Here is a 72,089-nt window from a genome sequence, read left to right on the forward strand (position 1 = left end):
ACTGGTCACTGCCTCTCTGCTGCACAGCGCCTGGGGCTCACCTGGGAATGTTGGAATAGCAGGACAACAGAGTCATCTTGAGTTTTCCTCTCAAGCTTTTCTTGTTCCAGAGAGGAGATCTGTCAGCTGGAGCACTTGCCTGCGGCCATTCCTGTGACTTGATATTCTCACAATATGTTGGCTGGGTTCTAAGATAGAATGTGATGAGAGTGAACATTCCAAGTGAATCAGAAAGAAGCTAACATGGCCAAAACTGGTTTGGCTCAGTGGATAGAGCGTCGGCCTGTGGACTGAAGGATCCCGGGTTTGATTCCAGTCAAGGGCATATACCTTAGTTGCGGGCACATCTCCAGTGGGGGGTGTGCAAGAGGCAGCTGATCGATGTTTCTCTCTCATTGATGTTTTTAACTTTCTATCCCTCTCCCTTCCTCTCTGTAAAAAATCAATAAAATATATTAAAAAAAAAAAAAAAAAGAAAGAAAGAAAGAAAGAAAGAAAGAAAGAAAGAAAGAAAGAAGCTAACGTGGCTTTTACAAACTAACTACAGTCACATGGGGTCACTTGTGCTGGGCTCTATTAGTTGAAGCAACTGCAAACCTCATTCATACTCACACTCATTGGGCCACTTGTCATGTGAGGAAAGTCATATAATGTGTTACATCTTAACACAGTTTATTTATATTTATCACATATGAAAAATAGAGTCAGGCTCTTCTAAGGCTCCAGAAATGTCTCAACATTTTTTGTGAAATTATTATTAAATTCAAATCCAGGATTCTGTCATCAAAACATGGTATGGGAATGGATGAGGCTCCTGGGCGCGATCCCTCTAGCACAGTCATTGAATCCGCCAAAATGCGATGAGCCCACGTTTTCCATGGGCTGCTCTCAGTGACTACCTATGGCGGGATAAGTTAAGCACCCTCCTGGGAGAGACAAAACTTCTTTGATGGAGGACTTGGACTCAAAGACTCCTCCTCTGTTGAGCAAAATTTCTTAGAACAGAGTTGCACCTTGATCTGGTGGTTTCCCCAACTTCTCTGCTTCCCCACTGTTTTCTCTTACAGCAATTACTCCAATAAAACTCTTGCACATTCGATGCCTTCTTGTTTTCTGTTCCTTAGAGTAACTGACTAACACAAGGACACTTAGAGTAAAAACCATCTCTGTGGATAAGGTAAATTAGAAACCTCTGAAACCATCTTCCCCTATGCTGCCACAAGAGTAAATCAAGAAAATATCTTCTACTGGCAAGAATAGTGTTTAGAGCAGTGTTTCCCAAACTTCTCTCATGATGAGAATCACCTGGTGGAGTTGTTAAAACACAGATTCCTGAATCCCAACTAAGAAGTGCTAAACTAGAATTTTTGAGAACATATAGGTAAAATTGCATACCTAACTTAGTGCTCTGTATATAAAATCTGTCTTAGAGCACTAGTTAAGTATACAATTGGGATTCAGGAATCTGTGTTTTAACAACTCCACCAGGTGATTCTCATCATGAGAGAAGTTTGGGAAACACTGGTTTAGAGCCTTCATTCATATTCTAAAGATGTAGGGATGATAGTCCTATTGTACCTTCACTTAATTCACCAGTCTGTCCTCTGCAAAAAACTTGATGAATCCTGAACAATAACTGAAGGCTTACCTAAGTCATCTCCCTGATCACAGTTGCTGTACCACAAGTGGCGTCATTGCAAGGACAAATAGATACACTGTAATGTGACAGCGATTTGACAAATGCATTGTTTCCCATTCAGATTAGAAAGGGATATCAAACAGTTTGTATTCATGTAAGTCAGACAACGATATTCATTTAGTTTTGCCTCAAGATGATGTTAAGATTCTTATTCTCTGCCATCATATAGTCTGAAGAGATCAGTCCTGCCTGAACATCATGAAGAAGAGAACGTTACACAGATCCTTACATTGATTACATCAGGTTGATGGATAAAATGAGCAAGAGGTGGCTAATATTCTGGAGGCATTGTGTAGAAGTACAGGAGCCTCAGAAGCTGAGAATTAAATGCTACAGAAGTTTAGGAACCTGCCACTTCTGTGAATTTTGGGGTCCCACACTTCAGAGGCATGCGAAGATACCTTCTCCAAAATAAAAGACAATGACATGTCCATATCCCTCATCACAGAGAAGCACAGAACATAGTAATAAGCCCACCTATATTCTGGAGACAACATCTCTCATATTATACCCCATCCCCAAAATAACATGGGGGATTTTCCACTTTTAGTGAGGCTTGCTAGCATCCCTGTTAGTTTTAGCGTGACTATCTATGTCATTTTGCCTGTGACTAAGGAATTCCCTGGGACCTGGGGCTTTTAGTACTAAAACCAGAAAAACCTTAGAGGAACCAAGGTGGTTGAGTATCCTAGCTGGGTCACAAAATCTGACAGATCTTCGGGTATTGGAAAAAATGAAGGATAGAGCTTACAATGAGCCCAGTGAAAGAAGCAAAATGCATACCCCTGAAATTCTGGAAAAAGTCCATGACATTTCCAGCAAGAATTATGCACCCTTGGAAAATCAGCTCCTAGCATGTTACTTAGTATGATAGAATGAAATCTGACTTGTAACATAAAGCAGCCATGCCTTATGGGCTTTGATCATGCGTTGTCTTCTGTCAGATCCACTAAGTGATAGAGGTGGAGAGATTTAGCAAAGTCCATTGATGGAAATAGGACACAGGCTTGGAAGAAAATAGGATGAGTCTACAGCCATACCACCCTGAACGCGCCCGATCTCGTCTGATCTCGGAAGCTAAGCAGTACTTGGATGGGAGAAAACAGGATGAGAGGGCATGGGTAAGCTGCATGAGCAGGAAACCCACATTCTTATGCCACCTACCACATCTATAATAGCACCCCTGCTCCAGCTTTCACTATGGGAATGCAGGGGGGTCTTGTAAGACCAGTTGAAGAAGGAAAAAATCCTGTTTTGGTTTGAACTATGTTGCAACCATTTCATGTTTTCCCATAAAAGACGATGGACAGAGAAATTCTTCTTAATGGGCAGAGCTTTGAGTGGTATACCTACATATATACATCAAAGAAAGGAAATGTGACTATTTTGGAAATGAATATGTACTGATTACTGAGCAGTTGTCAGTGATCTAGTTTTCTATCTGATCAGAAGCTTAAAAGGAAAATAACTGGAAGTTCAGAGATAAGGAAGTGTGGGACGGGAGCATGAGACGGGCATACAGGAGTGGGCACATGGTTTGGAGATTTTTGTAGCACATTTTGATTCTTACCAGAAAGAATCCACCTTGGAAATGGTAATGAAAAACCAAGGATTCAAAATGACTTGACCAGTTGGCAATAACCAACTCTCTTGACTAGGTATCCTAGAACTATCACGGTGGGCTAATGGCTAGAATGGCTATGGTTGCAGAGAGAAATTATTGATGTGGACTCAAAGGCACAGTCCACCACTTACCTAGCTATTGCTGCCTTAACTTTTGTTGTTTTTGTTGTTGTTAATCCTCACCTGAAGGTATTTTTTCCATTGATTTTTAGAGAAAGTGGAAGCAGGGAAGGGAGGGAGAGATCAATGTGAGAGACACATCAATTGGTTGCCTCCTGAAGGTGCCCTGATGGGGGCTGGGTAACAGACCTGCACTGCAGCCCTTGGTTGGAAATCAAACCCTCGACCAGCCAGAGCCTACTGCTGCCTTTAAATGAACAATTTATCATCAATCTAGATCAATGCCTACTTACGAATATGACACTATTCCTTAAAGAGACAAGCCAGGCATTGGAAACAAGTCATCTTGGACATTGGACCACTTTCATTCTGAAAAGGCCAATAGTTTATTCTCTTAGGTATATAGACCTATAATGAATATCAGTTTGCCTTTCATTCCAGGAAAACTTGCTCTTACAATTCAAGTGATTATAAATTGCCTGATTCAAAATAAGGAATCTAATGCAGGATAATATATGGCCTTCAGACTTACTAGTATTTTCTAACAATGGAGCAGCTTTATTAAGCTTATGATGATGGGATCCATTATTTTATTATGTCACATGCTTTGGAAATAGATGTATTGGTAGAGTTCATTGAAACAAGCTTCTAAAAATATAGAGTAAGTGTTGACTTGGAAGGAGCACTCTGACAAAACTGGAGTGTACCATGGAGCAGTTGAGAGCACTTGAGACTTCCTATATCCAGGAACCAGTAGGTGGAAGAAGAGTCATCATATTTCTAAGAATAATTGGTCCTGATCAGCAAAAGAAGACAGGGGTACTTTTATTCAATGAGGAAATAGAGAGATATCTGGAATGAAGGACAGGACTTGGGCTCCTCCTGGAATTTCCTTGTTCCATTGATACTGTAAGTGAGCATATGTCCCAGTCCAGATTTGATAAGGGTAAGATGGCCAAGGGTTCAGTTTCTCTAGAATGAAGCTTTTGGTCACCTTAGTGGGCCACCAAGGAAAAGCTGAAAGTGAGGATTTGAATGGAGTATGGAGGAGGGAGAGTACAGGAACTCTCAAGGTTCCAAGATAAGCTACACTGAAGGGGCCTAAAGTGTATCTCACTAACCTCCCCCTTCTAGGCTACATTTATCTTCAATAAAAGACACCTTGGGAACCTGAATAAGCTGCTCTTTGAACATTGTGGGGAAGTATATCAGTACAGCGCAAGCAGTGAACTGTGGTGACTAAAATAACCCTGATTTTGTGCTGCAGGGATTCCAATTGACAGATGACCCTGGCTGCTACATTCTGAAGCCACCACCATTTTTGTACTATGGTTTGGTTGTGAGAAACTGACCTTTCCAGAATTTCTTAGAACGGCACTATAGACTCTTCTTATCTAACCCTCCTTCTTTTTCTCTCTTCTTCACAGCATCATGTTTTACCAGCTCTCCTTCTCCAGTTTCCCTCCACTTTTTACATCACAGGTATTTCTCCCTGTAACCTATTACAAGGAGATACTTAACATCTGCCTCTCAGAGGACTCAAACCAATTCCCTGGGGATGAGTTGATGTATTTTAGAAGCAGGGAGTCCTGACATTTTCTTTAAGCTCTGACTGAAAAACTAAATAAGGTTATTGTTAGCTTATCTCTGTCTATTCTCACCTTGTGATGTGCACCTACAAGAAAGTAATTGTCACTTTCGACATGTCGTCTAGAAATCTCCCTAGCCAGATCTATGAGTTCATTAGGCACCTAGTCTATTTTCCATGTTACTCAGGTGCCAGTTGGGGTTAATTATTCATCACTGTGTATCAAGAAATCTATTTCCCTCCAATTTCCAATAACAGCTTCTTTATTTCCCTTTAAGCCTTCCCAACAACCTCCTCGAGGCCCATTTATGCAATCTACTCATGACCCAGTCCCCAAAGCTAACCACATATGTTTTAGATTTTCACTTTATGTTTAAGATTATTTTGTTTAATCTATTTTTTATTTCATTTTGTTTTATGACTTCGCCCCACCTCAGGGTACCAAATTTCATTTCAATTGCTGTTGCTGCCTTGGAACCATTCTTAAACAAAGGGCATACAACCACCATTGCACTGTGTTTATGCATACACTTCTGCTCTGCCCTCATATTCAAAGGGGACCCTGAATCAATTCAGTTTCTAAGGGGAGAGTACATAAACCCTAAGATTCAATAGAAAAATTTCCAATAAATTTGGAACCATTGATTTAAACTTCCACAAATGATATTCATCAACTCATTACCATTTTTGAAAATGTGCAATATGGAAGAGAATGTGTGAAGCTAACTAAACAGCCTACAATTTTTCTTTTCCAGAAATATTTTAGACCTAAAAAAGTATTCAGTAATATTTTAAAATATATTTAGGAGTGTTTATTCTTTGACTTAGTACTACTCTTTTGAGTATAAAAGAGTAATTGTCTTTAAACTTGTTCTATACTGCCTATGACATGTTTGTTTCTACTCTACTAAGGGGCCTACATTTCTCATTACCTGTTAACTTAAATCTGAAGTCTTCAAACTTCACTTGGCTCTGCCTTGAATTTTGATTCTTGTTTTCTTTTTTTACCTTAACACTAATACTCTATTTCAGAAATTTCATTCCTCTCTATGTGCCCTTATAATGTCTGAGTCCTCATTACCATTCTATTTTGAAAGGAATCCAATCTATCATTCTTCTCCATCGGTTCAATTTTATGTTTGCTACAACAACTGGTTAAATACCTAACTTTCCCCAGATGATTGTTTTGACCTACTGTCTCACAGAACTCTTTCTTTGATCCTAAGTTTCCCAGAAAAGGAGTGTTTGCTAATCATATACCCTGTTAGCTAAATGAGAATGAGACACATATTTTTACATGTTTTGTGTTATTTATAATCTATTTCTAGATTAGTAAATTAATTCTATTTTCTTGAACATTTTGTACACTTTATTTTTTCTGATTCATGGTGTTGAACTTTCTCAGATGCTTGCTGATCATTATTTATATGCTTTAGTATAAATCATTATTTATATGCTTTAGTTTTGTTACAGAATTCTCTTATTTGCATTTGGAACATCTGATCTCTCTTGTGGATTGTGATATTCTATTTGAGTTCTTAACTTATTGTTGTAGTGATAAATTTCAGTTGGTTGCCCCATTTAAAAATATGTTACTCAAATTCAGTGCCCCCAAGACTTTCTTTTTATTTTTATCATGGCTGTATGCTCATTAATTTGTTTTTACTATTCTTTTCCTGTACCTTTGTAGATTTGGAGTGGCAAACAGTGATTTCAATGTGTGTTTGGTCTGCTATTCAGATAGTGAAATTGTCCACTATATACTTTATCTTGCCACATAATTGACAAATTTCCAATAAATTTGGAACCATTGATTTAAACTTCCACAAATGATATTCACATTTTAATCATCTTGACTTACATAGTAGCTAAAAGAATTATGTTAAATATGCTAGGTGTCAAATTAATATTTTTGAATGGCAATTAAATGCCTTGCTTTTTTACTTGCAGTTTATATCTGGCACAATATTGGAAATACAGCTTAAAACTGCAGTGAAACAGCAGTATCCTGTAGGATGTAGACTATAACAAAATATTCATAACCAGAGAAAAACTTGGGATTTAATATCACTTTCAAGAAAACCATAGCTTAAATTCCCTGCTTATCAAGGCTCAGACTGGGGGTTATTTCTTTATTCAAAAAAAGATTTCTATCTACACTGACTAATGTCTTCAGTTATTGCTCTGGATGCTGAGTTTATATAAATAAGCAAAGAAAAAACTCCCAGCCACCAGTGGTTTATGTGTGTCAGGGCACTGAGGTGTTATGTGCCTGCTGTTTCAAGGAGGCAGGTATGGCTGGGACAGGAATGACAGGGCAAGTAGCAGTAGTTGACGGAAGATAGGTAATGAGGAAAAGATTGCTAGGAAACCTTTGGACCGTTGCAAAGATTTTGTTTCTTACTCTGAACTACATGGGAAACCACTGGACAGTTTTGCTAGCAGAGTGACATTGTCTTACTTATATTTTGTCAGGATCACCCTGGCTGCTATGTAGATAACAGCCGGCTATGTAGACATTTGCCTGGAAGCCGTAAGGGCAGAGGCCTGGAAACCAGCTAGGATGTTATTGTCATTTTGCAGGAAGAAAGGAGGGAAGCTTGTTTTATAGTAACAGTGATAACGGTGGTGAGAAGGGGTCAGATTCTGGGTTGTTAAGTGAAATGCAAAAAATGAAGGAGAAACGGGTTTTGGAAAAGATCAGTATGCATTTTTAAAATGTCGCAGAATCGATGCAGTTTTATTAACTAAAACCTCTGGGATTAAAAAGAAAAGTGTTCTAAAATTCCTGTAATCACTAAAGGATTTGTCTCTCCCATTTTCGAAGACATTTTAATCTTCAAGCCTTTACTAACTTATTTCTAGAGGGACAAGTGCTTAACTGGCATTGCCCCCTAGTCCCTCTGGGCAGTGATGACCTCCTTCACTTACTTTTAGCAGTCATTCTCAAACGTTTTGCTCTCAAGTCACTTTTACCATCTTAGGAAGTATAATAGACTCTGGATCTAACCAGGAGTCAGATATCACACAATAATTTAAATTGAGAAGTTTAATGTAAACAATTATATTCAAGCTATTGCAGTAGACTAATTATAAATATAGGAAGGTAATGCTGAAAGGTACCTAGAGCAGAAAGTTAGTCCCCAACTCAGGATAAACTTCTAGGGGGAACTCTGAGCCCAAGGCTGTGGCTCAGGCCTACTTGAAGAAAATCTGGTGCAATCCAGGGGTTGGTAGGAACTTGCTGAATGGCCTGGGAAGAGCTTATCCAGTCACCCGGCAAGAGAAGGAACCCTCTGAGGTGCAGGTGAACTGAAGCTCAGAGCCCCACTGTGGGAACTGCTAAAACCAGGAGCTGAACAGGCCTCCATTTGCACAAACCTAGTGCCCTCTGTGACTGGACTGGGCTGTGTGGGGTAAAGGGCAGGTGGTCTGCTCACTAAATGCACTGGACCTCTGGCATGAGGCTGGGCTGCCGATCACACAGTGTATGGGGTGCTTGGACACCATAGTTGCCTACATTGAAAGCTACAAAAAGCACATTCTCCAGGATCCTGGGAACAAAGCCACCCCCAAAAGCAGAAGGAAAACCTCTCCCACCTCTAACGTCACTCCAGTTTCCTTACGGACTGAAGCTAATTTTCTGCTGACAGGCAAGGGGAAAATTTATACAAGGCACAGTTCCACTTTCACAGAGCAGGCAAAAAAGATAAATTCAGGGCTGAGATAAATTGATAACTGGCACTGGTACCCACAGGGCTTTTGTTTATGTGAGTTGAATCTAGAATAAATTAAAACTATAGAAATTTAAAAAATATTTTCAATTTCTTTAAATTGGTAATAAAAATAGTGAGGGACATCTGGACTCCTGCGGGAGCCAGCATGGCATCTGAGCGTCAGACTAAGTTGTCCAAAAATTTGCTGCGCATGAAGTATACTTGAAGTCTGACTCGGGTCATCCATTGGGGGAGGAGGGCTGGAGGCTGATCCTGATGTGAAGTAGAAAGTGAAGGATGTACATGGAAGTTCATGCAAAGGGGACTGGACTTGAAAACCAAGAAACAACTAGAAGAGGAAGAAAAGAAAATCATTAGTGAAGAGCACTGGTACTTGGATTTACCAGAGCTTAAAGAGAAAGAAAATGAATGCTTCAGATGAATGCTAAGAACGAAGCAGAAGAAGTTGAAGATGAAACAGTGGAGCTTGATGTGTTAGATGAAGAAATGACTAGAAGATATGAGACCTTGGTGGGGACAATTGGAAAAAAGTTTGCCAAGAAAAAAGACCGTGCCAATTACGAAGAACATGAAAATGGAGACATAAAACCAATTAAAGCAAAGATGTTCTTAAAGCCCCAAGATTAAAATGCATGCCTTAAGATATGGCTCAGAGATGCCTTGTGAGAGTTAACATATTTTGGAACTCATTCCAGTGGTTTTTCTATAGTTATTAATATTGTAATGTTTATTTGTAAAGAAATGTATAATTTTGGAAACATGCTGTTTTTGAAACTAGTGGATGTTATAGATCCTTTGCTTAATATGGTATTCAACAAGAGTGGATTTTTAGCCCTTGATCTTCAAATGTACAAAGGCAATGTTTCCTTCCAAAAAATGGTTTGCCTCAGATTTTTTTTTAAATATATCTTTTCAATCACTGACCTTAAATTGGCATATAACGTAATAATAGTGTTTAAATTGTCCTTATATTTGCATTTTACTTTAAATTATTAATAATGTTAAGTCCTTTCATACATTTTGGCATCAAATGTTATGAGAATTTATTTTATGTAAATTCATCAAGAAAAAACATGCCTCTCTGGCCTAAAATATTTGCATGAGACCAAGTCATTCAGTTTGTGGAATTAAGTGGTTTTGTTTAAAGCTTTTAATTAATAAGAAAAAAATGTTCTGTAATAAACATCTGTTTTCATGTAAAAAGAAAAAAAAATAGTGAGAAGTGCCCTATCCGGTTTGGTTTGGTGGATAGTGTCGGCCTGCAGACTCAAGGGTCCCAGGTTTGATTCTGGTCAAGGGCATGTACCTTGGTTTGGGGCACATATCCAGTAAGGAATGTGCAGGAAGCAGCTGATTGATGTTTCTTTCTCGTCGATGTTTCTAACTCTCTATCCCTCTCCCTTCCTCTCTGTAAAAAAATCAATAACATATATATATATATATATATATATATATATATATATATATATACAGTGAGAAGAGTAATATATTTACATTCTGCAAATAGCTTTGATGTCTGCTTTAAAAGAAGACAATTTAATTCTTATATATGCTTCTGAATTCACTCTATTGTGATATGTAGTTTTGGTTGCAGTATATTGAAAAGAACCAGATTCACCCCCATAAAGATATGTAGTTGGAAAATGGAGGGATACTTTAATAGCCTTTGGGATACATAATAGTCATATGATTGTGGGTCATCTTGGACACAACACCAAAATCTATAAAAGGTGGTTTCTTAAAGATCTGCACTACTCGGAAATCAGAAACAAAATCAATGACTCTTTCACACCCTACTGAACAATTGCATGTTGATCAATCTTGACTTCTGAATGGATGCTATCAACACATAATTTTATAACAATGTTTTGGTCATTTGGAAAATATTGGCTCATTAATTTCTGCAGATCTCTTAACTGTTGACACATTTTATATGATATAAAAAACAATCACTTTCATTGATAGCACCATTTATCTCATTACAAAGGTGTTTAAATAAGGTGAAGCTGGCAGGCTCACTGTGGCAGATAAACTTTTTCCAGAGTTTTAATTTTTTCTTAAAAACTCTAGTTTTATACTTGGTAACTTATCTGTCAGTTGTTTATTTTTGGGGAAATAACTGACAAATAACCAAGTCAAGACATGGGTAGTTTATCAGCTCATCATTATTTAAAACAACAACAACATGATGTTCCATAAGAAGAGCTTTTAGCTCAGCTCACAATGGAATCACATGAGGGCTTTTCCTTTAGGCAACCATCCTACTTCTGTAAGCTGCAGAAGGACTAGATTCACGGTTTACATTTTGTCACCCAGAAGATTAAAAATGTGTAGTTAAAGGTGGAGATTGGATACAATTAATACTCTTTACTAGGGACATTTATAAGTGAAAATGTCACTGTAATACTGCAAACCTGTAGCAGTTAAAAATATAATTACCACTAGTATATGCTTTAATTCCTGCTAGGATACCAGCAATTTTACCCACTGTTGCTTTTTAACCAAATCTCTCTCTCTCTCTTTTTTTTTTTTGCACTTTCATAGATCTTTTCACTTCTTTTAGTGCATGTGCTGTGCTCACTGTTGAATTATGACCAATTATCTTTCTATCACTGGCATATGATTAAGCTCCCTAAAGTCAGGATTTATATTTGATTTTATTCTCTACTCCAACTCAACTGCCCAGCAATTTCCATAGAGTAGTAGTCTAATAAGTATTTTTGAATGAGAAAATTAACAGATATTTTTCTTTAAAAGGAGACAATATGTGTTATAAGCTTGTTGATGAATATCCCCACTGTCTTTCTGTACGTAAGCTATATAAAATGTCAGATTGTAATATATGTGTGCATTATAATTTATATTTATCAACATAATTACTTGCCTTACAGAAAAAACAACATGTGTGTATTTTCTTTTAATTATTGATTTGCTTATGGAACTCCTTGCAGGCAAAGAATATGTTTTATTTTTCATTTTGAAAGCTCAGTGTCTAGCGCAGTATCTTATATGTATGATCCATTTAAAAGTCATTTGTTGGTGAATAAATTAATGAATATTAAAAATGTTGGTTAAAAACTTATTCTCACAAACAAAAGAAAGGCAAAAAGTGGTGCTGGAACAACTGGACATTCACATGTCAAAAAAAAATGAATGTAGATATAAACCTTATATCCTTCACAAAAAATAACTCAAAATAGATCACATACCTAACTGTAAAATGCAAAGCTATGGAACTCTTAGAAGATAACATAGGAGAAAATCTAGATGACCTTGTGTTTGGTGATGACATGTTAGAAATAACATCAGAGGCAAGATACATGAAAGAAATGACAGGTAGGCTGGACTTCATTAAATTTAAAAACTTATGCTCTGTGAAGGACACTATCAAGAGAATGAAAAGACAAGCCACAGATTGAGAGAAATTATTTGCAGGCGACATGTCTGGGTAAAGACTGGTATGCAAAACACACAGAGAATCCCTAAAACTCAACAGTAAGAAAACAAACAACCTGATTAAAACATGGAATGAAGACCTTAACAGACACTTCTGCAAAGAAGATGTACAGATAGAAAATAAGCATATAAAAATATGCTTCACCTTATGTGTCATGGAAGAAATGTAAATGCAAATCAAAACAACTAGATACCACTACACACCCATTAGAATGACCAAAATCCAAAACATTGACACCACCAAATGCTGGAGATGATGTGAAACAGAAATTCTCATTCACTGTGGGTGAGAGTACAAAATAGTACAATAACTTTGGAAGATGGTCTGACAGATTTTTGCAAAATAAACATACTCTTACTGAACAGTCCAGCAGTTATGTGCCTTAGAATTTGGCCAAAGGAGCCAAAAATGTATGTCCATATGAAATCCTGCATACAAATGTTTATATAAGCTTTATTAATAATTGCCAAAACTTAGAAGCAACCACAACGTTTTTCGGTAGGTAAATTGATAAACTGTGGTACAACTACGCAATAGGGTATTATTTACACTAAAAAAATGAGCCATCAAGCCATGAAAAGAAATGGAGGAACTTTAAATGTATAATACTAAGAGAAAGAAGCCAATCTGAAAAGTCTAAATGTTGTATGATTCCAACTATATTACATTCTGGAAAAGGAAAAACTTTGAAAACAATAAAAAGATCGGTGGTTGGCTGAGTTAAGGCAGAGAGAAGGACAAATAGAGCACAGAGGACATTAGAGCAATAGATTACTTTTTTTTTTTTTTTTTTTTTTTTTAATCCTCACCCAGGATATTTTTCCATTGACTTTTAGGGAGAGTGGAAGAGAAAGGGAAAGACAGAGAAAAATATCAATGTGAGAGAAACACATCAATTGGTTACCTCCTGCAAAGCCCGGATCAGGCTGGGGAGGAGCCTGCAAAATGCCCTTGACCAGAATCAAACCTGGGGCCCTTCAGTCCACAAGCTGATGCTCTGTCCACTTAGACAAACTGGCTAGGGCATAAATTACTCTTAATGATACTACTAGAGGCCCAGCGCATGGAATTTGTCCCCTCACCCAACCTGCACCCTCTCTAATCTGGGACCCCTCACAATCCAAGACTGCTGGCTCCCAACTGCTCCCCTGCCTGCCTTCCTGATTGCCCCTAACCGCTTCTGCCTGCCAGCCTGATCACCCCCTAACCACTCCCATGCCAATCTGATTGATGTCTAACTGCTCTCCTGTCAGCCTGTTTGCCCGCAACTTCCCTCCTCTGCTGGCCTGGAACTCACCCATAACTGCCCTTCCCTGCAGGTCTAGTCTCTCTCAACTGCTCTCCCTTGCAGGCCTGGTGCCTCCCAACTGCCCTCCCCTGTTGGCCATCTTGTGGTGGCCATCTTGTGTCCATATGAGGGCAGGATCTTTAACCACATGGGGGCAGCAATCTTGTGTGCTGGAGTGATGGTCAATCTGCATATTACTCTTTTATTATATAGGATAGAGGCCTGGTGCATGGGTGGTTTGTACTGAAGGGTGTCCTGGATTAGGGTGGGGGTTCCCTTGGGGCATGGGGTGGCCTGGGCGAGGGGCCTGTTGTGGTTTGCAGGCCAGCCATGCCCCCACCCCCCAGTGACCTAAGCGGAAGCCCTGGTATCTGGAATTTATTTAGCTTCTACAATTGAAACTTCTTAGCCTGGAGTGAAGCCAAGACCCCTACTCCATGGCTACACCATTTCTGTTTGAATTTGTTTACCTTCTATAATTGAAACTTTGTATCCTTAAGTGGAGGCCTAGGCTGACTAGAGTGTGTGGAAAGCTTGGCTTCCTCTATTGCCAGGGAAACCCAAGCCTCTCAACTGCTCTCTATGGCTGCAGCCATCTTGGTTGGGATTAATTTGCATACTCACTCTGATTGGCTGGTAGGCGTAGCTTGTGACTGTAGTGGAGTGATGTTAATTTGCATATTACTCTTTTATTAGGTAGAATAATGTTGGATATATGTCATTATAAATTTTTTCAGTCTTATAGATTGATGTGTAAATCTAGGTTCATCAATTATTAATAAACGTACCACTGATTAGAATGTTAATACTGGGGTTAAGACTATGCAGGTGTTGGGGCAGGTGGTATACAGCAAATCTCTGTAAAGTCTGCACAATATTGTTAGAAACCTAAAACTACTCTAAAAAATAAAGTATATTTTTTAAAAAGAAAAAAAGAACTACCTTTATATGCTGGTATCTACTACATACAATCAATACTGTATAGATTGCAAAACATGTTCATGCAGAAAATTTTGTTTGTCTTTATTATAGACAAGTACAGATTACAGGTATTATTAACTGTCACATGTCATTGCTCCCCATTTATGTTATTTCGACCAGTCCTCTTATTAGTGTAAGATGTTAACTTTTTGTAAAGCTTTGGCTACATAATATATGCATACAAATAGATGGGTTGATAATGAGTTGGACACTTGGGTAGCTTAATCACATTCTAAAATTATCCTATGTAATAAAACCCTAATCTGCAAATCGACCAAATGGTGGAACCACTGGTGGAACCAATGACTGGTGGCTATGATGCACACTGACCACTAGGGGGCAGATGCTCAACAAAGGAGATGCCCCAGCTCATAGGCCCTGACTGGTGGTTGTGGTGGTGGGTGGGACCATCAAGTGGGTGGCACCAGCCAGTCAAAGTATGTGCCAGCAGGCCCCCCCCCCCAGTTAACACACCAGTCACCCTACAGATTGGCCCTGATCACCGACAGGTATAGAGATCTTACCAGTGTATGAATTTTGTGCACCTGGCCTCTAGTAAAAATAATAATAGTGAACATGTAGTGCTTATGTATTAAAAGTTATATCAGGTACTCAATTTCAATTGTTTTATGCATTGTTCTTAAAACCATGTCAAGAAGGTTACAAAAGTATTTCTGTCTTTACATAAAGGAACAAAAGCATAGAAAAAATCAAGCAATTTTCAGAAAACCACCCTGTTAGCAATAAGAGGCAGGGCATAAACCCAAGTGAAATAATTCTATTATGCTTTTAATACTGTAATATGATGTCACCCTTATCACAATAATAAACATCATTAAAAACATTATATTTTGCAAAACATTCTAAATCAGACACTATCTAATGATTTATAGCTCAAGATGCCCACTGTGCATAAAAAAAAAACACACACACACACACACAAAAAAACATTTGCAACTGGAGTTTGTATTGACCTTAACAGTTACTTTATAAGACAGTGAGAAATTAAGTAACTACAGGGGTAGGCAAAAATAGGTTTACAATTGTTCATATAGAAAGAGACATGCAGGTTATGGTTATTATGAAAGATATATTAACTGTTTTGTGTACTCACAACTGTAAACCTACTTTTGCCTAGCCCTGTATAATGACTTAAATTCCATTAATGTTTACCTCCATTACTATTTTAATAGTCTAACAACCTACAGTATCCGCTGTTTCTCAGTATTAGTCATGGGGATCTCCAAGGGGCGTAAATTTGCTCACTAAGCATATCGTCTCCCGTTGGTTGTTGCAGTTGTGATGGTTAATTTTATGCCAGCTTGGAAGGTATTTTTGGATGAGATTAATATTTAAATCAGTGAAATTGCTGTAAAGTAGAATGCTCTCCATAGTGTAGGTGGGCCTTATCAGTTGAAAGCCCAAATAGAACACAAAACTGTTTCTCCTGCACTTTGCAGTCCTTGCAACTATGATGTGAGCCAATTTCTTAGACTAAACCTACCTTTCTCTCTCTTTCTTTATTGTCTCCTTCCCTCCCCTTCCCTCCTCTCTCTTTTTTTAGTGTCTCCTCCTCTTCCCTCCCCTCCCCCACTCTCCTCCCATCTTCCTTCACCTCTCATCTCCCTTCCCCTCCTCTGCCCTCCCCTCTTCTCCTCTTCTCTTCCTTTCCCTCCCCTCCCCATCCGCCCCTCCCATCTCCCTTCTCCTCCCCTCATCTCCCTTCCCCTCCCCTCCTTCCTAGCAGGCAACTTGATAACTCTCCCAGAGAGCTCTCTAAGCAGAGTTGCTTCTGCCCCAGGGTTTTACACAGTTCTATATGATTTTTCATTTATAATTCTTTTCTCCCTGGTATCTATGGGATTGGCTGGAAATGCTCACCATGGCATGATCAGAATACTGTCTTCCCTCCACAATGCACAGTCAATTCTCATACATAGCTGTTCCATGCGATGAATTCTCTCCCCCTGTCCCTCTGTTACTTTCAGGGTGGCCTCTTATACCCTGTTTCCAAGGCCGGCTCCTCATCCGTAATGTATTATTTTCAATAAACCCCATTTTGCTTTACCTTTATTTTCCTTGACCATAAAATATTTTCTGCATTGATGAAAAAAGCACCAAGGTCCCAGCCAGTAACCCCAACTGGTAACACTCCTAAGTAGAATTCTTTCCTAAAGATCTCTTCAGTCATCATTCAAAGGAAATTCTCTTAGGAATGTACTACCAGGACTCCTAAAATGCCCAGACATGACTGAATTGCAGCACGAAGTATCCTTACATTTGTTTTAACGCCGCTGGCATTCATGTTCTCTGGGAAAATCAGCATCCTATACCGCCTTTTAATTTATTTTTATTTCACCAGGTGTTAATAGACATAAAACATTAAAGACCCACCAACTTCACCTATGGACTTGGGGAACTACAATTCTACCCGAAGTTTGTTGTGTAGGAAGAGTGTTCTGCATGAGGAGTGGACACATAGTCTATCCTTGGATGAGGCCGTGACCTGGCAAGCAAATATAATGAGTGATATGACCAGTAAGTGCATATTTATGGGAACAATGGGGCAAAATTTGATGTTCAAAAACATTTAGCATATATAGTCATATTAATCATCATCCATAAACAGATGAGATTAAGGAGAAGTAAGACTAGAAGAATATACAATCTAAAAAAATAGTTCTATTTAAATTTTTGAAAGTGTACCATGACAGCTAATTTGGGGGATTTAAGGCTTAACTACATAAGGTCACAGCTGTATTTCTGGTTTCTTCCTATTATTCAGCCTTCTAGAAAGAGGTGGAATTTTAGAACCTATTTGAGGATCAGAGGAGAAAAATATACTTACTTTTCTAGGGGATAAAAGAAAAATTCTCCAGACATTAAGACAGCTTCCCAACTATCTACACATTATCTGTCTCATGACAATAGCCATCTCTTCAATGACTCATCCAAACCAAATGTTCAAAGTGTACAACAAACTTTGAATAGATCTAAAGCCTCAACTCCCGTCCTCTGGTTATTAAGAACAAAGGTATTAAAGTTGAGGAGATAGAAAATAAAATGTAGTGGACATTTTACTACAATTGTGGGCTGTGAGGTTTTTCCAAATAAGCCAGCCTCAGTAGTTATTGTTCAAACAGAGGCACCTCAGTTGTGTCCCCAGAGCTCTGACCACTAGGCTGCAGGGTGCTCTCTGAGAGATTTCTGAGGCAACAATGCTGCAGGTCTGCTTGGAAGTTATATATTTCTACACATTATAATGGGATGTAATAGTATTTAAGGGATATTATGGAGAGAACATTTTTCTGTTTCTGAATTCATTTTTAATTCCCAAAGTATTGCTAGAGTATTAGCCCATTACACACTTTATCTTTTTTAATATATTTTTATTGATTTCAGAGAGGAAAGGAGAGCAAGAGAGAGATAGAAACATCAATGATGAGAGAGAATCATTGATCGGCTGCCTCCTGCACGCCCCATACTGTACCCCAGGTATGTGCCCTTGGCCAGAATCAAATCTGGAACCTTTTAGTCTGCAGGCTGATGTTCTATCCACTGAGTCAAAGTGGCTAGGGCAGGGGTCTGCAACCTTTAAGACATAAAGAGCCACTTGGACCCATTTCCGAAGGGAAAAAAAAACCTGGGAGCCGCAAAACCACTGCGACATTTAAAACAAATATAACACTGCATATATTGTTTCTTACCTTAATGCTATATACCGGATCATGCAGTTAGCTGTCAATCTGAAGAAAAAAAGGACTTTTTCACTTAACAATGTAAAATATATTTTTGCAAATTAATAGCCAATTAAAATATTTAATTTACCTGGTTAATGGGATTTTTGCTCCTGAACCTCAGTGCACTGTGTCAGCACATCAGGACTGTAAGACGTTACCTTCATTTTCACACAGGCTTGCAAGTTGTCAGAGTCGCGGTAAAGCTTCAAAAGAGCCGCATGTGGCTCTGGAGCCATAGGTTGCCGACACCTGGGCTAGGGTATTTATTTATTTATATATTTATATATTTATTTATTTATTTGAAAGCTGTTCATGATTCCGTGTGCAAAAACTTCTGGACCTAAAAGTTGCTCTTCAAATTGATGTAATTACGTTTTATTAATAACAATTTAGAATATCATTCTAGTTTTGAATTTCTTAATGGTAGTTAATTTTAAACCAGGAAATTAAATATCCATTAATAGAATTTAAGAATAACATTTGGGTGTGGCCTATAATGAAGTTTCTTTTATAATGTAACAGAAACTGTTTATTGTCCCAATATTCTACAACTTTATTATTCTCTTTACCTGAGTCAAGGAAACAGTATATCCTTTAACTATGAAAGGTTCTATTAGTAGAAAGCATTATTTTTGTTTCTTTACATATATTCTTCAGTCTTTTGTGACTGAAATGTTTCCTTTTGAAACGTGGGGTTTAGGGTACAGACTTCTTCTCATGGGTTCTTGTCCAACAAAGATGAAGAATAAATTCATGGACTAACAGATTCCTTCAATATAAATGCAGAAGTTTATTGGAAGCAAATACAAACTCCATCTGGGAAGAGGTCTCCCCAAAGGGGTTCCCCTGGGAGGGGTTCCCAAATGGGAAAAGCCTGCTCTGACTTTTATGGGGGGGGAAAAAAATCCTGCCTCATGTCCCTTTGCCTCTGACTTATCTATGCTGCAGTTCTTAGTTTGAACCTGACCCTTTCTGATTGGACCTTCCATTAATTTGGGACCCCCCATGCTTTCCTCATTGGCTATTTTGTTACATAGTATCAGTTTCAAAGGCCAAAGCCCAAGTAGTGCCCCCTCCTCCTCTCCCTTATCTTATAACATTCCTCTACTCTCTGTGAAAAGTATGTTTTCTTCTTTCCACTATCTTGTGACTTTTCTTTATTCTCTGTGAATGTAAGTCTTCCTCCACCCTTATCCTGAGGCCTTTTCCTATCCTTTGTTCAAGTGAGATAAGCATTTTGGCATCTCCAAGCTGCTCAGGTCAGGGCTGCTTTTGATCTACCTGAAAATTGCTTTAATTGCTTAGGCCAGAGATACCTCAGGCCTTCACCTATGCATTCCTTCCCCACAGACCCTCTTTATTCCTGAAACCTGCTTAATTTGTCCTTAAATTCCTTTTCCTTTCAAATGCTCAGTCTTACTATCCATATTATTAATCTATAATCATAAAAGCATAATATGCTAATTAGACCTGTCAGCCGAATGACCTTCTGGACATCCTTCTGGATGACCTTCTGGATGAAGCCAGGGCTGCAATGGGGTGAGCTCCTGGCATGAATTCTGTGCATCAGGCTTCTAGTTTAACAATAATACTAATCGGCTGAAACCGGTTTGGCTCAGTGGTAGAGCGTCAGTCTGCGGACTGAAAGGTCCCGGGTTTGATTCCGGTCAAGGGCATGTACCTTGGTTGCAGGCACATCCCCAGTAGGGGGTGTGCAAGAAGCAGCTGGTCGGTGTTCCTCTCTTATCAACTTTTCTAGCTCTCTATCTCTCTCCCTTCTTCTCTGTAAAAAAAAAAAAAAAAAAAATCAATAAAATATATATTTTTTAAAAAAAACAATAATACTAATCAGTGAAAGAATTATCAACTAAGAAAAAGGATATTTCTACAAATAGAAAACGGTACCAAGATATCTCATTTTGCTTCTCATTGTATTCCACTCAGTATTTATTTATGACTTCTTTGAAATAATGCTATTAGTTTCTATGGCGGAAACTTTGGCAATATTTCCCCAATTCTCCTTTGGGGAAATATTACTCACACATAAAGTGATCACCTGCTTTAGAAAGATGGTCTCCTCCTCAGACCTAGCTTGAGGGTAAACTTGATTATTGAATGTCATGGTGATTCTACTCCTCTCAACACTGATTACTTTACAAATGATTTTTAAATGCAATCCAGACAAGGACAGTGTTGAGGAAATCTTTCTTGGCCTTATAGAATTGTGTCCTTCTTAGAGAGGTTCAAATTCTCTTTGTCCCTTTTCACATTTAGATGGTTGTAGGAGGGCAGGATGTTGAGAGCTACTCAGTTATCATGATACTAAGAGTTCATGTCTGAGGATTTTAGCTGACAAGGGGAGGATGCCTGCACAGAAAAAATAACAGAATTGAGTTATTTGATGATTTAATTGAGCTACTAATTTAACAAATTCTGGAATCTCCTTCCTTAGGACTCTTATTACATGAGGTCGCATGTTCTTATTATCTAAACAATTTAAAGTGAGCATGGTGTTATCTGCAGCTGGAAAGACTGAAATAGCTTACATTTAGGACCTATATATATTTACTACCTGATTTTAGTTATTTTCAGGATATTGGATTTTTTAAAAAGGAAATGTTGAATCCCTGCTCTCAGAGTTCAAACGTTCTCCCCAGTAATATCAGTGATTCTGCTAAAGGGTGACATTTTGGAAGGATATGTGCTGTTCTTTTTAGGTATTTAAATCTGAAATCAGGACTTTTCACTAAACTTTGGTAACTATATAGTCAGGTACCATATTTTAAAGTGTAGAAGAGTAGACAATGTTGAATTAATTGGACCTTAAACTTGGATATTTCTAGAAGAGCTAAAATTATATTTATATATACATGTTATTATACACTGAGTGGCCAGATTATTATGATCTCTGAATGCAGAATAATCTGGCTACCCAGGCATGAATTTTTGCACCGGGCCTCTGTTATATGTATTAGAAGCCCAGTGCATAAATTTGTGCATGGGTGGGGTTGGCCAGCCTGGCCAGGGGAAGGGGACATGGGCAGTTGCCGGCCTGCCTGCTGGCTGAACTCTTGATTGAGGAGGTAATTTGCATATTAGCCTTTTATTATATAGGATATACACTGAGTGGCCCGATTATTATGTGTTCAGAGATCATAACAATCTGGCCACTCAGTGTATATTCACTCTGAGAAAACTTTAGATTATTCTGTTATCTGTGTTAATATTATGGAAATGGTGAGATTTTTAATCTAGAGGTCTCACTAAACTTTCAGAGCATAACTAGGAAACTATAAAATTTCTTGTTAGAGCAGATGGTCTTTTGATTAACACTCTAGTAAATAATTTTACTTCTCTTGAGTCACTTTAACAAGAAATTATTTAAGTATTTCATCTGTTGGCTGGCCAAATTAACATCAGGCACCAACTTAAGGCATAAACCACAAGCATCAATCCATCTAGTCACTCACGCAGAAGAAAAGCCATATCTGAAAAAGAGTCTTTCTGGTAGAGAAGATCATGAATCAGAATTCAGAAAGCTGCATGAAAAAAAAAAAATCTCCCATTTGTTTAATTTCTGGTTAGTAATAGTTATATGATACAGGTCTACTTGAAAGTAGTCACTCGAATATATATATATACATATATACATATATACATATATATATATATATATATATATATATATATATATATATATATATATATATATATATATAAAATCACAAATACCCAAAGTAATCTAAGTCCTTTGGAGTTTAGTCTTCACAATGTTCTCAAGTAAGATATGTACTGCCTCACAATGTTCTGAAGTAAGATATGTACTGCCTCAATACCAGACTTAAATCAATTGTGAAGACTGAAGACGTCATTTTCCACTCACATATTCATAGCTCATTAGGTTTAAAGTGTGCAAAAATATGTAGAGCATTGCTGGTATTACCTATACACCCCTTTCCATCAGCAGCCCAAAATTTTTCCATGCAAACAATTCTAGTAAAAAAACTTCAAATCTGAAATGTAGTTATGAATCCACTATCTTCTCTTAGAAAAATTTGAACGTTCCTGTAATTTTTCCATTCAATTTCAATGTAGTTTATTTTAAAGGCACTTTCATAAAAAGAAAGACTTCTAGGTAAAACTTGCCACAACTGCTGCTTCCACAGTTTTAGCATATAACATAATTTTGCTAGGAAAAAAAAAAAAAGGCTCTTCAACTTTCAACCCTGTCCAAGGGGCTCAGTAAAAAGTTACCCGTTAGTTAGTAAACAGGTTTAGACTCCTGTGAGAATGTTGCTGGTTACCTCAGTCTGCTAGTGGATCTGTTGGAGTCAGAATATAAGGGTATATGCTTTATACAACTTCCCAACTTTATCACATACCCTTACTGATTTCTTCCTGTGTAATTAGAAATGATAATATGCTAATTGAAACCTAGTGGTCCTCCAAAATCCAAGTTTCCTCTTAGCAATTTGTTCATGTGCATATATATTTTCCTAAATGTGTATTTTATTTACTGAATTGCTGTGTAGGCAAACTAAATGTCAGATGATGTAGTAAGGAGGCCATCAATCTGATACCTTACAGAAGAATTAGCAGTACAGAGTAGGTTATGCTGTAGCAACAAATAACCCAAGGCCTCTGTTTTAACAAAACAATGGTTTCTTTACTCCTTGTTCAGGGTAGTTAGGGCGCCAGCAATTGAGAGTGCATTGTATTTGCCTGAACCACAGCAGCATTAGCACTTAGTTTCTGCTGCCTCAGGGAAAGAGAGGGCTAGAGAGCTGTATGCAACCCTTCCAGGCATTGGCTGGGAGTGACATACCACTCTGCCCACAGTCCACAGGTCAGAACTCATCACATGGCTAAGGGGCCAGGAATGTGACGGTGAAGGTGGAATATTAAGCAAATGCAACAGTTGCTGCTTTAGCGGGTGTCTGAAAATATTCGTGCTTCATGGAGACAACAACAAAAAACAAATTCTGCTCACATTTCAAAAGGAGTGAAAATGGACAGCAGGATATTGTAACTCAAATGTAACCAGTTATTAGTCGGCTAATTGGAACCCTTTTGATGTGTTGATTTTATAATTTTCCACGCTAGAAAATAGATTGGAGAATTAAGAAATGTTAACAGGCCAGATATTAACCCATGCTAATCCTCCATTTGTCTTTATACACTTTGCTTTCTCTTTTCATTGGCACTGCATTGGTAGAACAAAACAAAAACAAAAATTTAAATAATAAAATTTACCTTTATATTAAAAAGCATAAAATTTCATATTGGTTTAGCAACTCATGGACTTAGAGCCCCAATACAGCTTATGATTATATGACCAATCCCTACTGTCTAGACTAGAGGTAAGAAAATCAAGGCAACACGCAGTGTTTCAATGACTACCATCATCCTGGGACTTCAGCACACAGCCAGCCCATGTCTTCTGTATCCAAGTCCTGTGTATATAGCTAGCTCCCTTTGCTCTATATTTTGAAAATATCTTCATGTTGTGTTTTTCTCACCTACTTGACAGAGAACTCCTTAAGGTTGAGTCTTACGGTTCTTGGGTATATGCTTGATCTACTTTGTACAGATTACTTATTTGATGCATGTGTTCTGGCCAGGAACTCACTGTTTCATTCACTTCAAAGTTCTAAGGAGGCACAAAGAGGTGTCACATGAGTATGCTGTTGTCATCAGGGCCAAGTTAAATATTTTTGGTAGCTATCATATCTGATATTTGTTAACACCCACATCAGCATTATAGATTTCTAAATATGATAATTATCCAAGATAAGCCACTAATGACAAAAAAGAGAGGAACAGGAGGGTGAGAGAGAGCCATTGTTCTAAGAATGATGCTTACATTATATTATGTAACAGTCACATAAAACATATTGACAAATGAATTAACTGCCTCAGAGAGATTCTGCAGCTTTCAAAGTCAGTGCTAAAACTGAGGTTTGACATCATGTCTACCTGATTCCAAATGCTGTGCATTTCCTCAGTTCCACAATGACTCTCCCACAATGAGAATATATAGCAAATAAAGACATAACCATGAAAAATCATCATGGCTCTCTTTCTCTTTTATTCCTCTTTTGTTAATATACTACTTATTTTCAGATGGGGCAGGAATCTCATTCACCTATACCAGCAACAAGACCACCAATCTATCTGCTTTGTTACATAATGAAGGCTATATTACATGACGATACTGTTTAACTATTTCTCTAGTACTGACCTCCATTTGTATTGTTTGGTTTAAAAAAAAAAAAAAAAAAAAAAAGGCATAGATGTCCTCATGATACCCCAAATGGCAAGCTGGGACTATCACTGCAGATGCTTGTCCTACAAAGTTTGAAGACTAAAATTTGTGGACTAAAAGATTTTAAGCAAAAGTGTGAAAATTTACTGCAAGTGTATACAAACCCCCCTTGGGGAGGGATTCTCAAAATGGAACCTCCCCTAAGGAAGGTTCCCCAAAATGGGAAAAATCACCATGCCCTGAGTCTGTGGGCTTATAAATTCTGGTAGCTCCTTTGTCTGTGTATCCTACCTTCTAATGGAATCCCTCCTCATTTTATGTACCCTGTGCTTTTCCTAATTGGTCACTTTCCCCCTTGTCCCTGCATGGAGCCTGTTTTAAATCTCACCTGATGCCCCCCTCCCCCCAGCCCTTTTTTCTTCCCCTTTTCTTGTAACATTCCTCTGTTCTCTGCACATGTAAGATAAGCAATCTGGGTACTAGGAGCTATCTCTGCCCCTCAGGCATGCATTCCTCTCTCAGGACCCCCTTTTCCTAACTGCCTCTCCTGTCTCTAAACTCCTTTCCCTCAGAGAAATTATGGAGCTGTGAGAATGGTTTTCTCTCTTAGATGGGTACCAACATTTTCTAAAACAAAGACTATTCTGGGATTAAAAAGCTCTTACCTGTGCTTTTCCAGTCCCCTTTCTATTCCAGAAAATACTCTGTGGCAACGTCTTTTCTGTTTATTCACTGCAGGTCAGAGATATTTCTGATAGTAAAGAAACATCCAAGTATATTAATTTATTCATTCAGTAAATATGCATTTGTTGAATAAATATTTATTGAATTTTTGAATGCAAGATACTGTAGGCATTGTGTAAATTGGAAGTATATTTACTGTTCTCTTTCAATTTATAGAAAAAGAAGGAAGAAGGCAATAGCATGGGGTCAGAAGAAAGAGCAGTTGCCTCCTCTCCTTTGTTTCAAGCGTAGCAAAATGAACAGGTTCAATGTTCCAATTGATTTTTAATTTAAGGACATTGGGACAAAGGGAGCATTCAAAGTCCTTTAATGTATTATAACAGAGTCTCTCCGTCAGCTTTCTAAGTCTTGGATCTTCCTCTGCACCAAAAGCATAAGCCCAACATTCTATTCACTGCTCACATCATGGGTGTCTAGTTTGTATTTATGTCAGTCAGCCTCTTAATGTTTGTTATTCTATCTAAGCAGCATGTTTTCCAGCCAGTATAACCTGTTCCTAATTTTTTGGGTTAGGGGTAGAGCTGTTTAGGTGAATCTTTCTGCTGAATGGAAGTGACCTTTTGATACATGCCTGATCCAGAATGCAGATTCCTTATTTCATACAGGTGATCTGACCAGGAATTCAGTCTTAGATACTCCAAAGGTCTAAGAGGATCAGGATATGCTCACCCTTCAGAAAAGGCCATGAACATTCAGTTGTTTCTCTGGGAAAACTTGTATGGGAGCATGAAGCCATCATGTGCAAAGTTCAACTACCCTGAGCTGCTATACGAACATACCATGTAGGGAGAGCCAGGAATGCCCACAGGGCACAGTACCAGATGCTTGAGGGTAAAAGCCTTCACTGCTACCCCATGAGGTACCCTGAGAAAAAACTCCCAGATTTGTGAGTAAAATAAAATGATTTCTATTGATTTTAGCCACTGTTTTGAGATGGTTTGTTACACACACACACACACACACACTCAAATTAAACACACACATTTTCACTATCATGCTTTCCTTGTGCAATGCTTAACCATTGACTTGAAGAGAGAAAATTTCAGTCAATTGATCAGCATTTTTGGCTTTCTCAGGTCTAAATAAAATTTCCCTTTAACTTACTGGAGAAAGTACAATTTTGGTTACTTGATGAAACTATGGTTTGTGTATGAATTTAAATGAACTGAGTTTTCCTGTTATTGTTTGTTTGTAACCTATGATATAACTCCAATCAATAAAAAGGATATATATATGAATGTATATATAAGTGTTCAAACATTAATTAAATTCCTAAATGGAAGAGAGTGTTCCTTTAGGACAAATAATTAGCACCGCTGTAGTGCTTAGAAATATGAATGATTTAGCTGTTAAGATCCTGGAAATGAGTAACTATCTCCAGAAGAAATGAATGTCGGGGGGAGGGGAGAGAAAGAATAATAAGCTAGTGCCCAGAACTGTGAGTGGGGACATAATTGACAGTTCAGATTAATGAAGAACCTCTTTCCCACCTGAAGATATCCAAATGACTTTTCCTTTTTAATATGTCCCAGAACTAGCAAGAGTTTAAAGAATTAAAATTTTATTCACCTTTTCAAACTTGTAGATGGTTAACATATGCATGAAGTTGTTAGTGTTTACTCATTTTCTTCATAGTCAAATAGAATATTTTAATTAGTATTACATATTATAAATTAATATAATATTGAGCAAAATCAACATCTTTATGTTATAGTTTGAATATATTATTATTATTATTATTATTATTATTATTATTATTTGAAGCATTACAAATACTAGTACATATGTCTCCTTTTTTCCCCCTTGACCTGCCCCCTCCTCCCATACCCCCCAGCATATGCCTTTACCTGCCCCCCCACCCAGTGTTTTGTATCCATTTATTATATTTATATATATGCATACAAGTCCTTCGGTTGATCTCTTACAGCCAACCCTCCCAACCTTCCCGCTGTAGTGTGACAGTCTGTTCAATGGTTCTTTATCTCTATAACTATTTTTCCCAATTTCTTTTCTTTAAAAAATCTTGCAACTGCATACTAGAAATAAACATATAATAACAAAAAATGTTTGAATCCCAATTTCAATGTCCAACAGTTCTGAGACCCAGTTTCAATGTCAAATAGTTCCTTATGTCTACATGTCAGCAATGATATCTGGATGATGGACAGATGGTGGCAATGCAGGTCTGACCCTCTCTGGTTTGGTCCTGGGCAACCTGCAGCAATGCACAGCTGCTGACTGCTAGCTAGGCCAGGCGTCGTCAGCATCTTCCATATCTGGACTATTTCTCCTCTTGTCTTCATGGTTGGAGCAGACCTGACAACTCCTTTCTGTTGCAGGAATCCTCATGGTCTTGGAGTAGTTTTCTGAAAATATACATATTCTCGACCAAAAGTTAATAAAGGAATCTTTTCTATAAAAATGACTTGGGATCCTTTTTATTTTTCCTCAAATGATTTTCCTCTGTCTTGTTTTGACACTATGTATGTTTTTCTTGGGTGTCTTGTTGTTAGCAGTACAAAAGAAAATTAATTTTCTACAGTAAAAATTTTCTAGATGTAATTTACTTACATGATATTACCCTTCTATTCCTCCTTTTACCATCTGCAACAACATGGATGGAATTGGAGAGCATTATGCTAAGCAAAATTACCGTATTTTTCGGCGTATAAGACGACCCCCCTAATTTTATATTTAAAACATAGGTTTAGGCCTATATTTGCTATATAAGACTACCTCCCACTTCTGAGGCAACACCAGTTCTTTTTTTAATAGACCGCCTTTCTGACTCTGGCCAATCTGAGCAGGCTTTTTTTTCGTTTCAAAGTCGTCTTATACGCCGGAAAATATGGTAGCCAGGCAGAGAAAGATAATTATCACATGATCTCATTCATTTGTGGAATATAATTAATAATATAAACTGATGAGCAAAAATAGATCCAGAAACAGAGAAACATCAATCAGAATGACAAACCTCAGGGAAGGTGGGGATCTGTGGGAATAAGTGGGAGAGACCAACAGAGGGACTGTGTGCATTAATATGAGCCTAATCAATGGATATATGTAGTTTGAATATTATAATGATATCACTAGTAATAAAAAACACAATAAAATAGCCTCCGAGGTAATAGCAAAAATGATTAAGTACTATAATGCATTGTTTTGCAGATTTCAGGTTTAGAATAAAGTAGAAATGAAGTAAAACATATATTGCTCATGTAATATTCAGCATTTTTAAAATATATTTAAAACTAAGAAAAGTGTGGACTAATAATCCAACTTTATATGTATAGTAAGGATGCTTATATATTTTTAAACAAAATTAACATTATAGAAATGAAAAAATATAAAATAATGACTCCAATATTTTATAAACTTCTTACCAGAATTTGGTAGCTATAAACTTTAGTTTTCCAGTACAGGTCAGTTTTAATAATTGACCTAATAAATGTTGTATTCTATTAGATATTTTAACATAATCCTATCAGTTAACTATATTTTCTATGGAACCTTAAAAAAAGTATTGATTCGATTGGTTCTCTTCAAGGATGTCTCTATATACTAATTGGTTGTCTACTTTGAATAATAGCAAATTTAAATTAACACTATTTTTTAAATAGTAAAATTTTCTTATTCAAAAAATAACCATTAACTTGTAAACCAAAATTTATCCTGAAATTAATTATTAGGTATTGTACCCAAACCATCTTTCATTACTTATAGTAATGAATAAAATATGTTTGATTAGATGAACAGGAGATTATTTACAATATAAACATTTACAAGGTAATAAATATGAATGATGTCAAAGTTTAAATAGCACAACCACTGTTAATTACCCATCCCCAAGTGATTATTAGAATTAAAAAGGAAAAACTGAAAGTTTCATTATATGACATCCTGATAGCATACATTGTATAGTACAATAGTATAAGAGTGCCTCCAAGTGGCATTTATCAAAATTCCATATGAAAAATTTAAAGACAAAATCTAAAAGTGTCATTAAATAGCAACAACTAATCCCTATTTATCCCCAAAATTCTATATTGTTTTTAACATGTTAATAATACTCTCTTGATATAGTGTTTAGGTGGGTGATAGTATTTTATTTCTGTTAAATCTGTACAGTAGGACCTGTTTTAGTTAGTTATATCATGTCTCCCTTTTCAGCAGTCTTCTTAGAAATCTTGTTCTAGTATGGCTATATGCTGTACCTTAAAGGATAAGAGGGACAAAACTTCTCTCCAATCTTACAATCTTAAAGTTGTAGGACCATCTAATACCACCCCTGCAATTTTATAATTAAACATAAAAGTTTAAGAACTTTATGCATGGTCATCCTGGTTTGTGACTTAAATAATGAAATCCGTCTTCCCAAATTTGTAATTCAGGACTTTCTCAAATATATTTGCCAAAACTCCAAAATCAGAATTTTTCTCTATGCCCTAAACAAATGCATTTTTAGTGAGTGGTCTTTTAAAAACTCACCCAAACTCTAGAATACCAAATACATTTTTGGAGTCGCCTAAGGCAAAACATGCTCAGAAACTACAGATAAGTTGATAGGTTCTAAATAAATTTGTTCTAAAATTAATGAATGTTTAATGTTTTGGAATTATCTCAGTTTTATTGCTACAAAAATGTTTAAATCAGTAGAGCAAAAAGGATACCTGGGCAGTAATAAATAGGCCAACTGATCTAATGACTTAGAGACTGAAATTTCTTTGCTCTAAAAATGTAATCTTTGAAAGAAAAGTTATTTTCAAACTGATTTGAATTGTAAATACTACTGTTTCCATTAGTTTACTACTCTTTATATTAATACTAAATTTGATTTTCCTGTTTATCTTACATTCTCCTGTTCTGTATAAGTGATTCCAGTAAAGCACTGTCTCTTTTCCCAAACGTGTTATAACAGTGTTATTCTTTCTTAATTCTTATTCCTGGTTCACATCATAATTGCTTTTGATAGCATTTTTTTTTCTCTTTCTCTCCTGCCACTTTTTTTTAATAGTAAAAGATTCTCATTCTAATACCTTGGAATGAATTATCCAACATCTACAACAAGATTTAAAGTTCAGTCTCTGAGGGACAATAATGTAGATATATCCGAATTAATATATATGGAAAAGTGGATGTAGACTTTCAAATAAATATGTGGATATCGATATAGATAACATGAACTATTAATTTGTTAAACTTTTGAATGTTATGCTAATATCTCTGAAACTATTTTACTGTGAAACTAGAATAAAATATTTAAATTTGTTACTTACTGTTACCCATTTCCAAATGCCTTTTAATGACTGAGCTCACACTATTGTCAGTTCCCATTAATTTCTTGAGCTATATTTTATTTTAAAAATTAAATGTTTTAACTCTTTGGCCAAGATCCTACCTGTTTTAGGTAGTTTCAAATAGTGGCTTTATTTATTTTTTTTTTTTTTTAAGCAGAATTTCCACTACCTGCTAATCTGAGCTCATCCCAGAATTTCATTAGTACACTATTTACTCTGGCTTTGAGATCATTAATGAAGCTTCACTGAGACCAGACTGACATTCATCTCTATGGCACCCAGAGAACATGACATTGTTTACCACACTCTTTGATTCAAGCGCATCACTCTGATTTTAAACCTTATGACAAAGCTCAACACAAAGCCTATTTAAATTAGCTTCTCTGAGTAAAACTTGACTGAAATTTAATAAGACACATCAAAACCTGGTGATAATTAACACAATAATATCTTCTACAAGTCTATAGCTGTTAATCCTGCTTATTTCTCCCACAATTAACTATCTCTGTGTTTATTTTCCCCATAGTGAGTTCTTTCCTTGATATTTGTGTTCATTTTGTTAATAATGAAAGGTATCTGACAACCTTAATTAATGTTTCAATATCTTTTAGTTTGGCAAAGATTGTTTAACTTTTCATAGTGCACACCAAATAAATCCAGATGGTATGCATATATCAAAGCTAAATATATATAATTATAAAATCCAGGTTAATATTTTGCCACATTTTTTTTATAACTACCAAAATTAGAACAAGCAACTGAAAATGAGTAAACCACATATTTTCGGGATTTATTCTAATTAAACATAGCAGTAAAGACCAGAAAAAATAAAAAAATAAAAGAATTACATAAGATATTAATTATATATGATAACAATAATTTATTTATAAATATGAACTCTTTAATTTTCAATTAGCTAGTAATATTTTATGCCACTTTTAGGAAAAGATGTTACATTACCTATATTTTGCATTGACCTAAGAGGGAATTTTCAGGGAAAATAATTTTGAAATAAAGGTAATAAAGAATATATGTACTTGAAAATTATGATTTTTCTAAACTACTGAGCAATTACATTTGTTTCACAAGTGTCCTAAAATCTGTATACAAATTTTACCTCCCTGTATAAATTATGTAAAATGAATGAAATCTTACCATTTGCGACAGCGTGGATTGTCTTAGAAGTTATTACACTAAGTGAAAAGAGTCAGCCAAAGAAAGATAAAGACCATTTGTTATTTCACTTATATGCACAACTTAAAGAACAAAATAAACCAGCAAAAACAAAAACAGAATAGATACAGAAAACAAACTGATGGTTGCCAGAGCAAAGGTGGGTGGGGGACTGGGTGAAAAAGGTGAAGGGATTTAGAAGTGCAAATTGTAGTTACAAACTAGACATGAGGATGCAAAGTAAAGTATAGGAAATAATGTCAATGATATGGTAATAAATATTTATGGGGCCAGGTGGGTGCTTTAAGTATCAGGTGGATCACTTTAATTAATCATGTTAACCACTGTGCTATACACCTGAAACTAATCTAACATTTGATGTCATCTACAATCCTATCTACTAAAAGAGTAATATACAAATTAACCATTACTCCATTATACCCACAAGCCATGCCCACCAGCCAATCAGGAGCAAGTATGCAGTTAAACCCAGCTAAGATGGCTGCAGTCACAGAGTCAGCAAGAGGCTTAGGTTTCCACAGCAATGGAGGAAGCCAAGCTTTCTGCACACCCTAGCAGGCCCAGGCCTCCACTCAAGGCTACAAAGTTTCAATTATAGAAGATACATAAATCCCAAATACCAGGGTCTCCACTTGGGTTGCCGGGTGGCATGGTTGGCCTGCAAACCACCACAGCCCCCTTGCTCAGGCCACCCCATGCCCCAAGGGAACCCCCACCCTGATCCGGGTCACCTTTCAAGGCAAACCAGCTGGCCCTCACCTGTGCACCAGGCCTCTATACTATCTAATAAAAGAGTAATATGCAAAATATCCCACTCCAACATACAAGATGGCTGCCCCCATGTGGTCAAAGATGGCTGCCACAAAATGGCCAGCAGGGGAGGGCAGTTAGGAGGGACCAGGCCTGCAAAGGAGGAAAATTGGGGGTGATCAAGCCTGCAGGGGAGGGCAGTTTGGGGTGACCAGGCCAGCAGAGAATGGAAGTTGGGGTTGACCAGTCAGGCAGGGGAGAGCAGTTGGGGACAAACAGGCTGGCAGGGGAGCAGTTAGACATCAATCAGGCTAACATGGGAGTGGTTAGGGCATGATCAGGCTGGCAGACAAAAGCGGTTAGGGGCAATCAGGAAGGCAGGCAGGTGAGCAGTTGGGAGCCAGCATTCCTGGATTATGAGAGGGATCCCAGATTGGAATGGGTGCAGGCTGGGCTTAGGGACACCCTCTCATGCACCAATTTTGTGCAGTGAGCCTCTAGTTGAAAAATAAAATGATAAATAATATAATCCCATTAAATTTAATAAGCAGATAAAAATGAACTATAATAATAGGTTTTATTTTTTTAAAAGAAAAAAATTTAAAAATGCAGACATAAATATATGCTATTGAAACTAATTACAGTGTTTTTCACTAAATATATTTGGTGACTGATGTTAGTAAATTTTATTCCTGATGCACTTAATCTGCTTCAGAATCACCAAATTTTGTTTGTCAATTAATGAATCAGAATCATTGTGATGCAACAGATTATAAACTCTCAAGATGATTTGTGCAGTCAACAGTTTTGGGAATCATTGTCCTAAAGGCAACATAAGCAATTAATGAATGGATGGATAAATGAATCAATTAATCAACCAATCAAAATATTTAGCTGTTGTTTAAAAGCACATGGTAAACACACATACACACACACACACAAAAAAAAAAAAAAAAAAAAAAAATCACAGCCACAGCATTCCTATTGGGTTAAGAGAATAACTTCATAAAAGCTTTTTAAATTGATTATCAGCATCAATAAAATTTGATGGCCAAGATCATTACTCAATTTATCTGATTATGTTATCTCTGCTGACTGAATCTGATGCATATTGTAGCCATTTAATGACATAATTAAAATGTCAGATTAGAATGGTATTTTTCAAATTAAAATGGCAGTGAATGCTTAAAAACTGGCCATAAAATTATTTATGTTTATCTCCAAAGATTAAGAGATATCTATACTGGTAAAACTGATGTCAACCATTGATTTAGAAAACTAAGTCAAAACAATCACACTCACAAAGATATATCTGAAGTCTTGAAAACTTCCTTTAGATTCCAACATTAATATTCTAAAACAGAAGGCACCTAATTTTTCAAATTCTCACAGTAGAATAAATTTTATTAAAGAGTAAATGTAAGTTTAAAAAATCTGTCATTATTTTACACTTCATATTTGATTTATTCAAGAATGTGGCTTTAAAGGAAAACATATTCATGTTTAATTTCTCATTATAGAACTTGTTAATAGCATGATTTAAACTGAGGTATTTTAAGTTGTGTTTCCTAAAATGGAATAATATAACCAAGGTGGGGGGTTATGTCATGTAGCATGATTAATTTTGATAATTACACGATATTTGAAACCTAGCAAAGGCTTCATGAACGTTTTTTATTATTTTTAAAATAGGTGACTTAACACTATTACAATAATAGGTGCCTAGAGATAACTATACTTCAGGGACTGATTGCAGAGATTTGTTGCCTAGTGTAATTAAACACAGCACTTATGTTAGCAGGACTCGATGAGTCACAACCCCTTACTTTGCTTCAATAAAATCTTGTGATTCATGACTTTGTCCCTGCAGAAGTGTTCTATTGAGTAAGAAGCAGATGTCAGGGAAATTTCTGTGCATCCTGTAAATTGTAACCTCTGGAGTGCGTACTTGAACAGAAGGAACATGTCTTTGATTAGAAAGCTATCGGGGGTGGGGGGGGGTCTCTTTTGCACTGATGCAGATAGCTGTCTAATGTTTTAATTATTAGATGACTAAAATTTGCTGTTGGGCTGTTTAGACATAGCTAAGACGTTGTTAAAGCTAAATAATCCACATAGCTTTGTTATCAATCTTATATGTTAAATATAAATTGATTCAAAAGAACCGATAAGAACTATAATTAGTTTGCATTTTATAGTATTTGATTTATTCAAGAATGTGGGTTTAAAGAAAAACAAATTTAAGTTTAAATTCTCATTATAAAACTTGTTACTAGAGCTACCTAAACTGAAATATTTTAAGTTGTGTTCCCTAAAATGGAATAATAAAACCAAGGTGAAGGGGTTATAGCATGTAGGATGATTAATTGTGATAATAGCATAATGTTTAAAACATGGTCCATAGAAGTCAAATTAATAGCATATTTTACAGAAATTATTTTTCATCAATGTATATTTTAGGTATATCAATTTGCTGAATACCTAAAATACATAATCACAAGTGATATAAATGTTTAAATATTGGAAATACACAAAACAGCCTTAGCCATTTCTTTAAGGACTGTACAATTTTGTCCAAGTTAACATTTATAGTTATAAAACAAGTAGAAGACAATATAAGAAAATATATACATAGAAATAAGAATTGAAAGGGAATGATACATAGATTGAAATTTAGAAAAGTTTCATGAGGAAAAGAATATTTCTTTACTTAGTTGTAATTTTTTATGAAAATAAAGGCCATGTTAAAATTATCTCTTTGTTAGTGTATATATATATATATATATATATATATATATATATATATATATATATATATATTTCAGAGAGAATGGGAGAGGGAGAGAGAGATAGAAATATCAGCCATGAGGAAGAATCATTGATCATCTGTCTCCTGCATGCCACACACTGGGGATCCAGCACACAAACCAGGCATGTGCCCTGACTAGGAATCTAACCATGACCTCCTGGTTCATAGGTTGATGCTCAAGCACTGAGCCATGCCTGCTGGCCAATGTTCTATCTAATTTTGAGGTTCTTAAGCATTAAAATATGTGAAATTGTGAGTCATCAGATTTAATAAATAAAAATAGTTATTCACAAAAAAGTCAAATTAAAGGTAAGATAAAGCTTGCCTGTGTGGCTCTGTGGTTAAACATTGACCTATAAACTAGGTTGTGCATTCAATGCCCTGTAAGGAGCATACAGAACACAGTGGGTCAATAATTCTCATCATTGATGTTTTCTATCTCTCTCTGAAATCAATAAGAAAATATATATATTTTTAAAAGTAAGAAACAGACTTAAGGACAAGAACAGAAGGCAATATATTAGAAGAAAAATTCTTAATTATAAAACACACCAAGTAATAACATTTTAAGACTAAAATTCAAATATAGAAGAAACGAGATATTTTAAATATGTAAAACAAAAAAGGATAAATATATAAAGCAAAAAATAAATTTAAAATATTAATATAAAAATTTTAAAGTAAATCTAAAAGACACACTTTTATTAACAAAGAGAAAAATTATAGTAAGAGAATATCTTTGGCAATCCTATATAATAAAGAGGTAATATGTAAATTGACCTTCATGCCCTTGCACAAGATGCCCACCCCATGTGGTCAAAGATGGCCACCATAGGATAGTCTGCAAGGAAGGGCATTTTGGGGCGACCAGGCCAGCAGGGGAGGACAGTTAGGGGTGACCAGGCCTGCAGGGAAGGACAGATGAGGGTAATCAGGCTAGCAGGGGAGGGCAGTTGGGGTTGATCAGACCAGCAGGGTAGCAGTTAAGCATCGATCAGGCTGGCAGGGGAATGGGTAGGGGGTGATCAGGCTGACAGGAAGGTGAGAGGTTGGGAGCCAGCAGTACCAGATTGTAAAAGGGATTCTAGATTGGAAAGGGTGCAGGCTGGGCTGAGGGACAACCCCCCCCCAAAAGTGCATGAATTTTGTGCAACAAGCCTCTAGTAAAATATAAACAGAAGACCCCATTAAACATCATTATTGCTAGTAAAGTTATATAATTTATTTACATATTAATTATTTAATGAGTATAAAACAGACTTATTTGTTTTCACAAAAGCTTTTAAGATTTTTTTTTAATTATAAGAGAATAACCCTATGACGAAAGAGTCATTTATGCTTGGACCAAAAATTTTCTAAATATGGTAAAATAAATTAGATGCAAAAAAGAATACCCATGTTGATATCACTGAATTTGGCAAAATATGTGTTGTATTCAGCCTTCATTTTCTTTTTAAACTCTCAAAAATTCACCTTTCTTCAACATTTGTTAAAAAGGACATTAAGTGAAAACAACATATTATTCACTGAAAAATGCAATGATAATTTTTTATATTTCTTTTAAAATATATAAAGTTAAAATTCTTGTAATGAGGAGATCACAGAACATCGAGGTCAGAGAAGAATAATGGCATACAACATTTGAATAGCCATACATATTTCAGTATAACAACTTCTATGGAAAACATGATTGCTATGAAATACGTTGGGTAAATGTGCAAATTTCAAAAATTAACCAGGAAAATTCTTTGCTTTCAAGCATATACAAAGGAGAGCTTATATGAATACCAAAAATGTATTTTGTGTTGACCATAGTGTTTTAACTTTGTATAATACACAAGTAGCTACAAAACCACAGAGGAAATTGTTTTCAATCCACTATGCATCAATCAAGGTATATTAATAGATGTGAAGAATTTTACTTGGTTGACATAGAGAATTTAGGTAGGAGATATGAATGGGAGAGGAAGAACTTTAGAAAATATTTTTTTAAAGTTGTGGAGACAGATGGGATCTATCTTTTGGGGTAAAAAGGGGGAGTCTGAGAAGCTCTTCTGCATGCCATTATATTGTTCTCCTGACAGGATTGCAGGACTCGGTTACTCACTTACCGCTCACTTTGAAATACTGCTGACATCTGAACTGCACTCATTTCTTATTTGGTGAATCTTTCATATTATGCAACTCACATTCAGAAAGCTATCACAGTGAGCTAATTCACTTAGGTTTCCTGTCATTATAAGTATTTTTATTTTAGCTAAGATTCAGAATTTTCTTTGATTAGGTTTGAATAAAGGGAAGATTGCAAACTTGGAGTCAATTTCATATTAGTTGAGCTTCACAATGCAGTTTATTGGCTTTTTTCTTTCCAATGATTTTTTTTAGCAAACAGCTTTCAAACTTACTGGTACATAAGCTATTGAGATTAAACACTGTATTTTGCCAGGAAGAGCTAATGAAGGTCTCATTCAAAAATTGGAGAGGGGGTCTAGCTGGTTTGGGTCAGTGGATAGAGTGTCAACCTGTGGATGGGAGGGTCCAGGGTTTGATTCCAGTCAAGCAAGGGCACATGCTTGGGTTGTGGGTTCGATCCTCAGTGGGGGGCATGCAGGAGGCAGCTGATCAATGATTTTATCTCATCATTGATGTTTCTATCTCTATTTCCCTCTCCCTTCCTCTGAAATCAATAATATATATATATATATATATATATATATATATATATATATATATATATATATTTTTTTTAAATTGGAGTTTACTTTCTATAATTTGATACCAAATTTTAAAGTGTTTATCTGTAGTATTATGACAAAATTGCCTAAAAAGGAAAAGTCATTTTTAATTGCTCATGAATTAATTTAGAATTTACAATTTCTACTATCAAAAAATTGATAATGATTTTTAAATTTGTGAGTTTTAGCTTAATAGCATTCAGCATCCAATAAAAATACATTAGGTAAAATTTCATAGTATCCAGCCGAAACTGGTTTGGCTCAGTGGATAGAGCTTTGGCCTGTGGACTGAAAGGTCCCGGGTTCGATTCCGGTCAAGGGCATGTACCTTGGTTGCGGGCACATCCCCAGTAGGGGGTGTGCAAGAGGCAGCTGATCAATGATTCTCTCTCATCAATGTTTCTAACTCTCTATCTCTCTCTCTCTTCCTCTCTGTGAAAAATCAATAAAATATATTTTAAAAAAAATTTCATAGTATCCAGAGAAACACAAGGAATGATTAAGTGTGAGGTTGTATTGGAAGTACAGCCTACACTGAAATGCAATTCTCTCATGGTCTTTCCATCTGTCTCTGCAGATATTACTTGAAACATTCAAGAGGAATAATATATTTATCCAATCCACTTTACATTCTGCAGTACTCATCAGAGCATCAACTATGCATGAGTACTAAATAAATATCATAAAGGATAATATCCATATAATCATGGCATGAAAGTCTTAGAAGAAGTGATCCAAGGAGATATGTAAAGAAATATCTATCTTTGAGATAATGAGTAGCAAAATCAGTAGTTTTCAAGCTTTAATGTGAAGGAGAACCATCTGGGGATACTGTTTTTACTCAGTATGTTGTGGGGTCTTAAGAGTCCCCATTTTAACAAGCATTAAATAAGAATATGCCAAAATTGCTTGTTAGTGGGCCACATACTGAGTAGCTAGTAATGAGAAGACATCCAGAAAGCTGTGGGTAACCCAATGAAGTACTATAAATTTAGAGAAAATACTTTAATACCTACACCCAAGCAAATATGTGACCCAGGAACTCAGCAGCGCAAGAAAGAGCATTTAATCCATGCTCTGTTATGACAGTATTTGTTAAATTACCATACAAACTGGATATTGATTCTGTAATTAATAGCCTGGCCACTGATATGTCAGCTACAAAGTTTCTCTTTGTTAGCAGACTAGCTGAATATCTAAAAAACAAAACAGGTAGTAAGAAAAGATGAAGGCTAAAAAATATTAAGAAGGAAGATCAAATAAGGATATGTGAACCAAAAAATATATATAACTATTGCATTTTCTGGAGAAAATAGAGTAGAAAAATTAGACTGAGAAGTTGCTTTGGTCATATGACTATAAGGAAAGAATGGTTATTTATTTGAGCTTCCATATATATTGATTTTTAAACACTACTCTGCAATCTTTCTTAACCTTTTTATTTTCTTTAATTTGTAGTTACCATTTCCTCTTAATCTCATTGTGCAAGTACAAGGTCTCTTACAGCCCAGCCATGGACTGGGCAAGTTAATGGGCTTCAGTTTTCTCCCTGTAAATTCAGAAGTTCTCTGCCTAATTCAACTGAGGTAACATTAAGTCAATTCACTTCTCTCTCCTTATTATCATTGGCTTCACAAGAAGCCATGACTTTATTAATAATAGAAACAGTACAAATTTCAAGCCAAGTTGCAGTTAGCATTTTAAAACACACAAAAAAGGTTCTCATATTTAGATGGCGGCATTGTTAATTCTATAACAGCGTTACATTATCATTACTGTTGTTCTTCTGGGCTAGGACTGCCTTTGCTCTCTCTCTACACATTTGCCTGTGACACAATCAATCCTACGTCCTTGACTTCCACGCCTTTCATCAACTTCTTCCTCTTCACTCTCCTCTTGTACAGTTGGAGTCAGAGTGTTCTGTTTAATGTTTGAGACAGTGTCACCTTGAACTTTGAGTTTGTCAGAAGCTGCTAGCTGTGCTTGCTTGGGATAAATTTTCAATCTTGACTTTGCCCAAAACTATGTAGGTGTCTGAAGCTGAGCTCTTGTGGACATCTGGTTTGTGATGATAAAGAGGATATTTTTAGATTTCTAGATAAGTGATTTTAGTCACCCTTGTGCTCCGTGGAAGACCCAGTTTGGACATAGCCTCTGTGTCTTCTTTTTCACTTCACTCTGTTTTGCCTTACTCAGGGTGTTTTCATTGATTTCAGCTGCTGCTGCCAGTGAGGCTCGTGTGGCTGCCTGAGTGAAATCTTGTTCCTGAAGCTCTGATACTGTTCCATCACTGTCAGATTCTGCTCCAGACCCTGATTAGCCTGGGGCTGTGGAAACACCTGTTCTGTGCTTTTTGTGCTGAACAAGGAACCAAAAATGGCAGCAGGAAGAGAGCATGAACCAGCCTGTTGCAGAAATATCCCTGTATCTCTTATTGTGCTGGGGTGGAATGTGAAATCAAAGGATTTTGGAATTAGAAGACCTCATGGATTCAAATTCTGGTGTAACATGGGAAAAATTCATTTAATCTTTCTGAACCTCAGTTATCTCATATATCAAATAAAGAAAATGTCAAAGGGATGGTTTAAAACAATATGATGTTTGGCTAGCCATTGATTTAATATATAAACACCTCATAAAATGTATAAAAATAAAAATACCATTAAGCAATTATGTTGTTATTGTACAAATAACTCATTGAGAATTGTAAATTAATGTTTTATAGTCCTATCCTAATATGTCGGGTTTTTGTTACCCATATTTCAAAACTAACTTATCATCAATGAATTTCTGTTTCAAATAAAGTTTGCCATAATTATTTAGTAAAACAAAAGGGTGCACTTTATTGACTAGTCAATAATTATAATAAAATTTGTGCACCAGTGGGGTCCCTCGGCCTGGCCTGTGGGATCAGGACAAACCCAGCTCTTCAATATACCCCAAGGGGTCCCAGATTGCAAGAGGATGCAGGCCAGGCTGAGGGACCACGTCGATGCATGATTAGGACCAGGGAGGGACCTCAGGAGGGCTCCAGGGCATGTCCAGCCCATATAGCTCATTCCCATCGGCCAGACCCCAACAGCAAGATAACCAACTGGTCAGAGCATATGCCTTCTGGTGGTCAGTGTGTATCATTGCGGCCAATTGTCAGGTAATTGGGTCACTTAGTTGTTCATTCACTTAGGCTTTATATATATAAACTTTTTAATGTCAAACATAAAATTTTTAAAAAAGGTATAACATAATTTTAAAAATATGGCATCACCCCTTAGCTTCTTGTTTGGAAAAGTTCTGCTGGCACATTTATCACACTTAGGCAGTGCTCTTCCTATCCTGTGGTGCCTCGAGCCAGATATTTGTCTCAACAACCCACAAGTCTGGAGTGAAGTTAACCAATTTTGTCTGAATTTAAAAAAAAGAATTAGATTCACTTCTGAAATTTCTCCTCTAGAATTAGATGATGGAAATAAAGATTGTCTGACACATGTCATATTTTAACTTTGGGATAGCTATAGGATGTATACTACAATTTCAAATACATGATTCTCAACCATTATATTCTACTTCCTAAACTTTAACAGCAATACAAGTCAACAATCAAACAGCTGAATTTTGACATCTTTGAAATATATCACCAATATCACATACAGAAGTGAGTTTTTTCTCAGTGGAAAAAATAAATAACTGCAGTAATGGGATCCCAGGAGCCTATGTTTGTAAGAAGAGAGAAGAGGCAAAGGGAGCTACACGGATGCCAAGAGAATCAGCCCTCATTTTCACTCTTGTTCATGGAATTGCAATGGAATAAAGGAAAATTTTGTAAAGACCCCCTACTCTGGGAAATATAAAAGCTGAGATATTTCTAGCTTCAGTTCACTTCTAATGCGGTGAGACTGGAGCTCAAACTGTCTTGATATCTTTCCTTTCCTCCCTCTGCTCAACCACCAAAGACAATGTTTTAGTATATTTTAAACTGCTGGCAATGTTTTAGAATATTTTAATTATTTCATTAAGAACAATTTTAAATAAAATTTGCCAATCTAAAAAATAATAAAGGGTAATATTTCCAAGAAACAATAACCAATAAACTTTTTTTAAAAAAATTTTTGTTAGTGGGTTTCTCTGAAACAATAACAATAAAAGAAGGAAATTCAATAATTACTGTATGTCTGTTTTTATTTTTTGCACAAACCTATGGGATAGTCATTATCAGTTTAGACTAAATGAAAAAAAATAGACTAAATACATTATATAACTTGCCATATATCACACAGCTAGTATATAAAATAATTTTGTATTCTTCTAAAACTGTGTATTAAGAGTTAGGTCACTTTTCCCTTCTCCCCAGATACAACATTACTTTTATGATGTTATAAAATTTGTTAATCATTCTGGCCTTCCTAAAATGAGACTGAATAGAAGCTCTCATTTGCTTTGTTACTCTGTGATATCATGAGTCAGACTGGGGCATACATTGATAGAATAATTGGCCAAGAATATAGGGTCGTGGCATCATCTCAGAAGCTTGCCATAAATGACCTGAATAAAGAAAGCCTAAATATAATAACAACTCTATTATAATTCACTCAGTAATGTTCCTTTTGCCTGAGAGAGTTAACATACCATCCTGAATGCCATGTTTAATATCAGACAATAAGTGAGTCATTTGGGAGATGGAGCTCAATGACATCCCTACATTCAAATCAATTGTAGAGTAATTAACTAAAACCTAAAACCAGGAAGTTCAAAAATTGAAATGCTCCTCAGGGCACTTTTATATTACCAATCATTGTTGGACAGGATGTACTTGTGATTGAGGATAGCAGCCTTGACAATTTAATGAAGAAAAGATAAAACACAGTCGTCCTATAGACAGCAAAGCTGATCTATTTATCAACAAATGCATTAGAAATTGTCCATCATTAAATTGTACATCAATAATGGTATGAAATAAAAAGAAACAAGTGCCAAATAGGTTCTCTGTTATAACAAAAATGTTGGAAATGTAAGTCCTCAGACTCAAGTAAAAAAATATAAATCTTACTAATCTATGACCTAATTGTATGCTGATATTAACAAGAATGTTTTAATAGTTCTTAATTAAGCAAAAATTCTATTAATAAAGGATTTATCTAACAATTAGGACATAAGTTTCAACAGATTGGGCAAATTATAAAAACCAATTTTAAACTTATAAGGCCATACATTAAAATAATACTACTGCCGAAGCCAGTTTGGCTCAGTGGTAGAGCGTCGGTCTGCAGACTGAAGGGTCCCGGGTTCGATTCCGGTCAAGGGCATGTAAAATAATACTACTGTTGCTGGTCTAGTGTGGGTCAGTGGAGTGTCAACTTATGAACCAAGACTTCATGGTTCAATTCCTGCTCAGGTCACATACCCAGGCTATATGTTTATCCTGATATAATTTTTCATCTTTTAAAAGTTTAAAATTATATTCAAATGTGTTTATTTTATTTAAATATTTTTAGAAATAAACTCTAATTTTACTTATTTTTTATTTTTTAAATCTTTATTGTTGAAAGTATTATATAGGTCCTCCTTTTTCCCCCATTAACCCACCAGCCCACCCCATCTCTCCCTTACCCCTCACCCCCCAGGCCCTAATACTCCATTGTCTGTGTCCACAGATTATGCATATATAAATACAAATTCATTGGTTGATCTCTTCCCACCACCCTCCCCTGTCTTCCTTCTGAGGCTCAACAGTCTGTTCATGCTTCTATATCTCTGGGTCTATTTACTATAAATAGTTTATTTGGTTCATTAGAGTCCATATATGAGTGAGATCATGTGATACTTATCTTTCTCTGACTGGCTTATTTTGCTTAGCATAATACTCCCCAGGTTCATTTATGCTGTCGCAAATGGTAAGATTGTTTTTCTTTCTTTTTTACAGCTGCATAGTATTCCATAGTAAATATGTACCACAGTTTTTTTTATCCACTCATTTACTGATGGGCACTTAGGCTGTTTCTAAATCTTAGCTATTGTAAATTGTGATATTATGAACATAAAAGTGCATACCGTACATTCTTTCTGATGATTGCTTCTGATGTCTTAGGGGTATATTCCTAGAAGTGGGATCACTGTGTTAAATCGGAGTTCCATTTTTAATATTTTGAGGAAACTCCATACTGTTTTCCACAGTGGCTGCACCAGTTTGCATTCCCACCAACAGTGTACTAGGGTTCCCTTTTCTCCGCATCCTCCCTAACACTTGTCCTTTGTTGATTTGTTAATGATAGTCATTCTGACAGGTGGGAGGTGACATCTCATTGTTATTTCGATTTACATCTCTCAGATGATTAGTGACATTGAGCATTTTTTCAAATGTCTGTTGGCCACCTATATGTCCACTTTGGAGAAATGTCTGTTTAGGTCCTTTGTCCATTTTTTTTAAAATTGGATTGTTTGTCTTTCTTTTATTAAGCTGTATGAACTCCCTATATATTTTTAAAATTAATCCCTTATTGTATGTATCATTGGCAAATATAGGCTTCCATATAGTGAACTCTTTTGCTGTTTTGTTGATGGTTTTGTTTGCAGTGCAGAAGCTTTGTATTTTAATGTAGTCCCATTTGTTTATTTTCATCTTAGTTTCCATTGTTCTAGAAGATGTATTAATAAGCATTGTTTCAAGAGATGTCTGCGATTTTGGTGACTATGTTCTCTTCTAGGATTTTTATGGTTTCATGTCTTACACTTAAATCTTTTATCTATTTTGAGTTTATTTTTGTGGATGGTGTAAATTGGTGGTCTAGTTTTATATTTTTGCATATACTTGTACAATTTTCCCAACACCATTTATTGAAGAGACTATTAAAATACCAACCGCATATTTCACAGATCTAGAACAAAAACTCCAAAACTTTACATAGGACCAAACAAGACCTCGAATAGTCACAGCTATCATGACTCAGAACAAAGTTGGAGGTATCACAATGCCAGATACCAAATTATACTGAAAAGCCACTGTGCTCAAAACAGCCTGGTACTGGCACAAGAACAGGCATATAGATCAATAGAACATACAGAGAACCCAGAAATCAGCCCAACCCACTATGTTCAATTAATATGTATCCAATGTATTTTTAAAAAAAGATTTCAGAAGGCTGCCATGCAGATGTTCCACCTTGTTCCTGCACTGCTTGGCTGCATGAGAGACTGCATGTTTCTGGGATTTATTCAGGAAACTGATTTGGCTCACATGCTATGCTCACCTACAAATTTGGTGTGACAATTGGCATCCATAAGTATAATTTAAAATACAAATTATCATCTTCTTCAGACCCAGGTAGAAGCTCTCCACATGAATATTAAAATATATATATACCATCAAATCAGAGGGCAATTCAAAATAAAACTCACAAAATGCATAAAATTCAGTTGCTTGAATTTGGTACAGCATTTCCTAGAGACTACTGATAAGTTCAACACGTGTTCTACATATACTGGCAGGAATCTTACAAAATTAATTCAGGGTTAAAATAATATTTTAATTTGCACATAGATATAAATATCTTAGAGTCCTATATTCAAAAATTAAGAAAATTCTGTATCATGTTATCTATGTCCTTGTCATTATTAATTGTTTTAGACCAATAGAAATACAGTGTTTGTAATAAATGTATAAAGTTCAAATCCATATATTTTAAATTTTCTAGTAGCCACTCTTAAAAATTTAGAAGGGTGAAATATAATTTAATAATGTCTTTAACTGAATGTATCAAAATATTATCATTTATCATGTAATCAATATAAAACATTGATGAGTTACTTTTTATTCATGTTTATATAAAACTAGAGGCCCATTGCAGGAAGATTCCTACAATAGGGCTTCCTGCTGTGGTCACTGCCCCGCCTGCTTCCCTTCCTTCTCTGCCGCCCCACTTGCTTTCTTCTCCACAGCTTTGCTCCAGTCTGCAGTGCTTGGCTTCTTTCTAAGCTGCCTTCAGTCTTCTCTCTAGCCTGGATATGCACATTAACCGCCATCTTGTTGGAATAATTTGCATACTTGCCCTGATTGGCTGGTGGGCACAGTTTATGGGTGTAGCAAAGGTGTGGTCAATTTGCATGTTTCTCTTTTATTAGGTAGGATATCCTAAAGTCTGGTATATATTTTTCATTTATCTCAACTTGAACTAGCCACATTTTAAATGTTCATTAGGCACATGTGTCTAGTGGGTACTGAGTTTGATAATAGTGCATGTGCAGACCTTTAACAGAATATTATGTCACACATCAGTCACGCACACAAATTCAGGGCTATTTAAGTAAAACTTCAATATTCAAAATGAGTGAGGAATGAAAAATTCCAGGTGAATTCTTTTGATTGACTAATTTTGGGTTGCTTTGTTTCCATATATATATATATATATATATATGTGTGTGTGTGTGTGTGTGTGTGTGTGTGTGTGTGTGTGTGTGTAATTTAACAAAAATATTTTATAGTTTTAAAGTGAGATTAAGTTTTCTTTTCTTGCAAGAGAAAGGACAGATGCACACTGACTAATTTATCATGCAATCCTAACCCATGTAAATTTTGTTTCTCAAATATTCTGTAACACAACACATCACTTCAAATACCTCAGAGATTTATCATAGTGGGGAATTGAGTGTTTTGTTGTTTTTTATCAATATATTGAGGCTTACTGCATTTATTGATTCTCTCAACCCTATTCTACAAAATTTTGAATGCAGAAACTAAAACTACAAATAAATCAAACTAAGAGACAATATAGATCAAACCAAGACAGGGGATTGTGTGTTTGTCATAGTATTCAGCAATTACTCTCATAGATATAAAATTTTATTCTCCTTTTGGCAGCTTGTGTAAAGTAAAGATTTTGATCACTTACATAGTAGTATTTGGTAAGGAAAAAAATGCCTGGTCTTTCAGATGATACACAACTTTCCTCCAAACTCAAATCTTAAATTAGTCTTAAAGTGTAATTTCTCTGACAGTTTCTTCCATCTTTTTTGCCTAAGCACCCTTCACTACACTATTGTCTGTGTGCATAAAAGTTCTTCAGTTAATAATCTCTTCCCACCCACCCTCCATCCACCCACCTCCCCATCTTCTTAAAGTAACAGGAACACTTTTAAACCATAGACTGTATGGCAAAATAAACTTCAGAAGCAATAATAATAGTTTATATTATATATTATGACTGCAAATATGTTAAAAAGCAGTGGTATACATTGCATACAAAAGTACTAAAAAGAACCAAGTGTTTTCAAGAGTCTTTGTGCCTGTGTGTATGTTAAAATGTATGTTGGTGGCTGCTTCTTTGTTTATTTTGGAGTTTTATTTTTATTATGCCATAAACATGGCATTATTTTTCAAATCATAAAATAAAGTTTATAAAATGAAATAAAACAGGCATAAAGACATAGCATTAGACAAACAGAGAAAACTACTTTGAAACCTCAAAATGTACAAGGGCTTCAAAAGGATTATGTCAATTTATCAGTATTTGACTGCATTGCTGAAATACATTAGTAGAATGAATCAGACACTTAAAAAGATGAATACCTTTAATACAATCTGACGTTAAAACATAGCAGCACAGATAAACAGATTCCAGAGATTATTTTGCTCCTCTTTGCAGAGCTCTTAATATTAAGACTGACATTGTTTTGGGTCAGAATACTTAATTCCTATTTCAAAGAACCTTCCAGGTAGAACTTGTCTTGCTTATCCTCATTCAGTTGCCCTAGGAAAATGTTATCTTTCAACGAGCATATGTTCTTCTATGTTTCCCAGTGATTATGATTACATTGTAAACTTGAACATAAGAGTATAGCTCATGCTCAAAACTAATCACACAGCAGGTGCAGCTATTGAGGAACATTCTTAATGCTTTTACATGCATTCATTTATTTAGACAGGCAGGAATAGTGTTTATATTTTGTCTTTTTTAAAAATTTAATATTAAAATATTTTCAGCATACAGAAACAAAAATTATGATAGATATTTATATTCCCAACATCCAGATTTAACAACTCAACATTTTGCCATAGTTGCTTCACTCTTTGTTTTAAAGAAATAAAACATTCATAAACAGTGAAAGCTTCCCATGGGATTCTATTTCCCCTTTTCCTTTTTATCAAAAGGTAACTATTCTCAAATGGTTGCCGACTCCTCTATGTAGAGTGTCATTTTGTAGTATTTTAAGTTCATAAATAATAAATAACATTGTTTGGCATTTTTACTTGTGTTAATGGCATGGACATTATAATTTTGTAACTTATTTAATTGCATATTTGTTTTGTTTTTTACTATTATCACAGTTTACCCACATCTAGCTAATTTATTTTAATCAAAATTTAATAACTTATCTCTCCATTCCCATATTAGCAAGCATTTAGAATTTTTTTCAAGATAAATAATATTGTAGGATCATTACACCATGAGCACCCATATACTAATATACATATAAAAGAGTTCCACTAAGGTCAACACTTTACAAAAAGAGATTCTAATCGCACATGACTGTTACTATTTTTTTAGATATCACCAAATAAAAATCCATAAAAAATGTGTCAATATACACTACCTCCAACTATCTATGTATTTTTTATAACCTCAAGTGAACCTATTGGAAATTTGATGGAACTTTCCAAAAACTGATGAAATAATTTGGAAAGAGTTAGCATAGTTATATGATTTATCTATGTTCACCTTTATATTTACCGTATTTGTATTTACATTTATAAACATGGTACATGTTGGGAGAGACATTTATCCTTGGGTTTATTTTATTCATACTACAGGTCTTGCTGGGTGTGACTGCTCTCTAGTGGACTGGGACAGGACTAGTTGACTAGCTGGGAACTTATTTCATTGCACATTGGGTTTTTGAATGTTATCACAGTTAGCTCACATCTTCCTGCTTCCCCCATGCCCCCCACTGGGATCAAGCCCCAACCTGAAAAACAAAAACCTGCCCCTGAAAAACAAAAGCAAACAAAGACCAGCTGGCTTACTGCTTGCTGTGAAAGCAGTGGACTCCCCAAAAATCACTGTTTCTCTCCCATAATCCAGCTCACTGTTTGCATGTATCTTTCATATAGTCATTTAAGATTATCAGTTGGCATAATACAGAATTCTGTGTGTTTCCTCATAAAATAAATACAGCTAACAGACTGATTATCCTAGCTGCAAGCATATTTTAAGATGTTCACAGCAATTACTCTCACTATTTCAGATTATAATCATAATAATCACTTTCATTTGTATAATGTTTTATATTTTCCAAAACCATTTTCATATACATTATTTAATCCGATCTCATAACAGAATCTGCATAATCAACATAGAGAGTATACATTTGGCAAGATAAATTGATTATATATACGTTTACACATAGGATTACAATAACTTATCATTATGCAAAAATAAAAAAAGCAAAAGACACATTTGCTTGTTATTTTACCTATATCAAGCATTCATCCAAATCATTTATGTTGACTTTGATCAAGATCCATCTGTTTTTAAAGTGCTTTGATCTGTTACAAAGCAAGCTGCCTGTGGGTTATTAAGAGACTGACAGAAGAGGGTAAATTATCCTTTCTTTTCAGATTTTGAATTAGATAGTTTTGCTTAGCCAAACTGTCTCGGGGCTGGGAACATTACCATTCCCAATTTAATTTATAAATGTGGTTGTACTTTTTTTTTTTCCCTTCTTCCTAACCCATTTGTAATATTGCTTACTGCACTCCAGGTCTGAAATGCTTCCACGCTCAATCATGTTAAAGTGTAAAATTGTCTCTCAATTTGAAGATCACTGAATGTACTGTGCCTTTGAGAATAATTAATATCTGGAGATCCAATTTAGTTCTTTTTGTTCTAATGTTCAACAGAGACTCTCATTCATCAATGTGTGTTTCCCATGTGTCACATTGTCATCTGGAAAGTAGGTCACAGGAAGAACAGTATTGACTTTTAAGGTCTCATATTCAAAGATGCTGTTCCAGTGAAAATGCATGTTCCCAAAGCAATGACATCGAAAGGTCATTGTGGGGACAACAATAACCACCAAAAAATGATGACAGAAGTTCAGGTAATGTCTCAAATGGTAGAACACTGTTTTCAACCAAATAATGTACTATTAATAGCCTAGGAATATATTTATGTATGCATAGTAACCTTCAAATAGCCCAATCAGCACAAAAAATAGTACTACAATTAATCTATAACTAAAGGCCTGGTGCATGAAATTCGTGCACTGAAGGGCCTTTATGTTCCCTCAGCCCATTCTGTTCCCTCTCACAGTCTGGGACCCCCTCAGGGGATGTCCACCTGCCAGTTTAGGCCTCATTCCCCCAGGGATTGGGCCTATCCCAGCAATCTGACATCCCTCTCACGGTCCAGAACCTTTAGCTCCTTACTACCTGCCTGCAACAGAAGCAGGAGAGGCTCCTGCCACTGCTGCTGCACTCGCCAGCTGTGAGCCCAGCTTCTGGCTGAGCAGTGCTCCCCTTGTGGGAGTGCGCTGACCACTAGAGGTCAGCTCCTGCTTTAAGTGTCTTCCCCCTGATGGTCAGTGCACATCATAGTAACTTGTTGTTCCACTGTTCAGTCAACTTGCATATTAGGGTTTTATTATATGGGATAATAAAAGGGTAATATGCTAATTAGACCAGAAGTCATTGTGGACGTCACTGCGGACATCCTTCTCTATAAAGCCAAGACTAGAGGGAAGCCCGGGTCCCAGTGCCTGCTGGTAGCCGGAGCAAAGCCTGGGTCCCTGCTGCCAGAGGGAAGCTGGTGCTGGCCGCTGGGGGAAGGAAAGCCTACTCTTGCATGAATTTCGTGCATTGAGCTTCTAGTATGACTATAATGTCTATTAAGATTTTAATTTGTGACCATGTTTTCAGTAATATAGGTAAAGCCATGGCATTATATAGTCAGATCAATTAATGAAGATATGTCTGTAGAGGAAGATGTTGCAGCCAAAGATAATTTTGACATCAGCAATTTTATATTACAGGTGAAACAAATATTAAAAGATATGAATGAACAATAAAAAGAGGGAAGAGACAGAGTTGAAAGCCTAATTCATATATACTTTTTCAAATGGCAATTAAAGCAATATATAATGTATGTCACCTAAAATATATTTGCTTTGGCATAACCTAATTTTTTATTTTATAATATCACTAGTTAACTTCTACTTTTAATAAGTATTTTCAATGCATTTTTTTTTTTGTTCATCATAAGTGTTCCCATCCTTCCCAGTCTTCAAAAGCTTTCATTCCTGATGAAAAACAACCATTACTTGAAAAGTAATGCTGCAATACTATCACTAGGCAGGCAAGAGTTTTTAATTTTATGCAGGTAAAAGAAGTAAATTACATTTTTAAAATTAATTTCAGTATTCTAGACTGTTGTCATTTAACTCATTTATGTGAAAAACTATTGAGTGCTTTCTATACTCCTGAGTATCATTCACTTTAGGTATATAGAAAAAAGGAACAAATTCTGAGTTTAAGGAGATTGAAATCAAGGGGGGAAAACAAATATAGAAATAGAATAATTCAAGTTGATAGATATTAAACCTGAAAAATTACAGGTTATTTTTCAGGACCCAGAGAGTTTTTCCCACAATGTATTTCAAGTGTGGTCATTAATATGACATTTTTTTTCAATATGGATCTATTGTCTTATATATATTATTGATTTTTTCACAGACAGAAAGGGAGAGAGATAGAGAGTTAGCAACATCAATGAGAGAGAGTCATCGATCAGCTGCCTCCTGCAGGCCTCCTACTGGGGACATGCCCGCAACCCAGGTACATGTCCTTGACCGGAATTGAACCCGGGACCTTTCAGTCTGCAGGCTGACTCTCTATCCACTGAGTCAAAGCGGTTTTGGCATGGATCTACTGTCTTAAAAATCAAGGTAGCTATTAAAAAGACTCAGAACTTTTTATCTTAAAAAGTTCTAATTTCCAACAAGAGAGAGAAATTCCTCTGAAGTCCAGCATCATATTTAAAGGTTTGTTGTACTAAGTATATTAGTCTAAATTTTCGATAGAAACAGAACCAATAGGGGAAGGAGAGAGGGAAGAAATCAACCAAATAACTTAAATGCTTAACCCATGGACATAGACAATAGTGGGGTGAAGAATTGGGGAGGGGACAACAGTGGGGAGGAGGGGGGGCTAATGGGGAAACAGGGGAACATCTATAGTACTTTAAACAATAAAGATACACTTTTAAAAAAGAAAGAGAACCAATAGGATGTGTATGATAGATAGAGAATAGATAATTTTAAGGAATTGGCTCATTTGAGTGTAGGGTCTTGACAGGAAAAAGTTAAGATTGCAGTTCTAGTCCTGTTGCAAAAGACCAGAGTAAAACAAAGCAACACTTTAGAGACAAGAAGTTACACAGTTTATTACATCAGTGAACTCAGCGGAATAAATTCCCAAGTCTGAGCAAAGTAACATGCAGGGAGCTTCTCTTCTCTTTCTGGTGTCTTTGTCCCTCAAATATGGATTATGCTTCTGGTCCTTTCTCGGGCTTTGCAAAAAAGACCCCAGGTGTTGGGGGTTTGGGACCAGATCTAATGGTCTGGCCTGGCACCAGCACTAATAACGACCCCCTTCCCCTGAGGCTGTGCACTACTCAAAGTTTATGACCTCTATACTTAGGTAACAAATCTTGCAAGACCAATTTCTGTGAAAGAGGCAGTGACTTAATTATAAGTTATCAAGAATGTACACTGAGCTTGCTGGCACAGATTCAGATTGCTAGACTCTCCACCCCCAAATATCAGGGATACATTGGAATTAGCCTTTTAGCTTTCTTAGTCCAAAGGCAAATCAGAAGCAGATGTCTCTTCTTAGGGATACTGTGGAGAGTGGCTATAGAATTTGGACAGGATCAAGCCTTGAACCAATGAGAGGGCAGAGTCCTCTTGTAGCAAAGCCACATATAATTGTGGCACAGCACTGCCGGCACAATTATAGCCAAAGGCTATGGTTGTATGTAAGCTTGAACTATTATCCAACCTTGTAGTCGTAGGTAGCTGAGGGATGTGGGCTGCGGGAATTACAGCAAGTGCTGCCAAAACAAAGCTTGATAGAGTTCAGAGAATTGAAATGACAGGAAAGAAGCAGATTTTGAAACTTGCAAGAACATTGTAAATAATTTGACCACTCCCTGGTTTTGCTTTGTGTGATCTTACTATAAAATAAAGATTCCGCTTATAGGTGGGATCACTGTGTCTTCACCCAGGCACAGTGACCCACCTGGCCCCAACTATATTCGCTTGTATGTTTTCTTTAATCCTTCACCGCCCCTCCTCAGGTCACCACTAGCCATGCTTGATGTGGTTCAGGAGACTTCGTTCTTTTAAGAACTTCAACTAACTGAATGAGGCTCACCCACATTATGGAGAGTAATAGGCTTTACTTAAACTGTACTGGTTTAAATATTAATTACACCTAAAAATTGCTGTTCCAGAAATTTCTGTGTTGATATTTGACCAAACACTGGGAATCATGACTGAGCCAGGTTGACACAAAATTAACCATTGCAGAAGCTTAGATTTACTATCAGTATTTATCACATTAGAGCTCATCTTTTCATGTGGAGAGATTTCAGCTAGAGTAGCGAATGTGTTGTCTCTAATGTTTACACCTCACAGAAAACAAGCAAGAATCTGATTTCCAATGGCAGAGGTGTGTCCATTCTTGTCACTAATAGAATTAACCCACAAAAAATCTGAAAATACTACAGACTCATTCTCTCTCTCTTTTGGCATCACAGCTATGAGTCAATTCTTGGCTAGTGTTATGGGCAGGCTTATCTAGGATTTAGACTGAAGAGAAATATATGGTAGTAACATGTTCTTTTTACTGTAAGAATAAAGATGTGCTTTTCCAATTGGTGTATGCAATTGGCTGACATTTTGAATTTTATTTACCTCCTAGAAATTGCTATTTAAAAGGTTCTAAATTCAGAAGAGGGGGGAAATGGTGTACTTATTAGTGTTCAAAAGCCATAGCAGTTTGATCTTTACCCAGGAAATTGAGAAATAAACAGACTGGTACTTAGTGACCAAAATAACAAGTGGACATCAAAGTTTATGGGAAGTCATGGGGATTGCTTTAAGTTTCCACCTTAATCAGTGTAACTAATTTAGGTAAAAGCCTAAATGGGATTGTCCTCCGTGGAGCATTACAGTTTATGGATACTTTGTCTACTATTGAGTGACTATCATTAAAGACCCAGGGCCATTTGTTATGTAATAAGAGTATGAGTGGACTTAATAAGGTATAAGAGGTGGATGTCTCCAACTGACCTTCACTTGACTCTTGTACACATCAAAATACACAACCAGGAGGCCAATGTTATATAGGCTGCACACAATAGAAAGCCTTGAAGTCCTAGTAAAACAATGTTCCTAGAGAGAGCCTTCTAGGTATTTGTGGATGGATTCATTTTTGGCTACTTTTATTGTATTTCTCAGGAGCTGTGAAATTATAGAGCAAGATGGCTGTGCTCAATCAGCACTGGATCAGCTGTCTAAATTCTGCTTGTCTAATGTCATTTGGAGCTGAAGCTAGGATGAGTAGAAAGAATTGTGGAGAAGCTAACATCTTTGAATGATGTGTCTCATCCACAGGCTGAGGAGTCATCCTGTTAACTCCATCTGTATAAAATATATGAGCATTGACAATGACTTTAGACTCCAGGAACCTAGCCTTTGATTTCATGCAGAGATTGGAGAATGAATTTTGTAGCGACCATATTAAAGGAAATGGGAATATTATTACATAAAGGTGTGTCTTCAATTTTTTTGTCTTTTGCTCATATATGTAAAAAGTAATTTAAAAATGATGTATGTCTTAAAATTATTAATTAATAATTATGATTTTATTCATAGATTAAAATAATTATGAAGTCTATAATTTCTAGTGTAGGTATTATTGTCCTATATAATAAAAACCTACTATGCAAATTGACTGAATTTCAGAATGACCTGTCTCTATGATGCTCACTGACCACTAGGGGGCAGACACTCAATTCAGGAGCTGCCCCCAGACCCAGGCCAGCTAAGGTGGTGCCAGCCCTCACTCCCATTGCCCCTTCAGTCACCCCGTAAATTGGCCCTGATCACCTGCAAGGCCTAGGGACTCTACCCACTAAGCATGCACAAATTTTGTGCATCAGGCCTCTAGTTTTAAAATAAAATAACTGCTTAATAGGACAAATAAAATAACTACTGTAAGTATCATATTAACTTAATACTTGCTATCTTTAAAAAGTAAAACAAATAAGCTTATTTTTAACAGTAAATATTTTATATCATTTATTTTTCCCTTGAAAATATATTTCCATTCTACGTTCCTCATATAATTTTTTATTATAATATATTTTCATGCTTGAAAGACTTTTTATTGCTTGTAGAGGGCCTCCTAGGAAGGCACATGGACATTCTTTAAATTGTCAGCTGAACCCAAGGCACTGACAGAGTCCATATCTCTGGTTACACTCCCCCTCCCCCAAGAAGGCGGCGGGTGTGTGTGTGTGTGTGTGTGTGTGTGTGTGTGTGTGTGTGTGTGTGTTATTCAGTTTCTGTTTTACCTTTGTCCAAATGTCACCAGGAGCAGGTCTAGATATGTAAATCCAGTAATGCAGGGCCTAGTTAAGAATGCAAATAAGCTCTTTTGATCCTAAGTTTTGGTGTTGCTTCCTGATATTTTGTGATATAAAATAAACCTGCTGTGTGGCTCAGGTGCTCGCTGCCTCTCCATCAGAAAGAATGGCGCCCACCTAGCTCCCAGCTTGATGAATCTATTTCTGCCTCTGGTCTCTTTCTTTCTTTAATTTCTTAATCCCCAGCTCCTCCACTCAAGAACCTGTTTCCTTTTCATGATGGAGATGAACGTGGAAAAGAGAGAAACACCCCACCACAATCGCTCATTACATATCCCAGCAACAAAAGATATACATGTAATTTAAAATTTAACAATATTTAAAATTTTATTTACCATAGGGCTCTAAGTTAAAAATGCTAAATTAAATTATAACTATAATTATTCTTAATTTTAATCACTAAAAGCAATAGAAATATATTATAAAATTTGTCAGTTACTCTTTGGAATCTTGTTAAGAATTATTGTGAAAGTTAGAGACTGGCCACTCTTTCATACTGCCTCAGGGATGAAAAGGGAAGGGCTGTGGTTTTTGGAGCATTCTGTAAATAAGCTGCTATGAATTTTTGGCTACATGTTAAATCAAAATTAAATATTAAACTAGCACCCTCAGTTTTATTTGGATGTTCTTTTGTCAACATTCTGAAGTGAAGCATTTGTTAATTGTCACTGTGTTTGTTGGGTAAATATTGGTGCACAACTGTGTTTACTTTTAGCATTTAACTTTAATAAGTAGCTAAATAAGAACCATGTGAAAAGAAATAAGGATCAACTCCAAAATAATTTAATTAAAACATCAGAGCATCATGGAATTTACCAGGAAAGGCCCAGTAAATAAGTGAAAGGTTGTTATGCAGATTTAAGTTATTGCCTTCTGCATTAATAAGAGTTTCTAAAGATTAAGTCATTTCCCTCTTCTTGGTACAAGAAGGTTGAAATCATCACAAATAGAGATTTCCCTTACAGATGTAAATTTTTTTTTACAAAAATAACTTCTACATGGTTTTCAGAGTTTTCCTTGTCAGCTATTTCTTAAAATAACCCTTACTTATTTTGGGGTGATAAATACTGCTTCCACACAAAGCTCTTTAATTTATTACTGTAATGAATACTGTAGGCAATTCTAACACACAATGGTAAGTATTTGTACAAGGCATGATAACCAAGTGAAAGCTCATACCACTGGCCATAGGAATGGCACTAAGTCAAGTGGCAAGGTGGTGGGGCAATGAAAAGCAAATGCATTTAGAAAGCAAACAAGCTGTGAAAACAGGGGAGTTGTGTCCTAAAGAACCATCTTGGGAGAGTACAAAATTCAGGATTACTTTATGTCAGGGAAGGGAGAAGTGGGAGGGGTTTAAGGTCAGGAAGTGATTGATGACTAGAGACATCTGGACACTAGCAAGGGCCTGAGGTGGAGGGTGGAACTGCTTTGCTTTTGGCCAACAAATTCCGCTTGTTATGGTCCCCATAATACTATTCCTATAAATCTTTTGAAAAATAATCATTATTTTTACACATACTTTTCTTTATCTCCTTGGACAGGGAGTTTAGAGAAGAGTAATTCCTAGGATACAAGTCAGATTTTTTTAATGATTAATATATCTATGTTCATAAGCAGAATTTGCTAACCAACATGTTATGGGAACTGGCCAGTCTTAAACAAGAAGAAGCCAGAAAGACTGATTCTTTTATTCTATTATACTATGATGTTATAATGGCTATAAGATCACTAGGCAATAAAAATTTTAATCATAATTTTATGGGACCAGCCTCATATATTGTGGCCCATCTTTGACCCAACCATTATACTTATTTATTGTAGTTTACAACTGTATATAATAAAGATTGTCAATATGGAATATAACAAATCTTCTTTGATTGAGAAAGGAAGTAGTTTAATGATATTATTGCATGCCCAAACATGAATAAAGCAATTACATAGACCTGTATTTGGAAATTCTTATCTTTATCAAACAGATTTCTTTAGGAATTCAAATGGTAACTGGATTAGTTACCATTTGTACTGAAAATACAGTTCAGTACAACTCTCAGAATAGGACCAATGAAAATGATAAAAATACAAGGGTAAAAAAGATTAAGATAGATATTTTCTATTGAAAATAGTTATAATCTTAAAGAACAAGCCAAGAGGGATGTTAGAAATATGAAAGATATGCTTGGATTTAACTGCTGGTAAAGGTGTGATAAAAAGGGGGTATTTTAGTTAATATTATGTATGAAAAATGGAGATTGGTGTTATAAAACAGAAAAAGAAAGGCAAGATCTCAAAAAGAAGACTGAAATTAGTAAGTAAATTCCAGGGAAACAGAAAAACAAATCTAATGGGCAAATAAGATTTTGAATATGTTGTATAGGAAGGAAGGGGTATGAAGTAAATCCAGGTAACTGTAGTTGCCAAATTATAAATGTTTCTACTTTGTAAGAAAGTTAGAGTGTCTCAGGGGGCACACTCAAAGAGAAGACACAATATGTAAAGGTAAATTTCTCCTACCCATCACCCCCCACCCCCTACCACAAGGAAACATTAAATAAGGCAGATGTTATGTCATAAATAGTCTCTTGATGAGACATTTATTCCCCACTGATAATGGGGAGGATGGATGTGGGGATCCTCTTTCAGTTTATAAGTGATGATCTGTGGACCATTGTGATAGACAGTCCAGTGAGACTGAACCCTAGAAAGCTGTTGTGGCTTTTTCCCTCCCACAGGCTCTCCTGTGGTTTTCATCAGGATGAACATCAGTTGTCTGGTTGGCATAAAATATTGAGGTCTGGAAATATCATTTTTGCCCAGGATAAGACTCTACCAACTGGGGGGTCGTTTCTAAAATTTATGATGGGAGACTATACTATACATATGAGTATTCAATTACAAGTTAATACTAACAATACACAAACATTTAAATATTAATGAATTTGTATTATATTAATTCAAATTTTGAATATGCTGAGGAAGCCATACATAATGCACTTAAAGACAGTCCAGCCGTTTGCTGATAAAAGAACACCAAATCTTCCCAGGATAAAAGAAAAAGGGAGGGAGGGAGGGAGGGAGAGAGGGAGAGAGAGAGAGAGAGAGAGAGAGAGAGAGAGAGAGAGAGAAGACTGCAAGACTGCTTTCGCTGAAACAGAGCAGAATAAGCCATTGAGAACATTTTTTTCAACTTCAAATTTTTAAATAATTACTTTGGATTTTGATTACATTTTACTTTCACTTACAAAGAGAAAAGATTGGATTTTGCATTTTTAATTTCTTCAGATTTTAATTTAAGTCATGGGCATCTCTATGTTGACATTTGTGTTGCATAACCCTGACAAATTCTGTTGGACAAGGTACCTGGATTCAATGACAGATTAGAGTTAAAATATAAAATTTCAGTACTAGAATTGTTATATTCATATTATTTTGTGATTTATTTTAGAACATTAAATTACCAAAGAAGAAGAAGCAGTACAATACTAGGTATCATGGAAAAGCTGGTTGGATTTCTCATCTCTTTCCACATTCTTTATTAACTATAAGCCTAATTGTTAAGCTGGATTAGAGACAGGAAACTAAAGAGTCCATATTGGGTATGGGTATGAGGGAGTTACTCATCACTGCTCTTGCATGGAAGAAACAATTCCATCTGCATTGTGCCCACTCACTTCTCTGCGGGAGGAATGTGTTATCTGATGAATCATCATGGCAGAAGAAACTTAGTGTCTTTGCACTGTCTTTGCACATTTGCCTTCCTGAGAAGACATTGCATATTAGCCGTTCCTTTGGGCAGAATGTGCTTGTCCAGCAGGGTAGATAAATATGCTGAATTTAGGTGTGTTGGCCAACTTTCCCATTGACCCCCAAATCATGTTCTTCAGTTAACTTCATTAGCAGGAAATCCTATATAACTAAAGGCCAATAGGCAAATTTACCAAAGGGCAGAATGATTCCTTGGGAGGTGGGGGGTCCCTCGGGTTGGCCTGTGCTTTCTTATAGTCCAGGAGCCCACAGGGAACGTCCGACTGCCATGGAGGTGGGAGAGGCTCCAGCCGCCACTGCTGTGCTCACCAGCCATTAGTCCAGCTTCTGGCCGAGTGGCGCTCCCTTTGTGAGAGCCATTGACCACCAGGGGGCAGCTCCCAAGGTTTCCACCTCAGCCCCATTATTATTTTTTAATTTTGTCAAGATGACAGTCTTCTGCCCAGAAATATCAAAGCCATACATAAGTAATAATAGGATAAAAAGAGAGAGATGGGTTTCCAACATAGAGGAATCTATGAGGAGTATTCACAATATATTGGCAAAGAGATAATTTTGTTCAAATTATGAAAACTTAGTAACAAGTTGATTTTCAAAAGGTAAGTATTTCTTTCTCTAAATTCATCTTACTTCAAAGTAATCAGCAAGTAGAAAAATATATTTTGACAAATGAAACTCTGATTTAAATTTTAAAATTGCTAATTTGTAAGCTCCACCTGGTTCCTGTCAAAAAAGAAAATAATCACAGCAGTTTGACCTTATTAGATTTGTTTTAAATCCAAATAGATGAAAACAAATCAGACAGCATTGGGAATCATTAAATGATTAACTATAATTTTTTTTCTGATGAATACATGAATAATTATTTTAAACTGACTTTTAATTTAATTAATAATTATCTACCTGTTTTCTTCTTTCACCTTTTGCTTTCCAATCAAGAGATGTAGTACTTTTTTTTCTTACTTTTTTATTTGCTTATTAAGGTATTACATATGTGTCCTTATCTCCCACATTATCCCTCCACCATCCCCCGCCCCCTCATGCCCTCACCCCTGTGGTGTCTGTGTCCATTGGGTAAGCTTATATGCATGCATACAAGTCCTTTGGTTGACCTCTCCTCCTTACCCCCACACTCCCCTACCTTCCCTCTGAGGTTTGATGGTCTGATCGATGATTGATTCTGGATCTGTTTTTGTTCATCAGCTTATGTTGTTCATTATATTCCACAAATGAGTGAGATCATGTGATATTTATCTTTCTCTGCTTGGCTTATTTCACTTAGCATAATGCTGTCCTGTTCCATCCATGCTGTTGCATATAATAAGAATTCCTTCTTTTTTATTGCAGTATAGTATTCCATTGTGTAGATGTACCACAGTGTTTTAATGCAATCATCTGCTGATGGGCATTTAGGCTGCTTTCAAATCTTAGCTATTGTAAACTGTGCTGCTATGAACATAGGGGTGTATATATCCTTTCTGAGATGTAGTACTTTTTAATTTAACTATGCTATGCAGATTAACCATTGCTTCAGTTAGGATGATTTTGACTGCAAGGAAAATAAAATGATGTGAAAAGGCTTAAAATTAAGAACACATATAATCTCATATAACAAAAATAAACAAATAAAGATTGGATAGTCCGTACACTAGACTTCTCAATTGTGTCATCAGGCCCCAGCTCTCTTCGTGTCAATGTTCAGCCTTTTACAGTGAGTGGCTTATCTCCTTGAGTGCATTCTCATTTTTATACAAAGGCAGCTTCCATATCTTCAGATGTCACGTGCAAATAGGAGACAAAACCCAGATCCAGCAAAATCTTTCTTTCCATGCATTAAAAGACAACAAGAATAATGTTTTTCACAAGTTCTCGGTAGAGCTCTTCTCATTATTGGTCAGAATTAAATTTATTGGACATTTCTAAGCCAGTAATGAAAAGAAAATAAATTATTTGGAGTGACATTTAACTACTTAACAGCTAGTAAGTATAGCACGCTTCTCTTTTAGTTAGAACAGAACATTACTAATTAGAATGGACAACAGTCATCAACTAGTATGTATGAATATTCAGGTGTTTACTATCTGAATAACACTGGAATTACTATTATTGGCTTAACCTAGTGGTTCTTAAATTGTGTTCTCTGAACCAGCAGCATCAGCAACTTTTTGAGAACTACTTAAAAATGGGAGTTCTAAGTTCCTACCTCAGACCAACTGAATACCTGAATGAGGTGTATTTTAGACCCAGGTATTATAAGGCCAGGACTGATATTCTAATAGGAAAGCAGAAAAGCAGACAGTGAGGGAGCAAATATTGGATGGAAAACCATTAGTGTTTTTGCCATAGTCACCCTCTCCTATTTACCTTTTTTTTTTTTTATCTTTAACTCTTTCTTTCTATCTTTCTCTCTGTCTCTCTCTCTGTCTCTGTCTCTCTCTGTCTCTCCCTCTCCCTCTCTCTCTCTCTCTCTCTCTCTCTCTTTCTCTCTCTCTCTCTCTCTCTCTCTCTCTCTCTCTCTCTCTCTCTCTCCCTCTCTCTCTCTCTCTCTCTCTATATATATATATATATATATATATATACTATATGTATATATAGTATACATATAGTATATATAAGCCTTCTCTCTATATATACTATATATATACTATATATATAGTATCATTGTTATATATATATATATTACACCTGATCATATAGATAAATTCTCTTCCATTTTTTTCTTAAAACAGTTTAAAAGACAGCTTCAATGTACATGAGTGAAAGGGCAATCTTATGGTGAGGAGTCTCATAGATCCAAAATTATTTGACACTTAGGCCCCAAGGCTACTTCTTTGAAGATAGTCATTGCCTCATCAATGATTTCTTATGGAATAAAACAATATTGATAGTCTTGATATAAAATTATTTAATATTGAGCACATGTATAGCTAAAAAAATAGTATTTTACTAACCTATCATTCTTTCAGTGATTTCTGTTACCTTTTATAAACTCCCAGGAGGGAGTAACCTTCCCTATAGAGACAGAATCACAACTATTTTCTTTCAAAGAGATATAAGTTAAATAAAAAAGGCAAACTCTAAAGCTATCAGGACATCAAACAGAATAATCAGATATTTTATTATATATACTGTATGTATATATATATTATATATCTTGATATGACAGCCAATATGTGTTGCAAATCCTCAAATAATAATTTTCATAAATGCAAATATAAATGTTCACTCTGGGCTTACTTTAATTCTATTGAAATATTTGAACTAGTTTTATCATATTGCTTATTTTCCAAACCTTCTGACATATAGTCTTTGTACAAAAACTGAGACATTTGCAAGCTGATAAATCATTATTAATTCATGAGATATAAATATGCAGTGAAAATTTCAACTAAAGGATATTAATAACTTGCAATTTTGAAATTGTTTATTATATTTCTTATATCCAACAGGTAAAAGTGCTTTCAACATTTTGTATTCATCACATATTATAATACTTAAGGCTAAAACATACATTTCTGGATTTGGGGTTAAAATATGTTTACTTGTATATTTCTCCCTAATATAGTTTTATTCCCATGCTCAATTTTAAGAATTACATAATTTTGTTTCTCTTTTAAATTATTTAATTTAAAAAGGTTTAAGTCTTTCTGATTTTATCTACACCTTTGAAAAATATGCAGTTATTCTGTTTGAAAAAATGTAAAAAAAATTATAGAGTTATTCACAAGGAGCTCTACCCTTCCCAACCAAACTTCAGAGACTGTACCTGAATGAAAACTTTGCTTCTTATTATAGAGAATATACTTCAATTGAAATTGTCACCAGATAAAGTAGGTTCATTTAATCTGAAATACTGTATTATTATTTTATGTCCTGCTAAAAAAAAATAAAAACCAACAATCTTGAATGAAAGTTGTGAACTGACATTGATTGTAAGACACATTCTGATTTTAGAGATGTTAAAATGTGTAAATTAGTGCCCCTGCCTGGACCTTCCTGCCTCGGCCCCTAGTCCCCTCTCTGCAGACAGCCCCTGTACTGCTCCCGTGCACTCAGGGCAACAAGCCTGCTCCAACCTGCTGACAGTGCAGAGTGATTGCGGCTGGTGCCAACAGCATTGTCAGAAGGTGCGAGAGGTGTCTGCTGCCCTGATCACCCCTCAGGAGCAGAGGGGGCTGGAGAAGTCCTCAGGGCAATCGGTGCCAGCAGCCACCATGTGCACCTGCTGTCTATTATTTACATATTGTGTTTTCTGTATCTGATTTTCTTGCTTCTTTTCTTCCACTTCGTGATTTTCATCTCTTTATATTTTTGCTCAGTGCTTTGAGATATTATTTTACTTGATTTCCCAGACCACTATTCAAATCTCAACAGTGATAATTCTCCCTCTTAATTCATTCTTGAAACTATTTGGTTTCTTCCAGTAAGTTATTATTTTCTTGCTATGTTAACTCTCCAATGACAGATGACAGATAAATAGGTAAATGGTAAATAATATATATATTCTTATATGTCTATATACATCCTTATACATATATGAAAGTGAAAGTATAGCATGCATTTATTATCTGGTCTTTCCTTAGTATTGAATGTATTTTTAAACTATCTCTCTTATGGTTGCCTTATATTTTATTGTTTGACTACCACCAATTTAACTAACCATTTAGTAAACCTTTTGACTAATACGTGGTTTGCTATTTTAAATATTGCTGCAGTGATCTTTCTAGTTGTACATATTCTAGAAGCCAATATACATATGTTAATATCTATTAATTGAGTGAGGTTATGGGAGTTCTTTTGCTTTGCTTCATTGTCTATGAAAATTTTTATATAATAAATGCACATTTTATTATAGTAAAAACCACACTTAAAAGTTAATTTGAAAATTTATAGTACAAGTTTAGCTACTTTAATGTTTGCATATTTCTCAATTCACTGTCTGAACATCCACCCTTTTCTCTTTTTGATTACTTCCCTCTTTCATTTGTATAAAATTATATAATTACACTTCTTCCAGGGGAAGTATTCCAGGGAAAAGATTATTTCATTCATTTACTTAGGTCTCACAAAGTTAAAGCATTTTACTGAACATGCAGATAAGCAGAAAATGATAAATTATAGATAAAGGGTATTATTTTAAATTTCATTGTTATTATTGTGTTCAATTTTCATGCAAACTTTTGTCATTTGACAAAGAAGAAATTCAACATTTAGACACTTTATTTAGTAGAATGGATATGGAAAGTAATTAATTAATTCTTCTTATTATTCCTCATTTATTAATTCATTCATCTAATATTTATTTAGTTCCAGTTATGTTGTAGGTCCTCAGCTTAGATAGAGCTAACTATGCATTTTTGTTCTTTTTAATTGAGACGTTTCCCAAGAGCATTCTTATTCTCCCTCATATACCTCGTTGCCTTGATCTCCACTAAGAGTTTCCATATCCTCTTCATTTAATCCACTTTTTTAAAAAAATCTATATTGTTTAAAGTATTATTTATGTCCTCCTTTCTCCCTATTTCCCCTTCTAGCTTGCTCCCACCTCAAGTCCTCACCACTCTATTGTCTGTGTCCACAGGTAAGCTATTTTTCAATTAGGAAATCTCCCAACTCTGTTGTTAAAATAGCATTCTGTCATTTATTACATGTGCTAGTATAACTACAGGAGGAAAAGTAGGTGTGCAGTTATGAGTATGTAAAATGCAGCATTTATTCTTGCATTGCATTATTTATTATTGCATTATTTTTATACAAATAACTGAAAATCACTTTAACCCCACCCTGGATTTTGTTTCTCACAAAAGGATTCCTAAACCTGCTACCTGATGTTTGGTGCCTACTATGTTAGAAAAAAATGCATCTTACTATTGACTCATTCCTGCCTTCACCAACCCTCTAAACAAGATTGATGCTTTGAGTTAATATTGACTGTTAGGAAGTCAGCAGAAAGTTTTGAAAAGATCTGTTAGCAACAGTTAGAGGCTCTAATCAATTTGGATGAACGAGGTAGGTGCATAAAATGGAAAACAGCCTAATTCCTGCCATCAATTGTGAGCTGCAATGATATTTCTGTATGCAGACAGACTGAACAAATGCCATAAGGCTGTGAATAGCCTCAAGCATTGTAGCAGTGATGCTGACTAATGAGAAGCAAATGTTGCCAACAGATTATGGGTGAAGAATACTGCAAAGATGACTGTATTTTAATATAATTTTTTCATCATTTACAAGAATATGGCTTTACATTCTATTTTTGTATATTATATATTCCTGATTAAGAAACAACAAATTGTGTTTTTGGACAAAATACTTCTCTAAGGCTATCAAGGCAGCAATTTGACCTATTTGATTTTAGTACTATCCCTTGTTTCTTAATTGCAGGAAGGAAAAAGTTACATGTAGTATGAGGCAACACACAGAATAAGCTCTATTAAAGGCAACTCTGTAAGAGTCCTTATTATGTCTGCTTTTCTAGGGTAAACAGTCTGAAGGAGAATTATGTGTTGAATCTCCCCAGACAGCTCTCATTTGTCTTAAATGTATTTTAGAAATAAACAAATAAAACAACAACAACAAAAACACTTATACATAAAAACACAAAATAATGATATGAAAAAGACTATATTCTTACTATAGAATAATAAACCATGTAATTAACTTGAGTCAAATACATGAAAATCCATTAATTCTGTGCAGTGTGATATAGGAATGAATTTGTCAACATGTAAGAAATAAGGGGAATCCTTAGCCAGGCTAATCCCTAATGGCTCAATCCAGATTATCTCTTTGGTTAGCTCAACATCTTATCCTCTAGAGGTAGTAGATTCTCTGTTGGAATGGTAGGTGTGCATTATATCAGTATATTATACTAACTAAAATAGCTTCTAAGTTTTGGGTTTGCAGTTGGGCAGAATTCAGGTTCTACATGCTATTACAACTCCAATAATATATACTAATAAAAGCCTTGGGGGTGATCAGGCCAGCAGGGAAGGGTAGTTGGGGACAATCAGGCTGGCAGAGGAGCAGTTAGGTGTCAATCAGGCTGGTAAGGTAGCAGTTAGGGGGCAATCAGGCAGGCAGATGAGGAGTTAGGAGCCAGTAGTTTCAGATTGTGAGAGGGATATCCAATAGCCCACAGGGATTGGGCCTAAACCTGCAGTTGGACATCCCTCAAGGGGTCCCAGATTGGAGAAGGTGCAGGCTGGGCTAAGGCACACCCTCCCCAGTGCACAAATTTCATGCATAGGGCCTCTAGTATATAATAAATTTGCTTGATTTCTGTTCATTCTGTAGAATGCTAACACCTTTTCAACTTAGAAATTGTCTCCTTGTGACCTGCTACTGTCCTCTGGTGTATCCTTCCAACCATTTCTCTGTGGGTAGGGGCTAAAATGCTTCCATATTCCATTCTACCTGTGGAGGAGAAAAACTTCTATAGACCCTTGCTTTGTGATTCAGAAGTTTTGACTATATTAATATGTATAACACATTAAATTATCCTCTTTTAACTTTGCAATTTACCTTTTTCCCCATTTTACACCCATAGCTATGTGTCTGAGTTAAGGTTCCTTGGTTAACAAGTAACAGGAATCTATTCAGGTTAGTGTTAAAAAACAAACAAACAAACAAACAAAAAAAACCACAGGAGATATAGGATGAAATTAAAGCTATAGCTCATGGACCTCAGGGGAAGGTAGTGATGACAGTCTTTGGGAGAGAGGAAGTGCAGAACTAAAAAAGCATCCTGAATTAAGGCAGTTCCTCTGGCCATTCTCATTTATTTTATCCCCTCTTCTTTTCCCTCCTCTCTAATTTTTGGTCCTCTGAGCCTTTCAAATCTGACTCACCTGAGTATGTTAAATTCCACTCTTTCTGCTCAACATCATTCTATGTTCCTCTTTTATATGCAGAAGATGTTTGCCCAAATGCTTTGTAGTTTGCAAGTTTCAGTTCAGAAAACAACCAAAATTGACTAGTGTCTCTGAATTCTCAATTAAAAATGCCTGCTCTATCCAGGTGTCTAAACCAATTGCAAAACCTATGTCCAGGAAAGTGGGTTTCCCAGAACAATCACAGCTGCCAGCACACCCCCCAGAGAACTTGACAGATGATACCTAAAATCAAAGAAATATGGCGGGTTTTTTACCCACAATATATGCAAAGTGTAAGCACTCCTAGGTCACTAAGAAAATATAAATAGCTTCTCGAATTGCTACAGTAAAAATATATATCGATGCATGTCAGTTTTCAGACATTACATATATACAAGAATAGGTCTATAGCTTCAAGGAAAATTCATAACTAAGCAGTCTAATAAAACAGAGGGTTAATATGTAAGATTAGTTTAAAATGAAAAAAAGTTATGCTTGTCGAAGTTAAATTCAAAACCTAGCAATAACTTTTCTAATGTTATTTTAGTACATCAATTATATGTTGAGAAAATGCAAAAATAAGCATAAGCATAAAATCAGCATCTGGCTTTCATCAGGGATGCTGTCATTTGTCTCACCTACTCTGATCAGCAACTATGAATAGGAAATTATAAAAAGAAATAGAAGAAAGTCTTCAATTATATAGTGAGTCTTTGTATGCATTACTTCCAGCTCCTCAACAACCTTAAAGAATGGTACCACTAAGTTTATTTTGGAGAGGAGGAAATAGTTTCACAGTAGCTGTGTCTTGCCTAAGATAATATAGTTGGTAAGGAAAAGAAATTAGTTTCTTTCCAGGTCTGTGTTATTTTAAAATCTAAGTTTGTCCTAATCCATGTCTGTTTTGTGTGTGTGTGTGGTGTGTGTGTGTGTATGTGTGTGTGTGTGTGTGTGTGTGTGTGTGTGTGTGTGTGGTTTTTTTTTTTTTTAAAGATGCTATGGTATCTCCATATCCATTATATGGATCCTCTGTCATGACTAGATATGATTTGCTTCTATGTTATCTTATGAGTATGTCTTCCTATTCCTGGAGACATCCTCAATCATATTTGGTCCTGAACAAAGTAGCCTCTTTTCAACTTTTTTTTTAATTGCTCATCACAAAGTATAATAGAATGACTAATTATTATTCTAGGGCTTTAGTACCAGAGATAGGGTATTAATCACTAAAAATCTCCATGCTATGTCTTGTCAAAGAAAACAAAATTTAAGAATAAAGAAAGGGAAAATAATCATAGAACACAATCATAAAAATAACAGAGACATAAAAAATATATAAACAGTTTGCCTAAGTCAAGAGAATAATAATCTTGGAATATAGTCACAAAAAAAAAAGAGGGAGGCGAGAAAATAAAGGGGAGCATATAGCAGGACAGTGCCATTAAAATTTATTCTAATATCATACTGTCCAATAGACTGCCCACTCTGTACTGTAATGCAGTGAAGATTATACACAAGGATTGCTTTGTTGTATGTTGAATTATATTCTCGTCTGATAAGAATTTTTTTCCTGAACTTAAAATTGGTTATTATTTCTATCATATATTCAAATTGGTGGGGTTTTTGGTATATGAACTATGTATCTATCTATCTCTAAAATAAGTAAGATTAATTTGATCACATAATCAAAAGACTCTTTTAATTATTAACAATTTCTTTTAGTTTAAAAGTGAAACACATTAGTTATTTGTAAAAGTCAGATACATGAGCAAAGACACTTTTTAAAAAAATTAGAAATGTAGACCTCTGTTCCAGAATTGGCGGATATCACTCAGCTCAAGTTAAATCAGTTTTCTTTCAATCATCACATAAGTTACAAAGAAAACCCAAAGCATCTTTCTTTTCTATATTTGGTGTCATCAAGATGTTACAATTGACTGAATATATTCTGTTAGCACCAAATCTTTTGGCAAGAGCTCTCTCTGACAACACCCACATTCCTCACCCAACCATCTGTTTTTCTTGGTCATAAGCAAAAAATATCATAATTTCTGCAATACCCATATCAAGCTAATCTAATAACAGATTCTCATTGACTTCAGAGAATACTCAGCACTTGTTTTGTTACCCAGGGTGTGTGAAGAATGATGTGAAGAGGACTCAGAGAACTATGTAAATGAAGTAGTGTTGCCATTGGGAGCAGATACAGATGCCTTCACTCTTCTACACTCCGGATTCCAATGAACTAAGGCCAAGCATTCTCACGTACTAAAACACATTGCAAAATAAGTCATTTTATGGAACAGATTGGAATTAACTGACTCTTGATGTACTCCAGTAAATATGTTTTTACATATAATTCATTTGATATGACAGTAAGCACTTAAAATTAAGTTTGCCCTTGTAAATCTATCAATCATTAAAATGATTATTGGCCTCTATACCCATGAATTAAATACAACCAACACATTTTCTCTCATTTATACCCAATAGCTCCTGTCTGCTAACTCTTATAACATTTTCCTTCAATAAACATGTCACTAATTTGTATATATTCAAAGTTATAAACACAGGCCATATGACATGAGTAATAACTTTTCATATGATATTTATAATTATTTTATGTTCATTTAGTCACCAGCTAGTTAATTAAGACCTCTAAAATCCTTTGGCTCTGGGAGTAACTTCTATCCCTCATATGAAGATTGTATATTTTGAGTCTGTATGGTTTTCTCTTCAAATGAATTGGAAAGCCCTCTTCAACAATCTTTGTAATTGTTTATTCAATGTCTCAATAGTTTGTTTAGAAACTCAGGCACAATTGCTACGAGTATGCTCAGGGTGGAAAGCATAAATTGACTACATGAATGGCTGTATCTGGATATACCTTCTTTCAGCCTTATTCATGTTATTGTGTTCTTCCTTCCATCGTGAGCTTTCTTCATATTTGAGGTATTTTGAGTATAGAGAACAATTGTACTCATCTTTATTTATCACAGTGCTTATTACATAGAATACAATATTTAAGAGATACATTTTCCTGAATATGAAAGGGAGAGATTAATCAATTAAGTTTCTGCTCCTTAATCATCCATAGGCTATACTAAATCAGCTATATGATTCTGTCATATTTCTGTGTGCATATTCCTATATTCTACACAGTAGCAGCATTCCTTTTGTTGTTTCTCATCTTGAGTAAAAGCATTTGATCAAGAGATCTGCAAACAAATATTTATCATGCTGACAAAGGAACATTATTATTCTATTCAGAGAGCAATCTTTGTAACTGAGAGTTAGAATAGAGTTCTGAAAAAAATAGTCCACACCAGTTCCAGTTAAGACATTTGTGGATTTATGGGAAATACTTCCAAAATGGCTCCATTGGTATATAGGATAGTGATAATTGTTGGACAAAGCATTTATGGTTTTCTGTAGTCTCAACTACTTTAGAGAATTTAGCAATCATTCACAGTTATTCCTTATGAATGATTGCAGCTTTCTTTCAGGCATTCAATTCAGGCCTCATTGATTCTCTTCATGATTTATTAAGTTGGGGCACTTTTGTGATTAAGCTACAGAATTCAGTTTTCACTGTAATATATTTTATGATGGTACCTAAAAAGCTTTATGAAAGAATATGAAGATGTATATTGCCTAAATTAAGTATATACTTATTCAAACAAATATGACTTGCTTTCAAACCATTGCAAAACTGTTCATCAACTATAACTTGCATCAAATATAGAATTATTTGACAGAGTTTTTGTAAGACATTTATGCAAATACATTGCTTATAAAATGAGTGTTATTTTTAACTAAGATTTGGTTGGAAAGAAAATAGTCTTGTCCATAAGACCAAGACTTGGGACCCAAGTTGGTTAAAATATTTGGGAATGACCATGGAAGATAGGCACTCATGCTCCCAAAAAAATATTTTGAGAAGTTTGCTAGGCAATTGGCCTCAGAACGATCTGAAAGTCAATAGTGAAGACTCTAGCATGTAAAAAAGGAACAAGAAAGGAAATATAACTCTGAAAGAATGTAGGACAGGAGAATGAAGACTTTTGATGAGGTGGAACTTAAATATTGTTAAAGTAACTAAGAAACAACCCAATTATATGCTGATACAACAGATTTGCAATAAGTAGACATGTACTATAAAGCCAGCTGCTAGCCATAGTCTCTGAAAAGCCCTGCTCTTAGACCTGGTTTATAAGGTCAAAGTAAGACCAGAAGCTTGGCTGACTTGATCCTAAAGAAAATAAATTATAGCCCAGATTTTTTTTTAACCTAATCAAGGGTTTCAGATTCTTTGGAAGAGATAAATTTACATAAGAAACTTAAGTGGCTTCAGAATCATTTAAGAGTCAAAAGGCTGCAGGAACTGAAAGCCTGGCAAACTTTGAATTCATCTACTTTCTGTTTCCACAAAGATTATGGAAACCCAAGGGCATTTAAAACAGAGGGAAATATTATACCTTAAATGATGGATTAGAATATTTTGTGTAAAATGTGCAAAGGGAATATACCTTTAGTTTTCCAAAGTGTTTGTTTGCTTTTGTTGTTTTTAGAAAAATTATAACGGAATCAGGAATTCCCTGTCTTTTCCAACAAGATAGAATATTGAATAGAGAAAATATTTAAACCCAAGGTAGAGCAATGATGGATAATTTGGCATTTTCACTGTCTTTAAGTTACTAAGAGAATTAGCTCACTACCTGAAAAAG

At 35.7% G+C, this 72,089-nt stretch overlaps 2 pseudogenes across 2 annotated transcripts; one reads left to right on the top strand and one right to left on the bottom strand.

The window, feature by feature from the left end:
- Nucleotides 1–8,912: 8,912 nt before the first annotated feature.
- LOC311626397 (M-phase phosphoprotein 6-like) lies at nt 8,913–9,394 on the top strand (annotated as a pseudogene). Its single transcript has 2 exons — nt 8,913–8,962; nt 9,038–9,394. The product of its transcript is annotated as an M-phase phosphoprotein 6-like (transcript).
- Nucleotides 9,395–39,841: 30,447 nt separating this feature from the next.
- LOC311626921 (nascent polypeptide-associated complex subunit alpha-like) lies at nt 39,842–42,717 on the bottom strand (annotated as a pseudogene). Its single transcript has 2 exons — nt 42,651–42,717; nt 39,842–40,339 (listed from the first exon to the last, which is right to left on the bottom strand). The product of its transcript is annotated as a nascent polypeptide-associated complex subunit alpha-like (transcript).
- Nucleotides 42,718–72,089: the final 29,372 nt, after the last annotated feature.

Source organism: Pipistrellus hanaki, assembly GCF_964339955.1.
Source record: "Pipistrellus hanaki genome assembly, chromosome: 8".
NCBI classification, from domain to species: domain Eukaryota; kingdom Metazoa; phylum Chordata; class Mammalia; order Chiroptera; family Vespertilionidae; genus Pipistrellus; species Pipistrellus hanaki.